Below are 70,523 nucleotides of genomic sequence, written 5' to 3'. Positions count from 1 at the left end.
AAACCACCTAAAATATGTCCGCAGTTTTCATCTTCACTATGACTCCAAATATGGACACTCAGTTTAGTGTCTGGACCCATCATAAATTAATTTTTTCATCACCCATGTGCTGCCCTTCTTACTTCCTTAGAACCCATCACCTTCTATTACACTATGCAACTTAATATCATAGATGAACTGTTTATTGTATATTTCTATCAAATACAGACTAAGTTCCAGTAGGGGAATATGTATTTACATGTTGTGCACTGATATATTCCATATTCCTAGAAACATGTCTGAAACACCTATGGTACATATTGATGTCTTGAAATACATAACAAAACGACAACGCTGATTTAACGTTCAATTGCACAACTGTGGGTATACTTTCTAACTCTCCTTACCCTGCCTTTCTCCTCACCCTGCCTTTTCATTCAGTTTCACTACCCTCAATGCTCTGAGTTATGGGACAAATCATATTTTGCAAAAAGCCTTTAAATCAACTAAAAAGTCCCAATAGTTATTTTATTGGCTTCCTTCTCTTATTAGATCTCAGAGGGTTTTTTTTTTTTCTCACATTCCATTGGGATTTTGATTGTTTATTTCAAAAACCGGTTTTCCGCCATCAATTTCTGCCACTCCTGATGCATATCTATCTTTTTTTTTTTTTTTTTGGCTATGCGACATGCGGGATATTAGTTCCCCGACCAGAGATCGAACCCGCTCTCCTTGCAGTGGAAGGATAACCTTCCTGGATCACCAGGGAAATCCTGATATCTATCTAATTAAGCACTTTTAATAGCTCTTGGTAGTTACACAGTCCCAAATGTTTTTCAGAGTTTGTCTCCTCTCTGTCTGCAGACACTGTCAGTGCACTTACAAGTGATGTGGTAATCACTTCCAAGAGCAGATGACATCATTGGGTTCTGAACATTTATCTCGGGCTTTCGTGTCCCCATTGCAGACTCTCAGTTTCTGCCACGGCCTTCCTTGTTATGGGAGCGAATACACATTTGGTAAGTATCTCTTCAGGTATCTGATTCTTAGAAAACATTTATGTCAGGAAACCCGAGAATATTCTTAAAATAAATTTCACTTCCTGATGTCAGGACAATAAAAAAAGGAACCGCCTTAGGTAGGTTATATATATAGATACATAGATATAGACAGACAGATAAGAACAAAGCCATAAAATCAGGAAAGGAATTTGCTGAGGAAACCAGAGACATGTTGCCCCTCATCAACGTACATCAGGAGAGCCTGACACTTCCCCTCTCTCCTCAGTTGCATTGTTTTGAAACTTGTCTCACTGGCTTCTCACTAAACACACTGACCATAAACAGGGTTCACTGTAGAGGCTTCAAGATAAGGTAGGTTGTGAGTAATAAGATGAAGAAGATGAGTTCCTACTCTGAGTAGACACCTAGTGTCTGTGTGGTATCTGCTGATGAGGGGCATGTTGTGTCATGGAGACTTTAATGATGTGTCTCTAAATTTTTATCCTTGGTGGAAGGCTGTTCATTGCATCTCAAGTACCTGGATGTTCTCTTTATCATAGTAATCAACACTCTACCCTCCTAGGGCCTTGGCTTCCATTCCTCACCTATAAAAATGGATCCATTCTTCTGTCATCTATCTGTCTATCGTCTACCTCTATATCGATCCTCTTTGCCTTATTGTGATTTCATCTCAATGACATAATTTTTTAAAAAGATTTTCTTGGTTTGATGTAGACCATTTTTAAATTCTTTATTGAATTTGTTACAATATTGCTTCTGTTTTTATGTTTTGGTTTTTTTGGCACAAGGCATGTGGATCTATGCTCCCTGACCAGGGATCGAACCTGCGCCCACTGCATTGGAAAGCGAAGTCTTAACCACTGGACCACCAGGGAAGTCCCCCATTTATAATTTTTTTAGAGAGAAAAAAAATTGGACCAGACACCCTCTTAGAAGAATTGAATCAACCTACACTCAGTGAGAACAGGGCATTTAAATTAGACCCTACCTGTGTCTCCACAGAACCTCTATGATAAGGGGAAGTTATCAATCATTACTACCTGTAACTCACTGGAGGTCATTATGAGTGGATTGACCCATGACCTCAACAATGTCATGGTTGTCAGACTCTCAGGTTTATGCAAACTTCCAAATTCCCATGCTGAACTCTGTTGACATATGTTTTTGTTATTTAACTTCACCTTGTGGTTCCTCTCAATATTCCTGGTTATTTCCCTTGTCCATTTTCTTATTCTGCTTCATTTTCTAATTCTGTAACCTATTTTCATTATACTTGTGGAATTTTTTTTTACTTTAAGAATTATGACTAATAGAACATAGTCAAATTTTAGAAATTTCATATAATATCTAGAATATTTATATCAAAGGCATTTACCCATACATTATAACCTGGGAGGGTTTATCACCACTCATTTGGCAATGCTTCCCATGTAACTTAACATAGCAAATAATCCTAATTAGCTTAATATCTCTGGTTCTGAGATTCTTCAGAGGCCCACTAGAGGTCAGAAGAAACTGAATTAGAATTTGACCCTTGGGAATTTTGTCAAAAATATCAAAAAGGTTTTAAAACACTTGACTAAGAAGTATCATAAGTCACTGTCAAACGTGTTTAATTATTCACTTTACCAAAGTGACAATAAATAAAAGATTTCAAAGGCAAATACAGGAAGTTATAATAGATTACTTAAAAGATAAAGAAGCTTTACAATCTGCTATCAATAGCTGATCAATATATGTATATATTTGTCTTTATTGAATTTGTTACTATATTGCTTCTTTTTTTTTATGTTTTGGTTTTTTGGCCATGAGGCATGTAGGATCTAAGCTCCCCAACCAGGGATTGAACCTGCACCCTCTACTTTGGAAGGCAGAGTCTTAACCACTGAACTGCGAGGGAAGTCCCAATAGCTGAACAGTATTCTAAGAAAACACTGTCCTCAACAGAGACGAAACCAAATTTAGGTTTTAGCACCATCTTACTCTTAAAATTCATTTACTCAATTAAATTTATTCTATTCTTACTCCTGACCACACACAAAGCCCTCCCCCCTTCCCCCAGGGTTTCTTTTCCACAGACCTTCTATAATTTCCTTTTTTACCTTCAGATTTTGTCCTATGCCTTCTCTTTATCTCTCTCTTTTTAACCTCTCTTTAGGTCAAAATTACTTTCTCTTAACTAAGTGTATGTATTTCCTTTCCTTGTACCTTCTTTTTTCTTGCATACAAAGATGTTTTCCTGACTAATTTTTAGTGTTTTTCATTACATATGTTAATTAGAATTATTCATCTTTAAAACCTTAATTTCTAGTGACAACTAAGAAGCAAGCAATTTTGAACTATCTTTTACATTAGCATTCTGTAAGTTGGCAAACTTATAAATACTATTTATAATTTCTTTTAAAAAGTGCTTTCTTATAGAAAATGTCTCCTGTGGCACCAAACATATATATTTTTTAAGTTTATTTTTGGCTGTGTTGGGTCTTCATTGCTGTGCGTGGGCTTTCTCTACTTGTGGCGAGTAGGGGCTACTTTTCGCTGGGGTATGCGGGCTTCTCATTGCGGTGGCTTCTCGTTGCGGAGCACAGGCTCTAGGCGTGTGAGCTTCAGTAGTTGAAGCACGCGGGCTCAGTAGTTGTGGCACGCGGGCTTAGTTGCTCCGCGGCATGTGGGATCTTCCCAGACCAGGGATCGAACCTGTGTCCCCTGCATTGGCAGGCGGATTGTTAACCATTGCGCCACCAGGAAAGTCCCTGGCCAAACATATTTATTAATAGTCCTAAATATCTTTAATTTCCCTGTAGAAGGAAGCCTATGTTCAGTAATTAATTTCCCAGTGTCTTATTTGGGAATGATCTAGATAGTCAATAAACTTCCATCATTTAACTTAACTTAGCAAAACTCGAAAGTTTCAAGTTACCAAAATCTGGAGAGACTTTTTTCTTTTTTAAAATTTATTTATTTATTTATTTATTTTTGGCTGCGTTGGGTCTTTGTTGCTGCGCGCAGACTTTCTCTAGTTGCGGCGAGTGGGGCTATTCTTCACTGCGGTGTGCAGGCTTCTCATTACAGTGGCTTCTCTTTTTGAGGAGCGTGGGCTCTAGGTGCGCGGGCTTCAGCAGTTGTGGCTCACGGGCTTAGTTGCTCTGCGGCATGTGGGATCTTCCCGGACTAGGGCTCGATCTTGTGTTCCCTGCATTGGCAGGCAGATTCTTAACCACTGCACCACCAGGGAAGCTCTTTTTTTTTTTTTAATTGAAATATAGTTGATTTACAATATTGTGTTAGTTTCAGGTATACAGCAAAGTGATTCAGTTACATATATATAATTTTTTCAGATTCTTTTCTATTATAGCTTATTACAAGATACTGAATATAGTTCCCTGTGCTATACAATAAATCTTTGTTGTTTATCTGTATTAGTGTGTATCTGTTAATCCCATACTCCTAATTTCCCCCTCTCCCTCCATCCCCTTTGGTAACCATAAGTTTGTTTTCTATGTCTGTGAGTCTGTTCCTGTTTTGTAAATAAATTCATTTATATTTTTCTTTAGATTCCACATATAAGTGATATCCTATAATATTTTTCTTTCTCTGTCTGACTTACTTCACTCAGTATGATAATCTCTAGGTCCATCCATGTTGCTGCAAATGGCAATATTTCATTCTTGTTTTATGGCTGAGTAATATTCCATTGTATATATATACCACAACTTGTTTATCCATTCATCTGTTGATGGACACTTGGGTTGCTTCCATGTCTTGGCTATTATGAATAGTGCTGCTATGAACATTCAGGTGCATGTATCCTTTTGAATTAGAGTTTTCATCTTTTCTTGATATATGCCCAGGAGTGGGATTGTTGGATCATATGGTAGCTTTGTTTTTAGTTTTTTTAAGGAACCTCCATACTGTTTTCCATAGTGGCTGCACCAGTTGACATTCCCACCAACAGTGAAGGAGGGTTCCCTTTTCTCTACACCCTCTCTAGCGTTTATTATTTGTAGACTTTTTAATGATAGCCATTTTGACTGGTGTGAGGTGATACCTTATTATAGTTTTGATTTGCATTTCTCTAATAATTAGCAGTGTTGAGCATCTTTTCATGTGCCTGTTTGCCATCTTTATGTCTTCTTGGAGAAATGTCTATTTTGGTCTTCTGCACATTTTTTATTGTGTTGTTTATTTGTTTGTTTTTTTATATTGAGTTTTTTGAGCTGTTTGTATATTTTGGAAATTAACCCCTTGTCAGTTGCATCATTTGCAAATATTTTCTCCCAGTTGTAGATTGTCTTTTCTTTTTGTTTATGGTTTCCTTTGCTGTGCAAATGCTTATAAGTTTGATTAGGTCCCATTTGTTTATTTTTGCTTTTATTTCTTTTGCCTTGGGAGAATGACCTAAGAAAACATTAATATGATTTATGTCAGAGAATGTTTTGCCTATGTTCTGTTATAGGAGTTTTATGGTATCGTATGCTTAAGCCTTTAAGCCTTTTTTTTTTTTTTTTTCTGCACCTCAAAGCATGCAGGATCTTAATTCCCCGACCAGGGATCAAACCCGTGCCTCCTGTAGTGGAGGCACAAAGTCTTAACCACTGGACCGCCAGGAAGTCCCAGCCTTTAAGCCATTTTGAGTTTATTTTTGTGTATGGTGTAAGGGTGTGTTCTAACTTCATTGATTTACATGCAGCTGTCCACCTTTCCCAACATCCTTTGCTGAAGAGCTTGTCTGCTTCCCATTATATATTCTTACCTCCTTTGTTGAAGATTAATTGACTGTGGGTGTGTGGGTTTATTTTGGGCTCTCTATTCTGTTGCATTGATCTATGTGTCTGTTTTTGTGTCAATACCACACTGTGTTGATTACTATAGCTTTATAGTATTGTCTGAAGTCCAGTGGGTTATGCCTCCAGCTTTGTTCTTTTTACTCAGGATTGCTTTTGCAATTCTGGGTCTTTTGTGGGTCCATATAAATTTTAGGATTATTTGTTCTAATTATGTGAAAAATGTCATGGGTAATTTGATAGGGATCACATTAAATCTGTAGACTGCTTTGGCTAGTATGGCAATTTTAACACTATTAATTCTTCCAATCCAAGAGCATGGGATATCTTTCCATTCCTTTGAATCATCTTCAGTTTCCTTTATTAATGTTTTATAGTATCAGTATCTTTCACTTCCTTGGTCAGGTTTATTCCTAAGTATTTTATTTTATTTTATTTTTGATGTGATTTTAAATAGGATTTTGGTTTTTTACTTTCTGATACTTCATTGTTATTGTAAAGAAATGCAACGGGTTTCTGTATATTACTCTTGTATCCTGCTACCTTGCTGAATTAATTAATTAGTCCTCATAGTTTTTGTGTGGAATCTTTAGGGTTTTCTATTTAGAGTATCATGTCATCTGCATATAATGACCATTTTACCTCTTTACCTTTTTCTTGTCTGATTGCTGTAGCTAGGACTTCCAATATTATGTTGAATAGAAGTGGTGAGTGTGGGCATCCTTGTCTTTTTCCAGAATTTAGTGGGAAGGCTTTCAGCTTTTCACCATTGAGTATTATACTGGCTGTGGGTTTGTCATAAGTGGTTTTTATTATGTTGAGATATGTTCCCTCTATACCCAGTTTGGTGAGAGTTTTTTTTATCATGAATGGACATTGAATTTTATCAAATGCTTTTTTTGTATCTATTGAGATGATCTGTGGTTTTTGTCTTTTCTTTTTTTGATGTGATGTATCACATTGGTTGATTTGTATATGTTGAACCATCCTTGTGACTCTGGGATGAATCCAACTAGATCATGGTGTATGATCTTTTTTATGTGTTGTTGGATTTGGTTGCTAACATTTTGTTGAGAATTTTTGTATCTATGTTCATCAAATATATTGGCCTGTGATTTTCTTTTCTTTCTTTTTTCTTCTTTTTCAAAGTCATTTAAATTGGTAGAATGCTTAGAAGTTTACAAAATGCTTTTACATCACCACACTTAAAAACCTTCCCAGGGGGTTTGATCCCTGGTCCGTGAAGATCCCACGTGCCGCGGAGCAACTAAGCCTGTGTGCCACAACTCCTGAGCCTGCGCTGTAGAGTCTGTGAGCCACAACTACTGAAGCCCACACACCACAACTACTGAAGTCCGTGTGCCTAGAGCCCGTGCTCTGCAATGAGAAGCCACTGCAATGAGAAGCCTGCGCACCGCAACAAAGAGTTGCTCCTGCTCACCACAACTAGAGAAAGCCCACGTGCAGCAACAAAGGCCAAACACATCCAAAATTAAATAAATAAATAAATAAATAATTTTTAAAAAAACCTTCCCAGGTAGGCAGGGCAAATGAATGAGCATTTTGTAGATGAGAACATGGGGCACAGGTAGATGGGGTGACACACAGCTCATATTGCTTGGAAGTGGTGGGACCATGGTAGAGCCATAGATTGCAAGTCTCTTTCGCTCCAGACTATTATGGGTTTTACCCTGGGGGATTTTCTTTTTTGGTATTGTCTGTCTGATTTTGGTATCAGGGTGTTGGTAACTTTGGGAGGGTTCCCTCTTCACTCTTTCAGAAGAGTTTGAGAACAATCAGTATAGGTTCTTCTGTGTATGTTTGGTAGAATTCCACAGTGAAGCCTTCTGGTCCTGTACTTCTGTTTGCAGGGAATTTTTTTTTTAAACTACAGACTGTATTTCACTTCTAGTGATTGGTCTGTTCAAATTATCTTTCTTCTTGTCAATTTTGGCAGGCTTTGTGTTTCTAGAAACTTGTCCATTTCTTCTAAGTTTTCCAATTTGTTGGCATATCATAGTATTTTCTTTTTTTTTTTTTTCCTGTGGTATCAGTGGTTATTTCTCCTCTTTGATTTCTTCTTTTGTTTATTTGGGTCGTTTCTCTTTTCTTCTTGGTGAGTCTGACTAGAGGTTTTCAATTTTGTTTATCCTTTCAAAAAACCATCTCATGGTCTTATGGATCTTTTCTCTTGTTTTTTGTTTGTTTAATCTCTATTTATTTCCTCTCTTACTTTTATAATTTTGTTCCTTCTGCTGACTTTGGGTTTTGCTTGTTCTACTTTTTCTAATTCTTTTAGGTGGTAGGTTAGGTTGGGTTTTTTTTTTTTGAGATTTTGTTTGTTTGCTTGTTGAGGAAAGCCTGTATCGCTATCAACTTCCCTCTTAGGATTGCTTTTGCTACATCTCAGATTTTGTAAGGCTGTGTTTTCATTGTCATTCGTCTCAAGGTATTTTCTGATTTCCTGTTTGATTTCATCGTTGACCCATTGCTTTTTTAGTAGCATTGTTGTTTAGTCTCTGTGTAATCATTTTTTTTCTCATTTTTCTTTCTGTGGTTGATTTCTAACTTTATACCATTGTGGTTAAAAAAAAAGACACTTTAAATAATTTCTATCTTCTTAAATTTGTTGAGGCTTGTTTTGTGTCCTAGTATGTGGTCTATCCTAGAGAATGATCCATGCGCACTTGAAAAGTATGTATATTCTGGTTTTTTGGAATTTAAAAAAATCCCAGGAAACAAAACTTCAGGACTGGACAGCTTCACAGGGAAATTCTACCAAACATATAAAGAAGAGCTAATACAAGTCCTTTTCAAACTATTCCAAAAAATTGAAGAGGATGGAACACTCCCAAATTTATTCTACAAGGCCACCATTGCCCTGATACCAAAACCAGACAAAGTCACTCTAAAAGAAGAGAATTACATGCAGGGACAGGGGGAGAAACTATGGTTCTGGGTGTTGTTTGTGGTTGAAATCTTAGTGCATGGTTTGGCCACGTAACTTGTGGTTTTATTCTGTTGTCTTTGCGAAACAACTGAGTATCTTGTTACAAACAGGATAGGGCCAGTTTTAGTCTGATTCTGCAGTTACACATTTAAGGCAGGTTACCTGGCCTTTGCTCATATTCTCATGGAAAAGAAACTTAATATCACTGACATACTTAACATGATGAATATGTTAGGTTTTGACCAAATGTGTTCTGCCTAAGGTTGGGTTTTGCAAAAGCATAACCTGACATAGGGTTCAACGACATATGATTTATTTAGGGGAAATTATCAGGAGAAGTTTAATGATAGAGTACAAGGCAAGGAAAAGAACTAAGTAAGGGTGTAGGCTCAACTGGAATCTCCCTCAGCCTGATCCCTTTTGGAGATCTGGAATGTAAATGGTACCACACATTTGTCCCACCTTGAGACAAGGGAGTGTCTTTTTGTAACTCCAGGTCAGACAGTCCTTAAATATTTCCCAGATAGACTGCTTTCTTTGTTTACTTTTTCTAAAACATTGGACTTACCTGTAACTGCAGGAATCCATATATGAGGCATTTTACTTGGTGTTATTTCTTTTATTTATTTACTTATTTATTTATTTTATTATTATTTTTTGGCTGTGTTGGGTCTTCATTGCTGCGCGCAGGCTTTCTCTAGTTGCGGCGAGCGGGGGCTACTCTTCATTGCGGTGCACAGGCTTCTCATTGTGGTGGCTTCTATTGTTGCGGAGCACGGGCTCTAGGCACGCGGGCTTCAGTAGTTGTGGCACGTGGGCTTCAGTAGTTGTGGCTTGCGGGCTCTAGAGCGCAGGCTCAGTAGTTGTGGTGCACGGGCTTAGTTGCTCCATGGCATGTGGGATCTTCCCAGACCAGGGCTCGAACCCATGTCCCCTGCATTGACAGGCAGATTCTTAACCACTATGCCACTAGGGAAGTCTCATTTGGTGTTATTTCTGAACATGAATTTCTTCTTCTGTTGCAGAGTCTAGATTGCATAGCTATGATCATTCTAAAAAAGTCCATCAAAGGGCTTCCCTGGTAGCGCAGTGGTTAAGAATCCACCTGCCAGTGCAGGGGACAAGGGTTTGATCCCTGGTCCGGGAAGATCCCACATGCCGTGGAGCAACTAAAGCCCATGCGCCACAACTACTGAGCCTGTGCTCTAGAGCCTGCAAGCCACAACTACTGAGCCCACGTGCCACAACTACTGAAGCCCGTGCACATAGAGCCTGTGCTCCACAACAAGAGAAGCCACTGCAGTGAGAAGCCCATGTACTGCAATGAAAAGTAGCCCCTGCTCGCCACAACCAGAGAAGGCCTATGCACAGCAGTAAAGACCCAATGCAGCCAAAAATAAATAAGTAAATTTATTTTTAAAATAAAAAATAAAAAAGTCCATCAAAGGGCTTCCCTAGTGGTGCAGTGGTTGAGAATCTGCCTGCCAATGCAGGGGACACGGGTTCAAGCCCTGGTCTGGGAAGATCCCACATGCCGCAGAGCAACTAGACCCGTGAGCCACAATTACTGAGCCTGCGTGTCTGGTGCTTGTGCTCCACAACAAGAGAGGCCGTGATAGTGAGAGGCCCATGCACCACGATGAAGAGTGGCCCCCACTTGCCACAACTAGAGAAAGCCCTCGCACAGAAACAAAGACCCAACATAGCCTTAAATAAATAAATAAATAAATAAAATTTTAAAATAGCAACACATTTTTTTAAAAAAGTCCATCAAAGAATAAAACTTCTCACTTGTTTTACAATAAATAAATAAATAAATAAATCAGAGTCCTACATTGAAATGCCTAACGTCTGTTTCACTTGGCTGTTTGATTGACTCTAAAACAAAATATGTTCAAAAGTGAGACTCTAATGTTTCCTCCTAACCTCCTCCATGTGCACCACCACTACCCTTTCCATCTCAGTTAATGACAAATCCATCCTTCCGGCTTGGACAAAAACCTTGAGTCATCTTGATTACTGTAGCGTGAGGCTGATTAGGAGGTGAGGCCATGTTCTGATCTGAGGACTTGGAGCTGTGTAACCACAATCATGTGCAGATCCTCAGTAATAAAGATACTATATAATGAAAACACATGGCATCTTCTTAGTGAATTTTTATTGGATAAAGGTTAATGTATAGAATGAAGTAATTGTGCATAATCTTGCTAGTAGACTGAAACTGGTGGGGAGTCACCTGCCTTTCACAAATGTTTTTCAGAGATACTTTCAAATCCTTTGGCAGATGTTATTGCCATTAGAGCAAACAGATCGAAATCAAGAAAACCAGAATGTTTATCTCAGAGTTTAGGTGGCCATTTTCTACACAATTCCACCACTGCAGGAAATGTCGTAGCAGGAAATGAAATTTGGTGATATCTCTCCTTTTCAAATAGGTCTCAGGTGTCACACTACTAAAAGAAATGAACATGCCTTGGAAAATGGTGTAAGAAATACTATCTTGATATAACAGCTGGGTTGGATACAAATACAATCAGTGAGTATAGAGGCAGAGGTGTTTTCTGACGGAAAAGCAGACAGCACCTTGCCCACGTGATTCAAAGCTGCCTAATATCTCTGCCTTTTTCTCCTCTATGGAGTCTTTTCCCTCTCGTCCCTCACCAGTATTGGAGCTCACAGAATGACTCTCAAGCTTCAGTCTCCCTGAAATTGAAGAGCAGCAAGATAATATTAGGTCGAATCTTTGAATGGACTCACTTTCTATCTGCATGATATCATGGTCTGGTGTGTCCCTTGGGGATTTTAGCCTTTGGGCACGTATGAAATAACACGTCTAAGCATTTTCCTTAGCTGCATAAGACACGACCCGTAAATGGGGTGGTGGCCGTTTAAGAAGCGAAGAAGCCTCGCTCCGCCTCTAGAGCCCGATGACATCGTTTCCCAGAGGCTCTCACGCGGACACCTCTGACCCTTCGCAGGGATTCCTGGAAGGGCGCCTTTCGAGGTGCCAGGCGGTGCTGCGGAAGCAATATTACCCAGGAGGCTCTGCGGCAAGAGGCGGTAGCTCCGGGCCAATGACTGTGCAGGACTGGGATCCCGCGTCGGGCGAGACTTACGGCGGCATTCTCGTGGCGGTTGTATTGGCTGCGCCTGCGTCTGTCCTCGGGATCGCACGCAGCTCCCGAGCCATAAGCGGGCTCGAGGGCCGGGACCAGTAAGTCTCAGGAAGAGGCTTCCTCCCTTCCCTTCACGGAGGCAGGGCTGAGGGTGGGCGAGGCAGCGGAGGGGCGTCAGCTGAACCGTTGGGACCCTCCCTGGTCTCCTGCGTTGCAAGGCCCAGGTCCCTGGAAAGGGTCTCATGGCCGCGGCAGAGGCACAGACAGACCCGGCACTGGTGAGTGGATGGCCCCTCAGGCCCTTTGCACCTCCAGCCACATTATCCCGGCGCCCCCATATAGAGCGAAGTTGTCCTGGGTCTCTTCACTTCCCCTTAGTCTGCCTTTGAGTCTGGGGGCCGTGGAGGCCGGTCAGTCAGTCCCAGCCTAGTGCCCTGAATCCAGGCCAGGGTTGATATGGAAGAGTTCCCAACTCAGTTAATCGATGATCTGTGCAGGGCTGTCCCAGGCACTTGAACCACTAGGTGAAAATGCTGGGAGGTGAGGCTGAGCTGGGTGGAATTGCGAATCTCCATTTTGCCTGTTGGGGACAGAGTGGCGAGACAGAAGTCAGGTCTGGAATGGCAGGGTGAGGAACGGGGTCTCTTTTTGGGGTTTTTTGGGGTTGTTATTTATTTATTTAGCTATTTATTATTTATTTTTGTATGTGCTGGGTATTTGTTGCTGCGCGCGGGCTTTCTCTAGTGGCGGCGAGCGGGGGCTACTTTTCGTTGCGGTGCGTGGACTTCTCATTGCGGTGGCTTCTCTTGTTGTGGAGCACGGGCTCTAGGTGTGCGGGCTTCAGTAGTTTTGGCACGTGGGCTCAGTAGTTGTGGCGCTCAGGCTCTAGAGCGCAGGTTCTGTAGTCGTGGCGCACGGGCTTAGTTGCTCCGCGGCATGTGGGATCTTCCCGGATCAGGGCTCAAACCCGTGTCCCCTGCATTAGCAGGCGGATTCTTAACCACTGCGCCACCAGGGAAGTCCCGGGGTCTCTTTTTGGGTTGATGGAAACGATAGAGGTTTTGGAGGCAAAGAGGGAAGGGATCTGATCCAGGTTTTAATAGGTTTCCTCTAGCTGTCAAGTGGAGAGCAGGCTTAAGAATGAGTGGAGTCAGCAGCAGCGAGGGAACTCCCTGCAACCCCCACACATACATGGAGCTCCCCGTTACACATAGTGTCTTCAGCCATCCTCCCAGCCCAAGTGTGTGTTGCAGATGTGCAAAGCAGGTTTTGGAGCCCACAGCCTGGGTGCAGCTCCAGGCTCTGCCACTGCCCAGTAGCAGGAAAGTCTGCTACGTCCTGACCGCTCAGTTTCCTCTGCTGTGAAATGGGGCTAATCCCAGCGTCTTCTCTTTGGGGTCCTTGTGAGAGATGAGTGGGGCAGGGAGTGAAAACCACTGAATGCAGCACAGTGTACCCAGGAATGCTCAGGAAATGCTAGTTGGGCTATTCGTTACTCTGATTTCTAGGGTCCAAGGAGGCCATTTCCCTGGTTTTGTCCTGAAGGCAGTACAAGCGAGAGAGAAATGGGACGTCTCAGAATCCCCTCTGTACCTGCACCATCTGAATGGACTGAGCCTTAGGAAAGAGCTCAAGCAACAGTGTGGAGACTTCAGTGTACATTCTGTCCATGCCCTTCCCAGGGCTGTGACCTTGAGCAAGTGTCATCGCTGCCCTTGTCTCCCATCTCTTGGGGTTAATGAGAATGTTAACATTTCCTCCCCCGGCTTGAGGTGATCAGAGAGGGCATATGTGTGATATGTGTTCCCCAGTATCCAACCAGGTAGCATAACTCCAGACACTTTTCAGGGAGCAGAGCCCCTTGTCCTATGATGATCTTAGGGACTCACCCAGGGGAATCTGGTCCTGTATTCAGTTGAGGCCTGGAGGGAGAGGGAGAGCCTGTGGACCAAGGCACAGTGGGTGCAATATTTTTGGAATCACTGCTCCTCTGCTAGGAGTACCCTTGGGCAGGCTAGGAGCCAGGGAAGTCACTGGATTCATCTTGGCAGTTGCCATCTGTTTACAGTATGCAAAGCTGGCTTGCCATTTACAGCAGTAAATTCAGTTTCCTGTTTAAGACATTTCCTTTTATGTGAAAAGTGAGTCCATTAAAGATTGGGTGATGGTGCTCTGTGGGAATGTGGTGTGCGTTTGAATGTCAACACACAGCAGGCCCCAGGCTTCTCTCCAGCATGTGACCCTGTTTACTCTTGTCATACCCCAGTCACCATCAGGAGTTGTCTTGTGTATTTGCTTTTTGTTCCTTCATTCCAGTCGTGTGGCCCCTCCTCAGGCCTTTCCGGATTTGCCCCCAGGCTCTCTAATCTCCCCACTCTTGTTTTCTTGTCACCAGAACCCTTAGGGCCATCTGACATTGTCTTGCTCAGTTACTTGTTGAGGATCTGTGCATCGCTGTTTGCTGCTCTATATCTAGACCTAGAACAGGGCCAGCCCTGTATGGAACAGGGGCTCAGTAGCTGGTTGGAGAGCTGGTGGGCGCTCATTACACTTAGAATCAGTTCAAACCCCCACCATGGCCCACTGCAGCTGTCCCTCTGACTACCTCTGTGCTGTCTGTGTGTCCTTCTCCCCTCCCATCCTTCCCTGGCTCACTGCCCTCCCAGCTACACCATCCTCCACTTGCCAAGCTCTTACCCACTTCCCAGCCTTTGCCCTTGTAGTCCCCTCCGCCTGGAACACTGTCTCCCTGTGCATTGTTCAGGCCTCTGCTCAAATGCCACCTCTTCACTGAGGTAGGTCCTGGTCTTTTTTTTTTTTAATTAATTTATTTAGTTTTTATTTATTTATTTTTGTCTGTGTTGGGTCTTCATTGCTGCGCACGGGCTTTCTCTAGTTGCGACAAGTGGGGGCTACTCTTCATTGCTGTGAGTGTGCTTCTCATTGATGTGGCTTCTCTTTGTTGAGGAGTACAGGCTCTAGGTGCGTGGGCTTCAGTAGTTGTGGCACATGGGCTCAGTAGTTGTGGCTTGTGGGCTCTAGAGCGCAGGCTCAGTAGTCGTGGTGCATGGGCTTAGTTGCTCCGCAGCATGTGGGATCTTCCCAGAGCAGGGCTCGAACCCATGTCCCCTGCATTGGCAGGCGGATTCTTAACCACTGCACCACTATGGAAGTCCCTCCTGGTCTTTTTAGTCCTAGCTAAAGTACCCGCTGCACCCACATGCTTGGGATCTGGCTTGGGATCATGCTTGGGATTTTCCAGGGTGTTTGAGGAGCAAAGAGGAAAAATAATCATAACAAAACAATGGTTGGGGGTGGGATGAATTGGGAGATTGGGACTGACATATACACACTAATATGTATAAAATAGATAACTAATAAGAACCTGCTATATAGCAAAAAATAAGAAAAAAACAACAATGGTAACAGTGGGCTTCCATTGGGCCCTTGATTTGCTCTGAGGGACTGTGGTTATGTTTCATTTCATTCAATCCCCCCACCTCCTCAGAGTTAGTTTCTGTTATTATACAGAATGCTTTACAGAAGAGGAACTTGAGGCTCAGAGACGTTGTTACCTGCCCAAGGTCACACAGCTCTCAAGTAGTTGAAACTCACACCTTGTCCATTGGCCACCAGAGCCTGTGTTCCCAACTATAGTAGGCTGGGAAGGACAACACCTAAATTAAACAGGTTCTGATCCCATCCAACAGCCCCAAAGCGCATGATGCTACTCTATTTGACTTTTGAGGCACCAGTGACCTTCAAGGATGTGGTTGTGACCTTCACCCCGGAGGAGTGGGAATTACTGGATCCGGCTCAGAGGACCCTGTACCGGAAGGTGATGCCGGTGATCTACAGGCTCCTGGTCTCACTGGGTAAGGCTTCTCCTCACCTCCATGGGGGGTCGGGGGGGAGACCTGCAGCCTCCTTCTCTGTTCCATCCTCTCTCTCAAGGCCCGGATGGTGGAGAAGGTCTCTGGAGCTGCCCACCCTCCTCCCCATTGTCCCTGCCATGTTCTGGGCTCGCCTTCTCCTGCCTGCTCTCCCTTTGTCTCCACCAGGGATCATCGGGCAAGAAGCATGGTCCCCCTCATGGAAGGAAGCGGGGATCCCAGGAACAGGATGTCCTGAGGAGCTGTCCTCAGGAACGTGTGCCTGTGCCCTGGCTCTGGGTTTCCTCCTGGCTTCTCTCTGTGGCTCTGCTCGTGCCACTCTCTTTTCACAACAGCTTTGGGTAGAAGTGGGCATCTCAGTCCTTGCTCTCTGAGACCCTCAAATTTCTTATCTCTACTTTTCTCTGCGTGTTTCTGTCATGCATTTTCTGTGTAGGTGTTTTGTTTGTTTGTTTGTGTTTGTGCTGTGTGGCTTGTGGGATCTTAGTTCCCCGACCAGGGATTGAACCTGGGCCCTTGGCATTGAAAGTGCAGCATCCTAACCACTGGACCACCAGGGAATTCCCCTGTGTAGGTGTTTTTGTGACAGGAAGTGACCACTTGAGCCCACACTTACCACAACCTCTCGCTCCAGCACTCAGCCCAGGCTCAGCCTGGGACCCTTATGAAAGATTCCCATGAGGGGAATCTGACTGGCCCAACCTGGTTGGGTCAGGTGACCCCACTGCCCAGTTAGCAGGGTCGTGGATGATAGGCTGATTCTCCAAGAAGGGGGAGAGTCAGGCAGGTCCCTAGGAGGCGTCTGCCATCCATGCCGCCCATCATCTTTGTAAACAACACAATATCATTTGAAAGTCTTCTTTGGCCCTCAGTGTCTGTATGACCATCCCCTTCCTCCGGCCTCCCCACACTCTCTGCTGGGACCACAGATGATTTTAGAGGACACACAGATGTATCACCAGATGGCTTTGATGGACACCCTGAGAAAGCTGTTTCCCTCCTGACTCATGGCAGGAAAATGTCTCAGCTCATGCTTCGTTCATGCCTTCCACCCATGACCGTTGCTGATTTCCCTTTTCAGCAGAGGGAGCGGCCTGCAACTTTCACACCCCTGAGCAGGCTGATGAACTCTCTGGGACTTAATCACCTTATTTTGATTTCATTGTTGTGTTTTCATGGTAACCTTTTATTTGTAGCAAGGGAAATGTTTTCCCATTTTTCTAGAGTGATTAGAGATTCCCTTTTTGAAGAAATTGATTTAAGAGGTTTGGTTGGAAGAAAAGCCTTTAGTAACAATTAGTCACAGCTAATGTCCCCCAAGCACTGATGCTGTGTCAGGCCTGTTCCAGGCACCTGCCCTGCTCTGCTCACTGAATCCTGTGAGGTGCTGGGTTTTCCTGAAGCTGCCTGACTCTGAATCCAGTTCTCTCCCCTCTGGGGACCTCCTGCCCAAAGGAATCAATCAGATTTTGGAGCAAAATATTTTATTGTGATAATTTAAACTCTCTTATATATTATTCAGTGATATTATTACATTCTTAATGTTATTACTTTAGTAAAATGCACATTCTTATGTGTCCAGCCCAGTGCATGTTTTACTCATGTACCTACTGTTGTGGCTTCCACCAGATCCATCTTTGGAGCATCTCCAGCCCCCAGCAGGCTCCCCTGCCCCATGGTATAAGGAAAACACAGCCGTGGCAGTGTTTAGTTTCTCGGGAAGATAAAATGCTAACATTTGAGCTCAACCTTAGAAGATGCCCCTTCGTGATGAGATGCAATCCTCTGCCTTTCTTGGTGGTCAAAGCCCTTTCCTTTGTGAAATGACGCTGAAAGGAGATGAAAGGTGATGTCTGTGGGAATGTCCACAGTTACCCAAATCACCACGTGGGTTTCCCCGTGTCTGCCTCTTTTGTGGTTCCTACAATGCACAAGTTGGGGAATCACCAAGAAGGCCCCTCGCACCATCCCCTGGTCCCCGACAGTTAAATCCTCACACTCACATTCCCCCCAAATCAGCAGCCCACTTTTTCCCAGCTGCTGACCCCACACAGGGCTTCTGAGCCGTTTTCTCCCCAGTGCGATGCTCAGCAGGCCGGGCTTCGGAACCGGGCTGCCTGGTGTTGAATCCCAGCTCAGTTGCCTTTGGACTGTGGCAGGTACTGAGGCCAACCTTATTATCTGTTTTCCTGCTCCTTCTCCCAGTGCACGGGTCTGCTTGGGCCTCATCCGGGTCCCTCACCAGCCACAAGATGCTGCAGCAGTAACTGGAGCAGTCGAACACCCAGTTCACCCCTTCCTTCTCCCACAGTCAAGGCTCTCCCTTCTGACTGAGCCACAGACTTAAGTCACTGGTCTGCTTGAGACTGCTGATGGTTGGGGGTACCATTTGCAAGTTGATGGAGACAAGGGCTTTCATTACTCCCAGGTGCCAGAATTACCCAGGGAGCCTTGGAAACTACTAATGCCCAGGCCTTACCCCAGAGATCTAGTTTGAACTGGTCTGTGGTGAGAATCAGGCGTCACTTGGTGAGACACACTGACTTAGATTAATTAGAAAACAGCTGCAGAAGGAGTGGGTGACTTTTCCAGTGTCCCATGGTTGCATGTGAGTGGGGTGTACACCTGCCCAGTGTTGGGTTCTATAGGATGGAGACTATTGGGTAGACATTGTCGTAGGCTGGTGTTTGCGCCTTGGTTTCAGGATCCAGGTCAGCATTTTTTTTCTTTTTTTTTGCTTGCATGGGAGCACCGTTATTCTGAAATCTTCCCTGTCCTGAATACCACACTCTATAGAGAGGGTCCTCGTGGTCTTTACAAAACACCTTTGTATTCTTCTTTGTCCTTTATCTCCATAAACAGGGCATCCTGTTCCCAAACCAGAACTGACCTACCTGTTGAATCCTGGGCAAAAGCTATGGATGGTGAAGAGAGGCTTTTCCCAAAGCTCTTCCTCAGGTGGGTTGCCAAGAGCCAGGCAGTGGGGGTCACTACAGCATGCAGACCGGGAGGGACTGCTGCCTCTGAAATTCCGTGGAAGCTTCTTGTTGGGACCTCCCTGGGGACACCAGTCACATCCAAGATGTTGAGAAGGCCAGAACCAACCTTGAACAATTATTAGATCCCTCATCCAGCCATCTCCAAGTCCTGTCCATTTTATACCCCGCATCCATTTCCTGAGTCCATCCCCTTCCTGAGCGTCACCATTACCACCATTATCAACTCTCTCGTCATCTCTTGTCTGCGTAATGCTGCACACCCTGTTGTCTCTGTTCATCTGCTCTGTGCATCCGCCCAGCTCTGTCTCCTGCAGCAGCTCTCCCAGCCATTCACCTTATTCCAAACCTTCACCACTCCCCAGCTGCTGGGCCTCATCCTATGAGAAAATTCATGTTGGAAATAAAGATTGCTTACTTCTCTTTCTCTTTCCTCAGTCCTTTCAGACTCATCTGTATCTGATTGCTGCCTACAGCTTCTGTTCTCACCTCCCTCTGAAGCTGTGACCAGTTCCTGCACCAGGAACATCTCCCGCCTTCTTGGGAATTCTTTTCATCTCCTAGTTCCTTCCTGAGCTCTAGAATGGCCTCTAATTGGTGTGACTATCTGTACAACCAGCTTCTTAGAGGAGGTGTTTCATTCTTAGAAGAAAGGTCTACAGTAGACTTCCATGCATCCCCTTCACTCTTTATTTTTTTCTGCTTTTTCAAAACTGAAGTGCAACTGACACATATCAGTATTCATGAATCTTAAAGGACTTAACCTGATGATTTTTAAAAATTTTTTTAAGATTAATTAATTAATTTTATTTTTGGCTGCGTTGGGTCTTTGTTGCTGTGCATGGGGTTTCTTTAGTTGCGGCAAGCAGGGGCTACTCTTCATTGAGGTGTGCAGGCTTCTCATTGCAGTGGCTTCTCTTGTTGTGGAATACAGGCTCTAGGTGCAGGCTCTAGGCTTCAGTTGTTGTGGCATGCAGGCTCAGTAGTTGTGGCACACGGGCTTAGTTGCTCCATGGCATGTGGGATCTTCCTGGACCAGGGCTCAAACCTATGTCCCCTGCATTGGCAGGTGGGTTCTTAACCACTGCGCCACCAGGGAAGTCCCAACCTGATGAATTTTTACACATGAATAAATCCAAGTAACCACCATTCAGGTCAAGATACAGACCTTAGGAGGCTCCTTGTGAGCCCTCCTAGTCCATACTACCACCTACGAAGGTAACCTCCAATACTCAGACACCGTCAGTGAGTTTTCACTGTCCTCGAGTCGATAAAACAGAACTTCATAGTATGTTTTCTGCCCATCTTCTATTGATCATCAGGATGTCTATGAGATTCATTAATGTGGTTGCAAATAGTTGGAGTGTGATATTTTCATACTGTGTAGTATCTCATTACAGTAATATATTGCAGTTTATCCATTCTCCTGTTGATGTACATCAGAGTTGTTACCCTTTTTTTGGATGTCATGAACAAAACTGCTATGAGCTGGTCTGTTGGGCATATACCCAGGATTGGACTGGCTCAGACATGGGATAGGTGTATATTCAACTTTAAGAGAAACCGCCAGACAATTTCCAGTGTGGTTGACCATCCCGCACTCCCACCAGCCATGTATGAGAGTTCCCATTGCTCCACATTCTCATCAGTGCTTGGTGTCATCTCCTTACTCTTTGTGGCACTCTAGAGGAGAGTCTCAGGACCACAACACTGAAGCTGAAGTCTCTCTTTCTTATCCCCATACCTCCAGCACAGAGATAACCATTTTGCATAATTTGGATTTATTATTCATTCCTTGTTTTGTGGTAACTTATGTTATTACAAAATCTATTTCCTTGTAGATGTAGAGCTATTCAGATACTGTTTCTTCTTATGTTAGTTTTGGTATGTTGTGTCTTTCAATCGGTCCACTTCATCTAAATGTTCAATCCATTACTTTTTTTAAAAAATAAATTTATTTATTTATTTATTTATTTATTTTTGGCTGCATTGGGTCTTTGTTGCTACGCGCGGGCTTTTCTCTAGTTGCGGTGAGCAGGGGCTACTCTGTTTCCGTGCGTGGGCTTCTCATTGTGGTGGCTTCTTTTGTTGCAGAGCATGGGCTCTAGGTGTGTGGGCTTCAGTAGTTGTGGTACGTAGGCTCAGTAGTTGTGGCTCATGGGCTCTAGAGCACAGGCTCAGTAGTTGTGGTGCACAGGCTTAGTTGCTCCGTGGCATGTGGGATCTTCCCAGACCAGGACTCGAACCCATGTACCCTGAATTGGCAGGTGGATTCTTAATCACTGCACTACCAGGGAAGTCCCAATCCATTAGTTTTTTGGTTTTTTTTTTCAACATCTTTATTGAATTATAATTGCTTTACAGTGGTGTATTAGTTTCTGCTTTATAACAAAGTGAATCAGTTATACATATACATATGTTCCCATATCACTTCCCTCTTGCATCTCCCTCACTCCCACCCTCCCTATCCCACCCCTCTAGGTGGTCACAAAGCACCGAGCTGATCTCCCTGTGCTATGCAGCTGCTTCCCTCTAGCTATCTATTTTATATTTGGTAGTGTATAGATGTCCATGACACTCTCTCACCCTGTCACATCTCACCCCTCCCCCTCCCCATATCCTCAAGTCCATTCTCTAGTAGGTCTGTGTCTTCATTCCCGTCTTGCCACTAGGTTCTTCATGGCCTTTTTTTTTTTTCCCTTAGATTCCATATATATGTGTTAGCGTACTGTATTTGTTTTTCTCTTTCTGACTTACTTCACTCTGTATGACAGACTCTAACTCCATCCACCTCATTACAAATACCTCCATTTCATTTCTTTTTATGGCTGAGTAATATTCCGTTGTATATATGTGCCACATCTTCTTTATCCATTCATCCGATGATGGACACTTAGGTTGCTTCCATGTCCTGGCTATTGTAAATAGAGCTGCAATGAACATTTTGGTACATGACTCTTTTTGAACTACGGTTTTCTCAGGGTATATGCCCAGTAGTGGGATTGCTGGGTCGTATGGTAGTTCTATTTGTAGTTTTTTAAGGAACCTCCATACTGTTCTTCATAGTGGCTGTATCAATTTACATTCCCACCAACAGTGCAAGAGTCTTCCCTTTTCTCCACACCCTCTCCAGCATTTATTGTTTCTAGATTTTTTGATGATGGCCATTCTGACCGGTGTGAGATGATACCTCATTGTAGTTTTGATTTGCATTTCTCTAATGATTAATGATGTTGAGCATTCTTTCGTGTGTCTCTTGGCAATCTGTATATCTGCTTTGGAGAAATGTCTATTTAGGTCTTCTGCCCATTTTTGGGTTGGGTTGTTCATTTTTTTGTTATTGAGCTGCATGAGCTGCTTGTAAATCTTGGAGATTAATCCTTTGTCAGTTGCTTCATTTGCAAATATTTTCTCCCATTCTGAGGGTTGTCTTTTGGTCTTGTTTATGGTTTCCTTTGCTGTGCAAAAGCTTTTAAGTTTCATTAGGTCCCATTTGTTTATTTGTGTTTTTATTTCCATTTCTCTAGGAGCTGGGTCAAAAAGAATCTTGCTGTGATTTATGTCATAGAGTGTTCTGCCTATGTTTTCCTCTAAGAGTTTGATAGTGTCTGGCCTTACACTTAGGTCTTTAATCCATTTTGAGTTTATTTTTGTGTATGGTGTCAGGGAGTGTTCTAATTTCATACTTTAACATGTATCTGTCCAATTTTCCCAGCACCACTTATTGAAGAGGCTGTCTTTTCTCCACTGTATATGCTTGCCTCCTTTATCAAAGATAAGGTGACCCATATGTGCGTGGGTTTATCTCTGGGCTTTCTATCCTGTTCCATTGATCTATATTTCTGTTTTTGTGCCAGTACCAAACTGTCTTGATTACTGTAGCTTTGTAATATAGTCTGAAGTCAGGGAGCCTGATTCCTCCAGCTCCATTTTTCGTTCTCAAGATTGCTTTGGCTATTCGGGGTCTTTTGTGTCTCCATACAAATTGTGAAATTTTTTGTTCTAGTTCTGTGAAAAATGCCAGTGGTAGTTTGATAGAGATTGCATTGAATCTGTAGATTGCTTTGGGTAGTAGAGTCATTTTCACAATGTTGATTCTTCCAATCCAAGAACATGGTATATCTCTCCATCTATTTGTATCATCTTTAATTTCTTTCATCAGTGTCCTATACTTTTCTGCATACAGGTCTTTTGTCTCCTTAGGTAGGTTTATTCCTAGATATTTTATTCTTTTTGTTGCAATGGTAAACGGGAGTGTTTTCTTAATTTCACTTCCAGATTTTTCATCATTAGTGTATAGGAATGCAAGAGCTTTCTGTGCATTAATTTTGTATCCTGCTACTTTACCAAATTCATTGATTAGCTCTAGTAGCTTTCTGGTAACATCTTTAGGATTCTCTGTGTATAGTATCATGTCATCTGCAAACAGTGACAGATTTACTGATTCTTTTCCACTTTGGATTCCTTTTATTTCTTTTTCTTCTCTGATTGCTGTGGCTAACACTTCCAAAACTATGTTGAATAATAGTGGTGAGAGTGGGCAACCTTGTTTGTTCCTGATCTTAGTGGAAATGGTTTCAGTTTTTCACCATTGAGGACAATGTTGGCTGTGGGTTTGTCATATATGGCCTTTATTATGTTGAGGAAAGTTCCCTCTATGCCTACTTTCTGCAGGGCTTTTATCATAAATGGGTGTTGAATTTTGTCGAAAGCTTTCTCTGCATCTATTGAGATGATCATATGGTTTTTCTCCTTCAATTTGTTAATGTGATGTATCACATTGATTGATTTGCGTATATTGAAGAATCCTTGCATTCCTGGGATAAACCCCACTTGATCATGGTGTATGATCCTTTTAATGTGCTGTTGGATTCTGTTTGCTGGTATTTTGTTGAGGATTTTTGCATCTATGTTCATCAGTGATATTGGCCTGTAGTTTTCTTTCTTTGTGACATCTTTGCCTGGTTTTGGTATCAGGGTGATGCTGGCCTCGTAGAATGAGTTTGGGAGTGTTCCTCCCTCTGCAATATTTTGGAAGAGTTTGAGAAGGATAGGTGTTAGCTCCTCTCTAAATGTTTGATAGAATTCGCCTGTGAAGCCATCTGGTCCTGGGCTTTTGTTTGTTGGAAGATTTTTAATCACAGTTTCAATTTCAGTGCTTGTGATTGGTCTGTTCATATTTCCTATTTCTTCCTGGTTCAGTCTCGGCAGGTTGTGCATTTCTAAGAATCTGTCCATTTCTTCCAGGTTGTCCATTTTATTGGCATAGAGTTGCTTGTAGTACTCTCTCATGATCGTTTGTATTTCTGCAGTGTCAGTGGTTACTGCTCCTTTTTCATTTCTAATTCTATTGATTTGAGTCTTCTCCCTTTTTCTCTTGATGAGTCTGGCTAATGGTTTATCAATTTTGTTTATCTTCTCGAGGAACCAGCTTTTAGTTTCATTGATTTTTGCTATTGTTTCCTTCATTTCTTTTTCATTTATTTCTGATCTGATCTTTATGATTTCTTTCCTTCTGCTAGCTTTGGGGTTTTTTTTTTGCTCTTCTTTCTCTAATTGCTTTAGGTGCAAGGTTAGGTTGTTTATTCGAGATGTTTCCTGTTTCTTGATGTAGGCTTGTATTGCTATAAACTTCCCTCTTAGAACTGCTTTTGCTGCATCCCATAGGTTTTGGGTCGTCGTGTCTCCATTGTCATTTGTTTCTAGGTATTTTTTGATTTCCCCTTTGATTTCTTCAGTGATCACTTCGTTATTAAGTAGTGTATTGTGTAGCCTCCATGTGTTTGTATTTTTTACAGATCTTTTCCTGTAATTGATATCTAGCCTCATAGCGTTGTGGTCGGAAAAGATACTTGATACGATATCAGTTTTCTTAAATTTACCAAGGCTTGATTTGTGACCCAAGGTATGATCTATCCTGGAGAATGTTCCATGAGCAGTTGAGAAAAATGTGTATTCTGTTGTTTTTGGGTGTAATGTCCTATAAATATCAATTAAGTCCATCTTGTTTAATATATCATTTAAAGCTTGTGTTTCCTTGTTTATTTTCATTTTGGATGATCTGTCCATTGGTGAAAGTGGGGTGTTAAAGTCCCCTACTATGATTGTGTTACTGTTGATTTACCCTTTTATGGCTGTTAGTATTTGCCTTATGTATCGAGGTGCTCCTATGTTGGGTGCATAAATATTTACAATTGTTATACCTTCCTCTTGGATCGATCCCTTGATCGTTATATAGTGTCCTTCTTTGTCTCTTGTAATAGTCTTTATGTTAAAGTCTGTTTTTTCTGATATGAGAATTGCTACTCCAGCTTTCTTTTGATTTCCATTTGCATGGAATATCTTTTTCCATCCCCTCACTTTCAGTCTGTATGTGTCTCTAGGTCTGAAGTGGGTCTCTTGTAGACAGCATATATATGGGTCTTGTTTTTGTATCCATTCAGCCAGTCTGTGTCTTTTGGTGGGAGCATTTAATCCATTTACATTTAAGGTAATTATCAATATGTATGTTCCTATTCCCATTTTCTTAAATATTTTGGGTTTGTTATTGTAGGTGTTTTCCTTCTCTTGTGTTTCTTGCCTAGAGAAGTTCCTTTAGCATTTGTTGTAGAGCTGGTTTAGTGGTGCTGAACTCTCTCAGCTTTTGCTTGTCTGTAAAGGTTTTAATTTCTCCATCAAATCTGAATGAGATCCTTGCTGGGTAGAGTAACCTTGGCTGTAGGTTTTTCTCCTTCATCACTTTAAGTATATCCTGCCACTCCCTTCTGGCTTGCAGATTTTCTGCTGAAAGATCAGCTGTTAACCTTATGGGGATTCCCTTGTGTGTTATTTATTGTTTTTCCCTTGCTGCTTTTAATATGTTTTCTTTATATTTAATTTTTGGCAGTTTGATTAATATGTGTCTTGGCGTGTTTCTCCTTGGATTTATACTGTATGGGACTCTCTGTGCTTCCGGGACTTGATTAACCATTTCCTTTCCCATATTAGGGAAGTTTTCAATATAATCTCTTCAAATATTTTCTCAGTCCCTTTCTTTTTCTCTTCTTCTTCTGGGACCCCTATAATTCGAATGTTGGTGCGTTTACTGTTGTCCCAGAGGTCTCTTAGACTGTCCTCAGTTCTTTTCATTCTTTTTTCTTTATTCTGCTCTGCAGTATTTATTTCCACTCTTTTATCTTCCAGGTCACTTATCCGTTCTTCTGCCTCAGTTATTCTGCTATTGATCCCGTCTAGAGTATTTTTAATTTCATTTATTGTGTTTTTCATTGTTGCTTGGTTCCTCTTTAGTTCTTCTACGTCCTTGTTAAATGTTTCTTGCATTTTGTCTATTCTATTTCCAAGATTTTGGATCATCTTTACTGTCATTATTCTGAATTCTTTTTCAGGTAGACTGCCTATTTCCTCTTCATTTGTTAGGTCTGGTGTGTTTTGACCCTGCTCCTTCACCTGCTGTGTGTTTTTTTGTCTTCTCATTTTGCTTATCTTACTGTGTTTGGGGTCTCCTTTTCACAGGCTGCAGGTTCCTAGTTCCCGTTGTTTTTGGTATCTGTCCCCAGTGGCTAAGGTTGGTTCAGTGGGTTGTGTAGGCTTCCTGATGGAGGGGCCTAGTGCCTGTGTTCTGGTGAATGAGGTTGGATCTTGTCTTTCTGGTGGGCATGTCCACGTCTGGTGGTGTGTTTTGGGGTGTCTGTGGCCTTATTATGATTTTAGGCAGCCTCTCTGCTAATGGAAGGGGCTGTGTTCCTGTCTTGCTAGTTGTTTGGCATAGGGTGTCCAGCACTGTAGCTTGCTGGTCGTTGAGTGAAGCTGGGTCTTGATGTTGAGATGGAGATCTCTGAGAGATTTTCGCCATTTGGCATTACGTGGAGCTGGGAGGTCTCTTGTGGACCAGTGTCCTGAAGTTGGCTCTCCCACCTCAGAGGCACAGCCCTGATGCCTGGCTGGAGCACCAAGAGCCTTTCATCCACACGGCTCAGAATAAAAGGGAGAAAAAATAGAAAGAAAGAGGATCAAATAAAATAAAATAAAGCTATTATAGTAAAAAATAAGAAAAAAAATTATTAAGAATAAATTTATTAAGAAAAAAATTTTTTAATTTTTAAAAATAGATTTATAAATTTTTTATAATAAAAATAAGAAAAAAATTAAGAAAATTTATTAAGAAAAAAATTTTTTAATTTTTTAAAATAAAAAATATGAAAAAACTCATTAAAAATTTTTTTTACATTTTTTAAAAAATAGAATCGGCTCGGTGCTTTGTGACCACCTAGAGGGGTGGGATGGGGAGGGTGGGAGGGAGGGAGATGCAGGAGGGAAGAGAGATGGGAACATGTTGTATATGTATAACTGATTCACTTTGTTGTAAGGCAGAAGCTGACACACCATTGTAAGGCAATTATACTTCAATAAAGATGTTTAAAAAAAATAGAAAATAAGGAAAAAATTATTAAGAAAACATTTATTAGGAAAAAAAATTTTTTTAAGTAAACAAACAAAAAAAAAACGGACGGACCTAACCCTAGGACTAATGGTGAAAGCAAAGCTATACAGACAAAATCTCACCCAGAAGCATACACGTATACACTCACTAAAAAAGGAAAAGGGGAAAAATTAATATATCCTGCTCCCAAAGTCCACCTCCTGAATTTGCCAATCCATTAGTTTTTAAAATTGTTTTATCATACCTGTGTGTATATATGTGCGTATACCTAGGCAATATATTGTGTAGTTTTTTTTTTTCCTCAAACTTTATAAAAGCAGTATTCTCTAGCCATCTGAGCTGGCTTTTTTATTCAGTGTTATGTTACTAATATTTATCATACATGTAGTTGTAGTTCACTCATGTTCTTCAGCTGTAAAATATGCTGTTGCATGAATATACCACAGAATATTCATTCTCTTGGACATTTACTTTTTCCCAGTTTTTCACTCTTACAAACAATGCTGCTGTGAAAATTCTTCCACATGTGTCCTTGTGCACATGTGCAGGAGTTTCTCTCTTTTTTTAAAATAAATTTATTTTATTTTTGACTGCATTGGGTCTTCGTTGCTGCATGCGGGCTTTCTCTAGTTGCGGTGAGTGGAGGCTTTTCTTTGTTGTGGTGCACAGGCTTCTCATTGCGGTGGCTTCTCGTTGCGGAGCACAGGCTCTAGGCGCGCGGGCTTCAGTAGTTGTGGCACGCGGGCTCAGTAGTTGTGGCACGCGGGCTCAGTAGTTGTGGCACACGGGCTTAGTTGCTCCGCAGCATGTGGGATCTTCCCGGACCAGGGCTCGAACCCGTGTCCCCTGCATTGGCAGGTGGATTCTTAACTGCTGCGCCACCAGGTACACCCAGGAGTTTCTCCTGATATTGTCCCTAGGAGTGGAATTTTGGATAACTAGGTGCCTGGAACATTAAGATGATACCCAGTTGTTTTCTTTTTCTTTTTTTGTTTTTTGGTCGCACTGCACAGCATGTGGGATCTTAGTTCCCAGACCAGGGATTGAACCCATGCCCCTTGCATTGGAAGCGTGGAGTCTTAACCACTGGGCCACCAGGGAAGTCCTATCCAGTTGTTTTCTGAAAGTGGATATAATAATTTTCACTTCCAATGTCTGAGCGATTTCATTGGCCCATATCCTCTCCAATATCTGATATTGCCAGGCTCCTTAATTGTTGCCAGTCAAGTGGATGTAAGAGTATCTCAGCGTAGTTTGTTTTGCAGCCCTTCATTACTAAGAAAGTTGAGCAACTCTTTATTTGTTTAGTGGCCACATGTGTGTTGTCTTTTACTAATGTCAGTTTATGAATTTTTTTGCCACAACTTTCTATTAAGATGGTTGCTCTCCTCTTTTAGATTTATCAGATTTTTTACATATTCCTGACACTAAACTTTTACCCATCATATGTGCTGCAGTTGTTTTCTACTAGCATTAAGCTTGCATTTTTATTGTCTTTAAAGTATCTTTTGGTGAAAAGAAATTCATATTTTGTTTAGTCATGTCAATTTATCTTTTGTTTTATGATTTCTGCTTTTCATGTCTTGCTAGGAAATCTTTTCCTACACCAAAGTAAAAAAGATATTCTATTTTTATATTGCTTACGAAAATATTTTGAAATTTGGCTTCTGCCATTTAAGTTGTAACGAATCTGGAATTAACTTTCTGTGTGGTGTGAAGTGGAAATGCAAGAACTTTTTTCCTCATCTGGGAAATCAGTTTTTTAGCTGCATATTTTGTATAGTCCCTTCTTTTCCCACTAATCTGCTATGCCACCTCTGCTGTATCTCTGTCTATACCTCCACCATCCTCACATGCCCTGCAGTTTCCTGGACATCCAGTATTCTCTCTAGACTCTGCACCTTTGTACACTCTGTCTCCTTTGGCTGTGATGCCTTCTTACTTTCTGTGTCTGTATCTGGTAACTACTCCTAGTTATTTAGGACTCAGACCTCAAGACACCTCTTCTGGGAATCCTCCCCTGATATCTTTTTCTCATCTGGGCTGGGTTAGATGCCCCCTTTTCAGTGTTCTTGTAGCACCACGTGACGTCCTTTCTCAGAACAAATACAGCACACACAGTATCATCATTACCCTCTCCTTGGACAGTGAGGAGGGGACTCCACTCTACCTTCTCTGGCCCCTGCCCCAAATTCTCCTTGAGGCTGTCCCTTTAAAGGTGTCACGAATCCAAGGACTAGCAAAAAACAAAACAAAACAAAACAAAACCCTGAGTTTCAGAAATGTGAAAACCCAGCTGGTGTCAGGTATCAGGGGCACATCTCCATCTTCCTTTTCCTGCTGGCTTGGTGATTTTTATTTCTTCTGTGTTGGTATTGCTAATATGTGTCTTTTGTGTATTGGATTCCCTTCAGGTGACAAAGCAAAAACCAAGACCACAGAGACTACTGCTTCTCAGCCAGCCTTGTTTGATGGATGCTTAGTCCAAACGTCACTGACTCAGGAAGGCTTCAGTGTTTCTACTTTGGGGCAAGCCAGGAAACCAGAAGAAGTATCAGAAAAGCAGGGAGGGCACGTGAGGACAGGAACAGTCCTTCACAAGAAAACCCTCCCTGGAAAGGTGAACCCTGACTGTGGTGATTTGGAAATACGTGACAGTCTGTGTTCAAAAGATTTACAGGATAGAGTGTCTACAGCAAATGCTTCTCATGAGTGTGAGTCACGTGGATCAAGGGAAGACCCGTTGTTTCATGGAGGGAAGAATGCCTACAGATGCAAAGCATGTGGGAAAGGGTTTGTCAAGAATCACTTCCTTGTTCGACATCAGTGAATTCACACTAGAGTACAACCCTATAAATGCAAAAAATGTGGGAAGCCCACATTTTTAGCTCACTGGACACTACAGCATTCACATTGGGGAGAAACGCTGTGGGTGCGTCGAGTGTGGGAAAGCCTTCAGCCGCAGGTCACACCTCACGGAGCACCAGCGGATTCACAGTGGAGAGAAGCCCTATGTGTGCAGTGAATGCGGAAGGGCCTTCGCCCACCAGTCTGATTTCATTTGGCATAAGAGAACCCACGCTGGAGAGAAACCCTTTGAGTGCAAAGAATGTGGGAAAGCGTTTAGTGACAGCTCTTCTGTAACTCGACACATGAGGTGTCACTCTAGGGAGAAGCCTTATGAGTGCAGTGAGTGTGGAAAGAGCTACAGCTACAGCTCAACCCTCACCACCCATCAAAAGATTCATAGTGGGGTGAAATCCTACGAGTGTAATAGATGTGGAAAGGCCTTTTACCAGAAGGCAGAGCTCAGACAACATCAGAGATCTCATACTGGGGACAGATTTTTCTAAAGTACCTATTGTGGCAAATAGTTTGGCCAGAGGAAAAATGTTCCTTGGCATATGAGAGTTCATACCCAAGAGAAGCCCTGGTCTCCCTCACATGCTCAGTTCTTGCTTGACTGTGGTGTTACCTTTAGCTAGAGCTGAGCCCTTGCACTGCAGAAATGGAGGCCAGTCTCTCCCAAAACATGACTTGGTTCTCAGCAGAGGGACCTTCTTTCCACACCTGAAAGCTCTTTGCTATGACGTGGCCTATACAGAGACCTGCGACTATTTGTCCCAGAGCAGGAGTGGTATGCATTCCAGTGGATGAAGGACCCCCTTCCCTAATGGCCTGTGTCTCCCCATCTAATTTTCTGTGTACAGAGGGGCCTGCTGTGTTCCTGCTAGTATGATGGGCAGGAGTCATGAGAACCCCATCCTTTCTCCCCATTACCTCACACAGTGTCCTGGGTCCTGGGTCATGGAGACACATCGGTGATTGAGACATGGGTCTTGCTGTTTAGAATGGGAAATACACATGATAACACACAGGTGAGGTATATCAACTCTGTTGCCGTGACAGTAACATGCTTATGATCCCCATCCAGCATAATGAAGAACAAGGTCAAAACTTAGGTATGGAGGGGCTCCCCTGGTGGCTCAGTGGTTAAGAATCCACCTGCCAATGCAGGGGACATGGGTTTGAGCCCTGGTCCAGGAAGATCCCACATGCCGTGGAGCAACTAAGCCCATGTGCCACAGCTACTGAGCCTGCACTCTAGAGCCCATGAGCCACAATTACTGAGCCTGCATGCCACAACTACTGAAGCCCGCACCTACAGCCTGTGCTCTGCAACAAGAGAAGCCACCACAATGAGAAGCCAGCGTACCGCAATGAAGAGTAGCCCCTGCTTGCCACAACTAGGGAAAGCCTACGTGCAGCAACGAAGACTCAACACAGCCAAAAATAAATAAATTTAAGACTTAGGCATGGAGGACAGATGTGATCAGGAAGAGTGGTCTAGTGGCTGGCTACAAGCTTGGACTCTGGGGACAATTGGGATTCCAATGCTCCTGATCTGTGCCCATCACCAGCTGGATGACCTTGGTCATGTTGCTTCCTCACAAGCCTCTCTTCGTGTCTGTAAAAGTGGAAAGATGTATGTTAAATTGTAAAGCATGGGAAGAGGAACAGATGGTATACAAGGATGATATCGTGCAGACCCATGAGGGATGGAAGAGCCCCAGCCATGTTTGAAGATGGAGAAGAGCACTCCTTGCAAAGGGAACAACATGTACCAAGATCCTGAGGCAGGCAAGAGCCGGAATTGTTGGGGGAAATAGCTGAAGACCAGTGTGTCCAAGGGAGACAAGTGGGCAGTGAGATGGAGGGTGCAGGGCCCAACACACATCATGAGAAATGTGGATTTTATTGCAACTGCTCTGGGAGGCTCAGGAAGGGATTCAGCAGGACAGTGGAATGATGTTATTTGTCTCTAAATCTCCCTTTGGCTGCTCTGTGGGGAATGAGGAGAATCAAAAACTGATGTGGGAGAGAGGAAAGAGGCCACTTTAGTCCAGGAGTATGTTGACAGTGGACTGGCCCAGGATGGTGGTATTGGAGATGATGGGATGAGGATGACCTGGGACACGTTAAGAGGCAGAGCTGACATTACATGTGCATCATTTGGATGCTGGGGTGGGCCCCAGGGAATGACTTTTCCCCCTCAGTCCTCAAGAGAGAGCCCTCTGCATTCATGGGAAACGTGAGTCATGGCTTGGCCTTGTGTTCCATTTTCTTGAGCAGCACCTAGCAAGTGTGTTGAGTGAGCAAGTGAAGCTGAAGGTCCCTTTCTGGGACACAGAAAAGGCAGGATGATTCCTTGTCCCCATGATGGTAGTATGGGCAGTTGAATTTTCCGTGACCTTATTTCTCTGACCAAGGAGGGGCCCTGGCCCTGCCCAGATTAGATGACTTTAGGCAGGAGGGTGCGTAGAGCAGTGATGAGACTTGAATCACTTCAGGCACTATTCTCAACTGTGCTACTTACTGGTGGCCATTACTCAGGGCAACTCAGGGACCTTTTGGGTTCTTGGTTTCCTCCCCTGTATACTGGGAGATCGAATAACCATTTGAACCCTCATTTTCATTATTTACGAAACAAGTGTGTTGGCCATCCCACTTTACCAGGTTGTGCAGGTTAAAGGATAGTGTTGTAAAGTGCCTGTCACAGTGTTGGGTATGTGTATATGCTTAAAAGTCAGCTATTGTAACTCATATGTTACTCCTTTGGCTTATCCTATTCCTTCCTCACCAGAAGATGTGCTGATGGGATTTCTAGTACAAATATACTGCAGTTCCTGATGGCATCTCAGCAGATTTTAGTTCTTAAGAAGCTTGATAATGGGCTCTAGTGACATTCTGCATAAGGTCTTGGTTCCCCGTCAGGCAAAGCCAAGAGTTTTCCCTGCCCCTTGTTTTTTTTTCACTGGTGGAGATGGTGTGGCTTAGGATGCCATGGAATATTAGTTGTGCTTTGAATGGACATTTAAACCTCCCCTTGAAAATCCCTTGTGAAGGGAATTTTGAGCCATCAAAAAGTACTTACTGCTAATTTAATTTATTCCATGTTTATTTAATGTAATAGTTGATATACGTAATTTGGGTTTAAATATGTCCTCTTATTTTTCGGATTTCTTTGTGTCACTTGTTCTTTCTATGCCTGCCCCCCTCCACACCAAAAAAAACTTTCTATTACTTACAGATTTTCTTTATTCTAGTTTGGAAAGCATGTACTCTAATTCTGTTTGTTATTGTCTAAGCTGAGATTTACAAGCACTTATTTAAAGAGTACAGAGTTATACATACTTTTTCCTCTTCCCAGGCTATATAAGGGACTTGGAACATTAACCAATACGTCCTATCTCAGTATATGTGTTGAGACTTTGTGTTAATTCCATTATTGTAACTCCAAAAGGAAGTGTTATTACTGTTTAATACAAATCCTGAGCAGTTGTATCCATCCACATATGCATTCCCCTCTTGGATCCTCTATTGCAGATCTTTCATCTGGGATCAGTTTCCAAATTCTTAAATATAAACTTTAGGATTTCATTTTATGATTGCTAATCTTCCATTAAATTTCCCATTTGGGGCTCAAAATAGTCATACTCTTTCTTGAAAGACAGCTTTGCTGTGTATGGAAATCTAGATTGGCAGGTTTTTTTCTTCATCAGGTCCTCGAATAGTTCCTTCCACTGTATTCCAGAACCATAATTATATTGGGAGTGAGTGGCAACTTACTTTGTTTATAGCCTTCTGGTCTTAGTTTAGATTATTAACAGAAATACTAACATTAACATGGAGGAATGGGGTTTGGGGTTATCACCCCCAAAGTAATAAATAGTGCTGAATGTGTAAGAATAATAATAAAATGGATTATCTGGTGACTAAACTGATGGATTGTGTTAGAAACTGGGTAGATGCTCTCCTATCGAATTTTCTCTTTATGGACGCCCTGCTTCCCTTGTATGGGCCATGTAAATGAGCTTGGGGCAATGGAATATGGGCAGAAGTGATCCTGAAATTATGTCTTCTAATTTTTGCTCCTCCAGTGGGATATCCCCTTGGGTATTAGTGGTTCAGTTCTCACACTTGCTCAGGATTTAGTGCCCTCTTGGGAACTGCAGTTTCAGGCTACCTATGGACTGATGGTGGGGTGGGACCCTTGTACTGGCAATATTAGCAAATTCCCTGATGATACTGATGCTACTGCTGGTTTGGGAACAACTGAATTAGAGCGGGCTCTAGAGCGCAGGCTCAGTAGTTGTGGCGCACCTGGTTAGTTGCTCCGAGGCATGTGGGATCTTCCCAGACCAGGGATTGAATCCCTGTCCCCTGCAGGTGGATTCTTAGCCACTGTGCCACCAGGGAAGTCCCTCGTTTTGTTTTTTAATTATATATTTTTCCTGAGGTTCTGACAGGTTGAGGTTTGCCTAAGGCTGCACAGGCAGAGGTCTCCAGTTAGATACCTTTCAGGATGGGGCTTCGCCCAAGGTGGCCACAAAACCCTGGCGTGGTCCCTGTCTTTGGAACCGCAGAGCATTATTTCTCAGGGTCCCTCGCAGGGCTGTTTGGCCTTTGCCATGGAGAATGGGAAGGGCCTATCCTTACCTGGCGGGAGGTAGGACAGAAACTACATTACCCGGAAGGCTGTGCTTGTGCGTGCACGAAGGGCGCTTATCCAATGACTACCCAGGAAAGAAGCGTTGCCTCCTGGGGAGGTGGAGGCGGGACTTCCGATGATGTCACAGAGGCTCTTGTGGGGTCAGCGTGCCTCGTCGGTGGAGACCCGATCCTGCTTCCCAGGCGGCTCTTAGGGATCAAGTAAGGAAGGAGGGGAGAAGAGACTAGGACCTACCTCTGCGCCTTTGTACGAGCCGTGACCCCCGCCTGGCGGCGTGCTTTTCCGGCTCCGCACCAATCCTCTTTCCTCCAGGTCCCTGGAGTCGGCGTCCTTGGCCTTGTGTGCCTTTTACACGTGGGAAACTGAGGATTGGAGTGCGGGGTCAGCCAAGGTCACTCCCCGACCAGGGCCGGACGACTGGGGAGTCCACTAAGCTTGAAGGACCCGCCTGGGTCCCTGCCCAGTTCACAGGGTGGACTGGCGACAGGTAGCCGGGTCGGACACGGGTGAGTAGGTGGGCTTCGGGCCGCCAGCCACTGGGACCCTCGTCCTATTAGCCCCAGAGCCCCCATATAGAGGATGCTGTTGTCCTAGGACTTTTTCGCCCTCCGCTCTCTCTGCCCTGGAGTTTGGGGTACTCAGAGGTGAGTTATTCTTGGCCTATGATCCTTAATCGAAACGGGGATTGTGTGGCGCACTTCCAATTTCTGGAACCCAGTAGGATGAGGTAAGCGTTGCCAGGCACAAGAACTAGCATGTGCATATGCTTCGTTGTGGCACTGACCTGAGAATGTTCTAGAAACCACAAGTCTACTCTATGTCTTTTGGGACCAGAGAGCAGGTGGGCCGGAATCAGCCGTGAAATGGCAAATGAGGAGCTGGGCCTTCTGAGGGTGGTGGGAGCCATAGACGGTTTAGAGCTGATGGAGGTGCCCTGATTCAGGTCGTAACAAGCTCTCTCTGGCTACAGAACACACTGTGGGGGTGATTGTTTTCCTAGTATTCGGTCAGTTGTATTTTCCTCTGACAAGATCTAATGATACATATTTTATTATTTTTACTTTTTTCTAGATTTAATTTGCTCTATATTTTGTTAAGGATTTTTTTCACCTGTATTAATTAGGACTATAGTTCTGTAATTACTATTTTTTTGTACTCATTATGTTTTTATATCAGTTAGGTTGGTCTCTTAAAATAAGTTGGAAAGCATTTGATCCTTCTCTTATTTTCTGAAAGGACATGTTATTTTAGTATTATTTACCCTTTAAATGTTTTATAGAATTTGCCAGCAGTGTTTGATAATTTCTTATTGTTTTTGAACATATTTTATTCAATTTATTTCTAAATACTTCATATTTTGATGGTATTGTAACGGATTTCTTCTTTTCAATTTCCAAACATTCATTGCTAGTATATGGAAACACAAGTAATTTTTGTATATTGGCCTTTTTATCCTGGGACCTTGCTAAACTCAATCATTCTCAATCATTAGACCTAGTAGCTTTTTGGTGAATGAGTTGTAATTTTCAACATAATCATCTCTTACATGAATAGACAGTTTTGGTTCTACCTTTACAATCTTCAGAAGTTTTTTTTTTTTTTAATGTTACTAACACAGACCACTAGTACAATGTTAAGTGATGAGCATAGACATACTTGCATTATTCCCAATATCAGGGCAAAAGCATTAGGCTTTCACCATCAAATATATTAGCTGTTATTTTTTTCATAGATACCCTACATCACGTTGAGGAAGTTCCCATCTAATCCTAATTTGCTGAGAATTTGTATCATTCACTGGTTTTGAATTCTGTGAAATTCTTCCACTACATCTTTGAGATGATTGTTTTTATTTTAGTCTATTAATATAGATTACATTATAGATTCAGTTGTTAAATCATCTTTGCATTCCTGATAAACAGCACTAGGTTATGATTTATGTGTTTTCATATGTATATGGCTGGATTCAGTGCTAAAATTTTGTTAAGGTTTCTGTTGTATCTATGATCATATGGGTGTTGGTCCATAGTGTTTTGTTTTGTTTTTTATTTATTTTATTTATGGCTGTGTTAGGTCTTCGTTTCTGTGCGAGGGCTTTCTCTAGTTGCGGCAAGTGGGGACCACTCTTCATCGTGGTGCGCGGGCCTTTCACTGTCGCGGCCTCTCTTGTTGGGGAGCACAGGCTCCAGACGCACAGGCTCAGTAATTGTGGCTCACGGGCCTAGTTGCTCTGTGGCATGTGGGATCTTCCCAGACCAAGGCTCGAACCCGTGTCCCCTGCATTGGCAGGCAGATTCTCAACCACTGCGCCACCAGGGAAGCCCGGTCCATAGTGTTTTAATAGCATCATTCACTTAACTAGTTGGGAAATGTTTGAATCTTGTTTTAGAAGAATTTCTGTGTAATTGGTACTGTTTCATCTTTAAATATTCTTTAAGAGTTTTTACATGTTCCAGGGATGACCTGGTAGCTGACAGCCACCAAGAAAACAGGAATATCAGCCCTACAACCACAAGGAACTGAAATTGCCCAACGACTCAAATGAGCAGGAAACAGAATTTCCTCCACTCCATGAAAAAAACCACAACCCTGCCAACAACTTGAGTTTAGCACAGTGAGCCCATCCCAGGTCTGAGTGGGCATATGACATATAGAACTATAATATAAATTTGTGTTGTTTAAGCCATAAGTTTGTGGTAATTTGTTAGGACAGCAATAGAAAGCTAATACATCAACATTATGCTTCAAGTACTTTTTTTTTTTTTTTTTTTGGCCATGCTACGCAGCTTGTGGGATCTTAGTTCCCTGACCAGAGACTGAACCTGGGCCACAGCAGTGAGAGCACTGAGTCCTCACCATTGGATCACCAGGAAATTCCCTTCAAGTACTTTACTTTCTAATGCAAGAATATTTCCTATGCTCGTGTTATACTTTTCCAGCTCCAACCTGGAAATAGCCTCTTATCTAAGGAGTTCTGATTCTTTTTATTGAAATATCGTATTCATAAGCCAATAACTGGACAATAAATATGCTCACAGCTGCTGGAATGCCACTTCTTTCTAGGCTGTCTCAGAAGAGATAGGGAATGTGTTCATATGTAAACATTTCTACATACATTGAGTTTTTTATGTGTATTTAATTTTACAGAGATTTCACAAGATTGGATATTTATTTATTTTTAAAATTTATTTATTTTTGGCTGCGTTGGGTCTTTGTTGCTGTGCATGGGCTTTCTCTAGTTGTGGCGAGCAGGGGCTACTCTTCATTGTGTATTGCGGTGGCTTCTCTTGTTGTGGAGCACGGGCTCTAGGCATGCAGGCTTCAGTAATTGTGGCTTGCGGGCTCTAGAGCATGGGCTCTAGATCGCAGGCTCAACAGTTGTGGCGCACGGGCTTAGTTGCTCCGCGGCATGTGGGATCTACCCGGACCAGGGCTCAAATCTGTGTCCCCTGCATCGGCGGGTGGATTCTTAACCACTGTGCTGCCAGGAAAGTCCCAAGACTGGATATTTAAAAGGGTCTTAAGACTCCAATAGTATACTCAGATAAGGCTCTTTTTACAGGCAAAGATAAGAGAAAGAGTACAATACCAAAAGTACAATCAATAAAAAACAAATGGGTAAATTGGATTTCATGAAAATTAAGAAATTCTACTCTAGGAAAGATAACGTTAAGAAATGAAAACCAAAGCCACAGACTGTGAGGAAATATTGGTAAAGCATATATCAAATGAGTAACTTGCACCCAGAATATATTAAGAAATTGCAAGACAATTCCTTAATAGCAGGCAAAAAACTTTGAACAGATAATTCACTAAAGATATATGGATGGCAAATACACAGGGAGTCATTAGGGAAATGCAAATTAAAACCACAGTGAAATACTACTACATACCTACTAGAATGGCTAAAATGAATGGCCAGTGTCTTACATACAAAGGTCAGGAAGGATGTGAAGAAATGAGATGGCATTACCATTCAGAACACAAGGTGGCAAGTTCTTAAAAAGTTAAATATTTGGATCAACTTCCAGCATGACAGTGTGAGGAGCTCTGCAAGCCCTGCTTCCCAATGAAACTGGTGAAAAATTATAAAAACACCATCTAAAGCCTCTAGAAATGATCCTAAGGCTACACAGCAAATGAAGAAACATTTAAGGAAATCTAATACTCAGGATGAACAGCAAGAGCCAGTCACATCTGAACCAAGGCCACACCCTCTCTCCCTGCTTCGAACTGATGAAAACTCCAGACTGAGGCAGCCAAGAACACAGGGCTCCCTCTCACTAGAGCTGCCAGGCAGAGGACTAGCCTCTCAAGAGGGGCAGGATGTCAGCAATTCTCATCCTGCTTCAGTGTGCATGTTTGGATGAATGATATTCAATTGTTGGCTCACTCATAAAGGCTGCTCTCAGAGCTTCTATGTTTAAGTTAGGTTGACCAGGAGACAGCACATGCCCTGCACTCTTAAGGCCTTTCTCCGATCTGAACTTTCTGGTGCCAAACAGGGTTAAGACTTTGGCTGCAACCTTTCTTCATGTCCCCATATTCATAAGGCCTGTTTGAGCTGTGAAGTTTCTGTTGCTGAATCAGAGTAGACCTTTGGTTAAAGACTTTTCCACATTAGCTGCATTCAAGACTTTTCTCCACTGTGAACTTTATGGTGTTGAATGAGGTTGAAACGCTGGCTAAACGATTTCCCACAACTGCTGCACTCATAGGGCATTTCTCCAGTGTGAATCCTCCGATGCTTAACAAGGCTGGAGCTGTGGCGGAACAATTTCCCACATTCCCTGCACTCATAAGGCCTTGCTCCAGTGTGAACCCTCTGGTGTTTAACGAGGCTAGAACTCTCACTAAAGAATCTTCCACATTCATTGCACTTAAAAGGCTTTTCTCCAGTGTGAACTTTTCGGTGTTGCATGAGGCTAGAGCTTTGGCTAAAGAATTTCCCACATTCACTGCACTCGTAAGGCCTTTCTCCAGTGTGAACTCGCCAGTGATTAATAAGGCTTGACTTGTGGCTATAGAATTTCCCACACTCACTGCACTTATAAGGCCTTTCTCCAGTGTGAACTCTCTGATGTTTCATGAGGCTTGAGTTAAAGCTAAAGAATTTCCCACATTCACTGCACTCATAAGGCCTCACTCCAGTGTGGATCCTGTGATGCTGAACAAGTGTAGAATTATGCCTGAAGGCTTTTCCACATTCACTGCATTTAAAAGGCTTTTCTCCAGTGTGAACTCTCCGGTGTTGAATGAGGTCAGCATTGCGACTAAAAGATTTTCCACATTCACTACACCCGTAAGGCCTTTCACCAGTATGAACTATTTGGTGTATAAAAAGGTTGGATTTATGGCTAAATAATTTGCCACATTCGCTGCATTCATAAGGCTTTTCTCCAGTGTGTAGTCTCTGGTGCTGAACAAGTAAGTATTTCTGACCAAAGGCTTTCCCACACTCGCTGCATCTGTAATGCCTTTTTCCAGGGTGAAAGCCCTCCCCACTTTTGGTGCTCCTATGTGGCTCCCCTCTGCTGTGAGCCACCTGATGCTTGGGAAGACCAGAGCTAGATGGGGAGACCTTCCCACCCTCCTCACCCTCTTCTCTTCTTGAGGGTTTCTCTCCGGAGCTCAGCTTCTGGTGTTGGTGAAGGTTTGCTCTGAGCACCCCCTCTACATAAACACCCGGCTCAGGTGCCACGTCCTCAGCCTCCGCTCCACACCAACAACCTGAAAGCAGAGAAATGCTGATGAAGAGTATGTAGACTTTGGCGGGACGGGGCAGCACCCTCACAAACGTGTCTGACAGCCAGTATGGAGTCCCTGGGATTACTGGCGGGGTGAGGGAGAGCTCGCTGTGCAGTGCAGGACCTGACAACCTCACAGATCAGGGGGACTCATGAGTAGCAAGGATACAGGATGGGGTGCAGCCCAGGGAGGAAAGGCAGGGTCTCCAACACACTCCTCTACAAATGGCTTTCAGCAGGGCTTCAGCTGCTGGTGACACAAGAACACAGTGCAGAAGGGTGTGTCCAGGCCCAGAAAAGTTGAAGGCAACTGAGTAGCTGGTGTTCAAGGACTATTAAGGATATGTGTACACCTCATGACACATGGAGTGAGAGCTTGTATTGTGACCTGGAAAACTTCCCATTCTGTTGCCTCAACAGCCCCACAAACAAGCTGTAAACTATGCCACCATGTGCACCAGTGCGAGAAGGTGGGCCCCTGCCACAAGTTCTCTTACCTACCCTCCTGACTGAGACCCAGGGCCATTTAAACTCACCAGTGAAATCCCCTCGCACCTCCCTCATGTTCCTCTCCTCAGTCCTAACCAGTGATGCTGCATCCCCTTCAGAGAAGTCCACCATGGCACTCTGTGAAGGTCGATGGTGCTGGCAACCGCTTCTTCACTGCTGTCACTCTTTGTCTCCTGATCCCATGGGTATTGGGGGCCCCATTCCTGGAGATCAATGGCTCAAGATCTTACAGGCCAGGATCTTAGCAGGAACATTTAATTCCAGCAACTCCCAATAACCAGAGGAGGTGAGCCAATTATTCAAGAAAAGTAAAACATCTTTGCAACATTGCTGGGCTCTACTTAGTGCCACTGCCTATCAACATGCCAACTACTGCTCAGCTCCCAAGGTCTAGGAACGATCGGAAAAGGAGATCTGGCCACCAGAGCTGTCCTGAATGGATCCCGACCCAGCTGAAGTCACCTTAGAAAGGGAAGCTGCTGCCTATGAGAGGGGCCACAGAAAGGAAGCATCCAAGGTCTTCTCAGACCCAGCGGCTCAAGAACACAGGAGATCACAAGGAATTATAAGGTGAAACTTGCAATTTCACAAGACTAGAAATACCAATGATTCTTAAAGATTTCATTCAAAGAGGTGGGGAAAGGGAGCTGATTGGTTACTGAGAGCATTTAACATGGGTGCACATTCAGCCCCAGAAATGAGGCAGCTGCCAGCATTTGGAAAGAGGCTAAGATGCATAATTAAAGATACTTTGGCCCTCCAAGTTCAATTCTCACCTGATATTTTGGGGCTGAAGGACCTCAGGAAGGACAGAGGGTATCCCAAACGTCAGGGTAGGTGTGACAGAGACCAAAACTTTTGATGGGATTATAAAGGCTTCAGATGAGGAATCTGAAGCCTCTACCACCACTTGGGACTCAGAAACCCTGCCGTTAACTGAATTGGATTTTCATGGCCTGGAGATGCCCAATGGGAAACGGTCAAGGAAGCCCATGTGCTCCTCTGCAAAAACTGGAATGGTTCAATGGATCTATCATTTTGGGCATTCAGACAAGGAGAACCCTGAGCACGTTTCTAAATCAGGAGGCCCTCTTTGTCACAGAGTCCAGGAGTTGTTCTTGCAGGCTCGCATCCCGATACAGAGCTTTGTTGCTTAACCTTATTGGTATATCTCACACCAAATGGGAGGCCACGGATGGAACTATCTCCAGATGTGCCATGAGAGCTCCGCGCACCCTGACTCACAAATTCTGACGTATCACATCTGCCGCCTGGTGTGCGGTAGGTGTGTGGGTAACCACCCCCACACCTAGCATTCTTTCCCGACTTGCTGACGCCCCCTACTGCCTCCAGGGTGATACTGGTAGAACTAGTCATGGCAAACAAACTGCACCAGGTGTCAACAATCTTTATCAAACAGCTGCCCATGATGGTGACCCCTGATGCTTTTGAGTTTTCCTATGAGAGACAGATGTGTATCACATCTGAACAAGCTCAAGTCCCTCTCACAAAGTGAGAACCTGTGGAGTTGCCCCTGCTGGTGAAGGTAGTAAACATGCCATAGTATCACCTGAAACAAGGTACTGGCCTTTGGCTGGTTGTTCAAGATCTACTAAAAGAAGGGGAGATTATTCCTGCTATTTCTCCTTAACAGGAGCGGCACTTAACTGTTGATTATCAAAACCTTAAAGCTCAAGTTCCCCCCATCAGGGGTCCAACACCTAACAATCCAGTTAACTGAAGACATCAAGAGGGCACCAGTGACTACTTGGCCATGATGGATCTGGCCCAGTACATTTTATTCTGGGCCTATGACCCCTTAGTCACAGCCCCAGTTCACCTTTACCTTTGAAGGAACCCAACATACATTTACCAAGTTGTCCGTGAGTTATTTAAACAGCCCAGCCCACAATTACTGCCAGGACCCGGACCGGGTCCCCTCCCCACTCCAGTTCTTTATCCACCAGGTACCTCCCTTTTTCCATCAACCCAAGGACGCTGGGCAGAACAGGCAATTATGTATTCCCATCTTATTTTTTTATTTTTATTTTTTTGGCTATGTCGTGTGGCATGCGGGATCTTAATTCCCCACCCAGGGATCGGGCCTGTGCCCCCAGCAGCAGAAGCGTGGAGTCTTAACCACTGGACCACCAGGGAAGTCCCTATTTATTCCCATCTTAATCAGACTTGTGATAGCCGCAGGAGACACCAGCTTTGGCACCAGTACAGCAGCCTTTGTCAAACAAGATCAGATCACGTCTGCCAACCAGCGCCTTTCAGTGGCCCTTTCAGATCACGTACAAAGGCTGCAGGAAACCTTGGCCCTTATTCAACAAACCTACAAGTCTCTGAGCCCAAATGGTCATGGATAACAGACTGGCTTGTGATTGTTTACTAGCCAGGAAAGGTGGCTCAGGACAGCTACAGGCCAAGCTACGAGGATTAGGACAAGTGGTAAAAATCTTTCGTAACATAACCAAAAGCTTCCAAAAGACTCCCTTAAACCCGGAGGTGCCTGATCTGTTCTCTTGCCTTTCCCCTACTACCTGCCGTGCTAGCTGCGGCCTGGGTTTCAAACCCTCATTATATACCTGGTAGGACCCTTCTTAGTTGTCACCTTTGTCAAAGATTGCCTTTGGTGGCAAGAACAAACTATTCCTGTCACCTCTAACATCGCCACAACCCAGGTGGCAAGCGTCACCCATCCCAATGAGAGTTGATAATGATGATGAGACACCACAGGGTCAACTGTATTGCAACCTTTGAAGCTCCCTGTTTTCCTGCTCCCTCGGCATCCCCACAAAGAGGTTGTGAGCACCCCGCCAGTGGCACCAGTGTGAGGAGGCTGGTCCCTGCCACAAGTTGCCCTTCTGGTCCTCCCCTGAGTGTGACCTAGTACGTTTAAATGCACCAATAAAATCCCCTTGTGTTGGGACTTCCCTGGTGGTGTAGTGGTTAAGAATCCCCCTGCCAATGCAGGGGACACAGGTTCGAGCCCTGGTCTGGGAAGATCCCACATGCCACGGAGCAGCTAAGCCCGTGCGCCACAGCTACTGGGCCTGCGCTCTAGAGCCTGCGAGCCACAACTACCGAGCCCATGTGCCACAACTACTGAAGCCCGTGTGCCTAGAGCCCGCGCTCTGCAACAAGAGAAGTCACTGCAATGAGAAACCCACGCACCGCAACAAAGAGCAGCCCTCGCTCGCCGCAACTAGAGAAAGCCCACGCGCAGCAATGAAGACCCAACGCAGCCCTAAATAAATAAATAAATAAATAAATAAAATAAATAAATCCCCTCGTGCCTTTTCTTGCATTCTCCCCCCAACCACCAACAGAGACACTTGCCAACAGGTCCTCACCCTCTGCTTCCCCCCTGCTCCATTGAGCCTGCTCCCTTGCGCTCCTCCCATGTGACCCCCCTCTCGGCGTGCAGTGACTGTCTCTCTGGACCTGTGAGCATAATAAACTTTGGTTTTTTCCTTAGGCTGTCCTGTGTTTCCACTTGTGGCTGCACCTGCCTGGCCATGTCATAAAAGAGCACAAAACGGGTCTACTGTTGGTGAGCACTGCAGAGGGAGCAGTGGAGGACGGGTGGGGGACAGCCCTGGGTCAGAAACCAGAGCAGCCCTGAGAAGCGGGCAGAGCTGAGGAAGAAAAGAAGAAAATCAGCCTTGGCCCCTTGTTTGACACCAAAACATCAGGGCACCATGGAGAGACTCCTGGTATGATTTGAACCCATCCCTGAGTTCCCTCTTCCCCACTTCCTCCCTCCAAGCACCTCTTGGTGTGGCTGTGATCACGACTCCACAGGCAGGCACAAAGGGCTCTCCCCACTGCTCCAACTGAGTAACTTCATGGGTCCTGGAACATGTAAGTCCTCAGGGAGGGACAAGGCAGGCAGGTCAAAGCAACACGCTCCACGGCAGCCCACAGGGACGAAGACTGTATATTACAAACAGGAAGCTTGGAGAAGGATCTTGCAGGAACAACCCAGTCAAGCAGTGGCCGTGTTGGTACCTCAATTCCTGGCACAGGCAGATCCCATGTCAGCCAAAGGAAGAGGGTAGAACTGGGGGCACAGGACTGCCATGGATCTCCACAGCATCACCAGGCCAGGGAGAGGCCAGTAGCGTGTGATCCATCAGTCGGACTACAACACTCCTGATCCCCAAACCCTTTCCTGCACAACTTTGGGGCAGCAGCAGCTTGGGGACAGAAGGGGTAGTGTACCCAGCCCAGGCTTTCACTCACAACACCTACTACAGGACACAGGGAAGGACGCAGTACCCATGGACCAGCTTTGGGAAGGACAGACCTGCCCTTGGAGAAGGGGAAGAGCAGAGCTCCGCCTAAGCTGTGGGGTGCAAGGAACTTACCCAGAGAGGCCATCAGTGAGAAGTTCTCCAGCATCACACTGCGGTACAGGAGTCTCTGGGCTTCATCAAGGAGCCCCCACTCCTCCTGTGAGAAGTAGACAGCCACATCCTCAAATGTCACTTGGCCCTGCCAAGATGGGGATGGTTCAGTTTATGTGCAGCCTCCTTTCCCAGGACTCTAAGCATCTCCCCAAATATCCACCCTCCTCACAAGCTCCCCACCTCAGAGGAGATCCCAGGCCCTGGTGCCATTGATGCCCACCCTCTGCTGGCCGTCCCATCGATCACTGTGTTCAGCCCTCATCAACAACAGGCAGGGGGGCACGTGTCATCTGAGCCCTGGTGCTGGCCTGCAGAGCCTCACCCTTCTGCCAGACAGCTTACCTGGGATCCTCTAGATTGTGCTTCCCAAACACAACCAAAACTGAGTCACCGTTCTCCCCTCAGGCCCCAGTCCAAGGGCCTGGGGCCATCAGTTGACACTCCCTCCCAACATGTACATCGTTCTTTTTTTAAAATATAAGTTTATTTATTTTATTTTTGGCTGCGTTGGGTCTTTGTTGCTGCACGCGGGCTTTCTCTAGTTGCGGCGAGCGGGGGCTACTCTTCATTGCGGTGCACGGGCTTCTTATTGCACTGGCTTCTCCTGTTGTGGAGCACAGGCTCTAGGCAAGAGGGCTTCAGTAGTTGTGGAACACAGGCTCAGTATTTGTGGCTTGCGGGCTCTAGAGTGCAGGCTCAGTAGTTGTGGCTCAGTAGTTGCTCCACGGCATGTGGGATCTTCCCGGACCAGGGCTCAAACCCATGTCCCCTGCATTGGCAGGCGGATTCTTAACCACTGCGCCACCAGGGAAGCCCTGTACATTGTTCTTTACACCACACCTCCCTTCACAGCCTCAACCCCTCACTGCCACCACCACCCCCTACACCACATCTTGCATCTCCCTGGCCTCACCACGTGCCAGTGTGCACATGGCATCCTGAGGGTGCTTGGCAAGTGCAATCAGAATCCTACCCTGTCCCAGTGTTCCAAAGGCACTAACTGCCAGGGGCAACCCCCAGGCCTGCTTTGAAGGCCTCCTTACTTGGCCCTTATCCTTGCTTCATCGTCAGCCACCCGAAACGACGCGCAGATCTCAGGTACACTCAGCCCTCTTCCACTTCTGTGTTGCAAAGCTGTCCCCTCACCAGTCTCAGCTTCCTCTGACACTTATTCAAAGCCCAGGTCCAGGGACTTCCCTGGTGGTCCAGTGGTTAAGACTCTGTGCTTCCAATGCAGGGGGCTCGGGTTCCATCCCTGGTCGGGGAACTAAGATCCCACATGCGCGCAGCGTGGCCAAAAAATTTAAAAAAAAAAAAAAAAAAAAAAAGCCTAGGTCCACCTGTCTCTCACATCAGGCCTAACAGCTGTCCCAGAGGACCCTGTGTGATCTTGTGCTAACCTCCAGGTCACAGTGGGGATAAGAACAAGAGCCTGGGGAGCCCATATCTGGGTGAATAAGCAATAGCACCAGGTTTGCTGTCATCTCACTGCCTTGTCTCATGTCCACTTCCCAAGGACACCCCGGCCACCAGCCAGATCCTCCTCACTCCTACAACGCCTCCCCATGGCCACTACATTCCCTCATGTGTTTCTGTGAAGCCCACCACCCCATCTAGCAAGAGACCCAGTCCTCGGCCCCATACTCTCCTCCCTTGTCACCTAACACACTGCCACAGGACCTGAAGGTGCCCCCTGCCAAATCTGATCGCAGTTCCATCCTGGTCCACGTACCATCCATATTGGGGGTGAATCCAATCTGAACGCTTCACCTGAACTCAAAATGTGTGTGTCCAGGTATCCACTGGATGAATCCACTCAAGGGTTTCTGGAGCATCTCAGTTCAACAGCCAGAACCTAGCTCCTAATATTCCCACTGAAAATTACTCTTGCCGCCGACTTCGACATGGTAGTACTAACCCTGCTTCTAGTTACTAAGGCCAAACATCTCAGAGTCACCCGACTCTTCCTCTTCTCTCTCCCACCCTCCACATCAGAAAGTCTGCTCAGACCTACTTAAAAAAACAGACACGGGCTCCAACATGTCTCCCACCTCCACTGCCACTACTCTGGTCCAGCTACCAACACTCACCTGGACTATTGCAGTAGCCTCCTCCCTGGTCTCCCTGTAACCCAACAGTCTGCTTTCTACTCTGCAGCAGAAAATGCTTGTTAAGCCTGGGTCAGATCAGTTCCCTCCTCTGCTCCAAACCTTCTATGGCTCCCACCACCCTCCGAATAGAGGCCCACCTCTTCAGCCCACCATTCCAGGTCTAATGCCTGCTTCCTGCTGTTTCCACCAGACATAATGGAGACCTAAGGTTGCCTGAGCATTCCCAGCTCAACCTCACCTCTAGCATCTTCTAATGTTGACCACTGTGAATGGAATTTCTTCTAAGCATCATGCCACTGGTTGCCAGAAATGGAAACCAAGCCATATAATTCCTGGTCTGGACTCAGGGACCTGACCTTGGATGACCACCTTCCAGGGATCTCAGATGGCAGGGTAGGGAGAGTAGCAGGTAGAGTCCCAAGACACTACAATCCTGGAGCCCATGCAGGTGGGAGGTGAAAAGGGTGAAGACCGAGGACACCTTTCACTTACCTCTTCATGGTCTGCAAGTGATTCTGCAGCCACAGCAACCTATGGAAAAGCAAGGCTGTGAGAAGCAGGCAATAATGTTGGGCCCCAAAGGCTCAATCAAGGTGCCTTACACCATCTGGGCCTCAGTCCTCAGTGATGCCTCTTACCAGCTGTGTGACCTTGGACAAATACTCGACCTCCCTGTGCCTCAGTGTTGTGATCTGTCAAATGGGGATAACAATGATGTCCACTCAGTGGGGCTATTGTCTGCATCAAACTCATTCCTATGCAACAAGTTCTAAATATCAATTCTTACTGTCCTCATAAGTGATGCTTCTGTCAAGATTTCCTGGTAGGTATTTAAAATGCAGTTTTTTAACATGCCTTTTAACTAAGAAAATACAATATTGAAGATGTTTGATTTAATTGAATGCTTAGCAGTATATTGAAATTTCAACCAATTATTAAGTGTTTATATCCGTTAACTTGTTAAAGCCATGTTATTTTAATTGCCTATGTAAGTGTGTATGTATATACATACATATTTATGTACACACGTATATATGTATCTTTACCAGTTAGTGTTAAATGAGTATTTATTTCATAAACTCACGATTTAATAAACTGGGGGCTTGGGCCTGAGAAAATTGAGTAGATACTAGTCCTACTGGCAACCTAACTGCCTGCTATACACTCTCCTGAAGGGAATCCTGCTAGGGGCCTTTGCACTGGAGCAGCTACTCATCCTTCCTGCCCTAAAAGCTGGGGGAACTTAGGCACCAAAGGAGATGCTCTACTAGCCTCGCTGAGTATTCTTTTTCTCCACAAGGAGTGGAAATGAGGGCCTGCTGAGCCTGGAGTGGCAAATCTACACCACTGAACATCTCAGTCTCCACCCCAGACCTGGGTCTTTATACCCTATAACCCTCCATTCCTGCACACACCAGCCAGAACCACTTTGGAGCACAGGACTCCACCCCTCTGGAGGCAGCCCCACCTTCCAGGCTCATCTGAAGTAAAAACTTTGATTCTCCCTCCTAAATAGGACCCACAGTCCTTGCGCTGGTCCAGGCCACCACCCATCACCCCTTGGATATCTCCAGCGCAGATCCCTCCGCAGAACCCCATGAGTGAGTGAGCAAGCTACCCACACGACACCTCCACTCTGGCACATCTCAGGGTTACCATGTCCAAAATCCAACTCCCAATCTTATCCCTGAAGCCTGCTCCCTGCAAACCAAAAAACAGGATCGTCCTTCCTTCCCTACTTTTTCACAGCCACATCTGGTGCAGCAGGAAATCCTGTCTGTTCAATGTTTAAAGCCCATAAGAAATCTGATCAATCCTCCCCCCTCTTGCCACCAGCAATGGTCCAGTCCGCACCAGAACTCTCTATTAGTCTATTGTACTTACTTACTCACAGGTCTCCTAGTCTCCACTCGTATCACCCCAACCCCCGTCTGTTTTTCCCTGAGAAGCCTTTGGAAAACTTTGACACATAGACTGAGTCTCTCCACTTCACAACCCTCCGTGGCCACCAGCGGCCGCAGAATGAAGGCCCAGCTGCTCCGGCTGCCTTTTCACGTGGGACTCATCCCCTTAAGCTGCTCCGTGCAGACTCGAGAGAAACCTCAAGTTTAAGACTCTCAGTTCGGTTACTGTTCGAAGTCTTTGATTGTGCCGGTCCCTCTGCCTGTAACCCTCTCCCACACCCCATCATACTGGCTGGCAGAAATGGGGACCCCCCCCCACCCACGAGCTCCCTACAGACCTGGACCCAGGGGCTCGAGCAGGGGACGATCAGTGGGGCCTTTGGTGTCCGGTGGGGTGAGGGCGGTGAGAGATCGGAGGACGAGTGTTTACCTGAGCCGGGACTCTAGCCGCTGCCGCAGCCATCGGAGTCTGTGGGCGGAGCCGGGCCGGGAGCGGCGGACCAGGTCGGGCCCCAGGCATCCCTGTCCCCGACCCAGAATGGGGTCACCCCCGGGCGCTGCTGCCCGAACGTGAGACCCGCCTCACTGCAGTGCAGCGCCTGCCTCCTCTCGCGCCTTCCCGCTCTCGTCACCCCAGTTCAAACTAGCTTTCCGGAGCCTCAGATCAGGCGGAGAGACCCAACAGACCCCAAAAAGGACCGCCCCTAAGCGGACGCCTAAAGTCCCGCTCAGCGGGTTCCGCACGCGCGCGGAAATGTCTGTTTTCTTGGCCGAGCACAGCCACCGGGGAGAGCAGCGCCTGCTGGGTAATGTAGTTCACACACCTCCAAACCTTGAGGAAGTGGACACGTAATAGGGGAGGGGCGGGCACGCCGCTGTTTGCACGCGCCGTTACCGCGCGACCGTTACCGGGCAACCGTTACCGCCTGAACGCTAGGGGTGACTGTTAGCGCCAGACCTGAACGGGGCGGTTAGAGGTCCCGCTGGACTAACGGTATGACTGGTGGTGGTCCTCCAGCGGAGACTGTGGTAAGAGGCGGATCCCGGACTCCCCCGCCCCCAGGCCCTCTGGCCTTAGGCGGGCGGGTGAGCTGGGGGACCCTGGCGGGGAAGGCTGGGGGCTGTGTCCTGCAGAGCTCCAGAGCCCTTGCCACCGCCGCCCACTGGCGGGGCCCAGGCCTTGACGCAACGGCAAACGTCTCCCCTCATCCCCACCTCCGTGACCTAGTGGTGGCGGCAGTCTGCATGGATCGCGGTTTGCAGAACCCTGCAGACATGCACACACACGTCCCACCACCCCGTTTGGGCAGCCTGAGGAGCCCGAGGGCCAGTTGGGTCCTTGGTGCTTTGCTCCCCCAGTGATGACGACAGGGCAGGGTCTGTGGACCTGGCCCTGAGGGCACCGCCAGCTAAGATCTGCCTCTTCCCCAGACAGGGTAACTGGCCGGAGCAGGGACCCCCTTCTCTTAGCCAGGACCTGGACCTCAGAGGGTCAAAGTTGTGCCTTGGGACCTTGCCCTTTCTTGTCAGAACAGAGGATAAGAAATACAGGCCAATCTTGTTTGGTGGAGCTTTACAGGAACACCGTTACCTGACCTCAAGAACAAAGGATCTGATACCAAGAAGTTTGTAACAACTAACCACGCCCCTCCCTCACCTTTCCTATAAAAGGTCTTTGCTGACAGCTTTCAGAGAGTTCGGGGTTTTTGTTTTTGTTTTTGTTTTTTAATCTCTCTTTTTTAAAAAAAATTATTTATTTATTTATTTATTTTTGGCTGTGTTGGGTCTTCGTTCGGGGTTTTTAAGGCATGAGCCACCCGTCTCCTTGCATCGCCCTGCAATAAGCCTTTTTCTGCTCCAAACTCCGATGTTTTGGTATTGTTTGGCCTCACTCAGTGTCAGGCACAAGGACTTGAGTTCAATAACAGACAGAGCTGCAGAGATGGAGGTGGAGAGAAATCAGGGTCAAGAACTCTGCCAGACTCTCATCTAGAGACGATCCTTATTGTAGATTGGCCTGTATTTTAATGTTCCTGCACAGCTGGTGCTCCAGTCTTTCCTTCCCTTAAGGATTTAAAGGGGATCTTGAGGGCCACAATAAAGCAGTTTCCTTGGAATGAACCAGTTATACATCACCAATTTCCTTTGACAATGGGACGCCCAATGTAAAAAACAATGGTGGTGAAGCGAAGACTCTGAGTTCTGGATGTAGGTGATGAGATAGTCGAGGATCCCAAGTGTTCACCTTCCTTCTTCACCCCAAACTCATCTGTGCTCTTTGCCTTCTTAAGGGCTCAGCATTGTTGTCCAAGCAGGACAATAAGCCTCAAACCCATAAGCCAACACTCCTCTCCCACCAGAGTTCTCCCCTTCATCCCTTATTACTCTTTTTGTTCCACTACCCTACCATTTCGAGATACAAAGCTAACTCCCTGCAGGTGGGAAGGATGCTGGACCATTGTTGACACCAGGCAGCTGTTGATAAAAGAGATGCCAACACTTTATTATGTGTTCTCCTACCACCTACTTTACCACTGACTCCTTCTTTCGTGTCAATCTTCATTTCCCTCATTTTTCTCCTGTAAGTTTCATCTGTGGACTGAGCAGTGACCAACTTCATCACAGCTTTGAAATGACTCATGAGGACAAAAGATGATGAAGACTTCACTCCTTCCTGCAACTTTCTGGAAGGGGGTATTCAGTACTAGCTGATTCCATTGTATATATTCTTGCCTCCTTTGTCATAGATTAATTGACCATAAGTGCATGGGCCACCATCTTTTTCTTAATCACCGGTAAGCAGGGACTCAGGGGTTCGGTCACTGGGAAGGGCTCTATATAGGTCTGTTCAGTTTCAAGACCAGTTTCCTCAAGGAGGCATTCAGATTACCCCTGGGTCGCCAATGATGAGGTGAAAATTGTCCACTCAGGCAAAGCCTCCTGTGGCCAATACCTTGGTGAGTGGATCCTCACAAAGAGATGGTGTGTCAAACTGACAGTCCCAGCTCACCCATATTGATAGCACATTATCTCCAAGACCAGATATTCATTTTGGGAGGGGGAGAGTTTCTAATGCCAGCTGTGTCACCTCAGGTCAGCTTGGCAGGAGATCCCCAAAATATCTGCCTCTTCTTATCATCATGCATGGATCAATCGTGGCTCAGTTACAGCAATGACTGAAAGTGAAGCCTCAAAAAAAAAAAAAAAAAGTGAAGGCTCCTAAGACATGGAGTCAGCCTCCAGACAAGGCTTTATTTCATGCTTGATGGAACTGACACCCATACCTCAAAAGGCTCCTTCCAATTGTAAACTTTATACACACATCACATCAGAAATCACACACATCACAAAAGGAGTCAATATTGGAGTTAAGAACATAGGATGATAGAAACCCAAGTTACATTAGTTATTTAGATCAGGCCACAATGTGGCATGTAAATGGGAGGGAGGAGAATCAGGAGAGATAGTCCCACCGACAAGTGTGAGATGAGGTGCAGAGAAACTCCCCTATTAAGCCAAGCACAGAAGATATGTATCATTTTCTTGAAATCACATCTTGGAAGAGTAGATTCTGGATTATTCACCCTATCAATTACTGATGAGCTGTGGAAATGAGCTGACCACCATACCATGAACCTCTGTGGATAAATCTAACAAACATGTTACAGAATCTAGTCAGAAAAATGCATACACTATGATACAATCTATGGAAAATTCAGAATTTGGCAATAAAAGACAGTCTATCATTTAGGGAAATATAGATAAGCAGTAAAACTATAAAGACATCAAAAGAATGATTATCAAAATGTCAGGTGTGGGGACTTCCTTTGCGGTCCAGTGGTGAAGACTCCATGCTTCCACTGCAGGGGTCGCAGGTTAGATCCTGGTTGGGGAACTAAGATCCCACATGCCATGCGGTGTGGCCAAAAAATTAAAAAAAAGAAAATGTCAGGTGAGCTCTAGGGTCCCAGAGGAACATGTAAAGGTAACAAGGGACAGGGGATGCCTAAAAAAAATTATATACACGAGGTGAGTTTTATAGGTGTGGTCTTTGTAAAAGAAAAAAACAATTTGTACATCTCATATGAACATCCCACTGAATGTATGACAGTTTTTAAAATAAAAAAGCTAGGTAGACAGTTTGTTTATTTTTATTTTTTTGCATTTAAAAAAAATTATTTTTTTAAATTTATTTTTGGCTGCGTTTGGGTCTTCGTTGCTGTGCGCGGGCTTTCTCTAGTTGCGGCGAGTGAGGGTTACTCTTCTTTGCGGTGCGCGGGCTTCTCATTGCGGTGGCTTCTCTTGTTGTGGAGCACGGGTTCTAGGCACGAGGGCTTCAGTAGTTGTGGCACGCGGGCTCAGTAGTTGTGGTTTGCAGGCTCCAGAACGCAGGCTCAGTAGTTGTGGCACACGGGCTTAGTTGCTCCGCAGCATGTGGGATCTTCCTGGACCAGGGCTCGAACTGTGTCCCCTGCATTGGCAGGCGTATTCTTAACAACTGCACCACCAGGGAAGTCCCTATTTTTTGCATTTTTAAAGTTTACTTTATCTGTTTATACACAACCTTGTTCCAGGAATTGTTTAAGGTGGCTTAAAAGAATCCACAAAATACACCAAGGAATTAGTAACAGAAGAACCAGTAATAAAACATGTACAAAATGTTTATACGATTCTACTCGTTTACTCTGGGTGGACCACAAATTTGGCTCTAAGCTTTTTAGCAGGCAGTCAGGAGAGGAAACTTAATTAGTTACATCATTTACAGTGTCCATAAAACAAAAACACCCAATTTCCCAAGCGAAGCACTGTTATTCCTAATATTAGGACCAGAAAGAAATTTCTCAAGAGGCTTCATAAAGAGGTCAGTGTATGATGTAATAATCAGTGTTCTCAGTAGCAACCTAATGGGAGACTCAGAGATGAACTTCTCAGGGCTTTCTTCAATATATGCAGATGGCATCACACCAACTTGAAAATCAGGAAAAGCAATTTTATCATGAGTTTGGGGGTTGAGGGACGAACACAATATGATCCGGTCAAGGTACTCAGCTCTCTGCTCAGCAAAACCACAGTTACATTTTAGAAAACCAGAGTTGCATCCAGTACCCAGAATGACTCCAGAGAAGTCATGAAAACCCTAAAATTCTGTGCAACATTTTTTTTTCTTTTTGGCTGCACCGCTGCTTGTGGGATCTTAGCTCTCGAACCAGGGATTGAACCTGGGCCCAGGGCAGTGAAAGCGCAGACTCCTAACCACTGGACCACCAGGTAATCCCCTATACAACATCTTCAGAATAGGTGTATTTATTCTTCTTGACAGAAAACATAGTTTATCAGATACTCAATGTACCCAGTTGGTACCCAAAAGTTAGGACCCATTTCTTTAGACAATCTTGAGAATTAAACAGACTACAAATCATTCATACTATTCAGATACTTTTCTGTTTTTTTAATCACAGCCTAGCTTTTTTCCCCTCTGCAAAAGAACATTCTTTGTTTCTATTTGGCACCACGGCTCAGGTGAAGGTTTCAGGGTGGTTAAAAAGTTGCCTCCTGGCTGAAGGAAGAGGCTCGGGCAGAGATCTTGAGGAGGATGGAGACAGAGGGGTCCCGCAGAGGCCGCTGGGCTCCGGAGGCTCCTAGTCGCGCTCGCAGGAGAGCCTTTGGAAGAGACACTCACCCAGCCTGGCCTGGGGGCCAGCCAGCCTGCGCAGGTTGGTCAGACGGTCGCCCATCTTCTTGAGGAGCTTCGTCTCCTCCTCCAGGAAGCGGCTCTCCAGGAACTCACAGAGCTGGGCGTCTGCGGCTCACAGAACCCAAGGCATGCAGATCCAAGAGGGCCTGGTTCAGGCTCGTCTCCAGGGCTATGGTGGCCTCCATGGGTCCACGCTGGTGCTCCGCTCGTTCGGGGACAGCTTCTGCCCATCCTGGACCAGGGTGCAGCTGCCCCACTGCTTCCACATCTTCAAGAGAAGCTGGGCGCCTTCACGCTTCTACTCAGCCAACTCCCAGAAGAAGCAGCCCACACCCTCCAGAGCCACCTCGTCAGCTTCAGAGTAGAAGCTCAGGGAGAGGTAAGTGGACGAGGCCTGCAGGTGCGGGTTGATCAGGCGGCTGACAGCGGCCTCCATCTCGGCAGAAGAATTCTTCTAGATCTGGGTGCTCATGGTTAGCGGTGAGGAGGACTCTTTCCACAAAGTGTGGTGTGAGGCTGAAACAGTTTAATTTTGTCACAGGAATTGATAAATGGATGATCTCAACAGACTAAAACAGCTTCAAATGGGTGTGGAATTTGAAATAACTTGATTAATGAGGAAAGAACAGACTATTTAATCATTTAGTTTAGGTAAAATGATTATCTACTGTCTGAAAATGTACCTCGGATTTGTTTTAATCAGGTATGGTAACACAGACAGACACAAATAATTTTCATGAAGGAAGATTACACACAGATCCCTAGAAACAGGAGGCAGGGCATGCCATGCAGGGCCACATGGGGAAGCACCAAAGTGGATCATGAGGCAGAAAGGGGAGGGGGAAAGCATGTCCCAGAGCCTTTATTGGAGTTGTCATGGAAAGGGCTGGGTGAGGCTGAGTAGGTACACCGAGTAAGGCTAGGATTGGATACTTTGAATACTTTCGCCAGACTCTGGGCTATAAGAGTAATCAGTAGGACTCCACAGCTGTTACTCCTTCTGGATGAAATCCACAACTCCATTCCTGAAAGCTGTCAATATTTTGTTTACTCCATAAAGAAGAAAGAGGCCTCCACTCACCTGCAGGAGACGACTAGAGCAGAGAGCATGGGCTATGTGTCTGAGTCTACCTCAGGTTTGCTGTGTGGGACTTCAGGAAGCTGCTATGCCTCTCCTGGATTTTGTCACCACATATATTTACAATGAGGCTGACCACAGACAGGGCAAGGTTGTGCATGATCAATGCTAACTGATAATGGGAAGTGTGTTACTAACCCCAAAGCTAAATTTTGGAGGCTAGGTAACAGGGAAGACTGAGACCTTTGCCCCTTTGGCCACCGATGTGCTTTTTTTTTTTTTTTTTTGCTTTTTAAAAAAAATTTTTTGGACGCACCACGCAGCATGTGGGATCTTAGGTCCCCAACCTGGGGTGGAACCCACGCCCCCTGCACTGGAAGTGCAGAGTCTTAACAACTAGACTACCAGGGAAGTCCCACACCAGTGTACTTTTGGTCCACTCAAATTTGCCAAATATAACCTGATTTGTTTTGAAATCACCGTCTGTCTGATGTGTGGAGCATGAGCTGAGGTAGAGCAAGAACTAATGCTGATACGGGGTGGAGGCTGTTTTGTAGTCCAGAAATGTACTGTTGGTAGACCGGCCCACGGGGGTGGAGTTGGAGGTGTTGGGAAGCAGATGTGACAGGACATGTGGATGGTTGTGATGACAGAGCAAGGCTCAGGCAATGAGAGCTACCCCCCTCAAACACTCTGTATCTGTGGGCTGGCAGGGCTTTTCCTGTTCTGGTTTCTTGGTCAGTGCCCAGGAAAAACATGTTTAGGGAATAAATAAAGCTGAAGGCTAATATTTCTGGGACAAAGAAAAGGCAAGACTTATCCCTGTCATGTCAGTTACCTGGGCAGTTGAATTTTCCATGACCTCATTTCTCCAGCATAGAAGGGGCCAGATAGATGACATTGGATTGGAGGCTGTGTTGGGCAGTGGTTAAAGCTGTGGCTCTGTGGACTCCATTCCCAGATGTGCTACTTAACAGCCATAGCTGAGAGTAAGTCATTGACCCTTTGCTGCCTCAGTTTCCTCATATTAACCTAGGTGACAAATCCACCTCATAGGACTAGTTCCATTTCTTTTACTATTGTTTTTACCATTCTATTGATCATTTATATTCCAAATTTTTCCTCTTCTTGTTTGAAAAGTATATTCTCGTTGTATTTATTATATTTAAGCTAAAAATTGCAAAAGCTTATTTAATACATTAGAGTATAGGGTTAGAAATACATTTATTCCTGCTTGGAAATATAAGGGATTTAGAACATTAAGCAACTAGCCTCCTCTCAATGTATATGTTCTGAGGTTATGCATGGAATTCCATCACTTTAACTCTATAAGGAGACATATTCATGTTTTACACAGATAACGAGCAGTTATTTTAATCAAAAGATGCACACTTCTCTCAATCCTCATTCCAACTCTCATTGCAGACTTTTCGTCTGGATCAGCCTTCTTTGTACTTGAATATTATTTTCAGTTTAGAAAATTCTGTTTAGAATTTTATTTTCTGTAGGTTTGTTTTCCATTACAGTCGTCATTTTTATCCTCAAATAGTCTTACATCACACTTTCTTAAAAGGCATTTTTCCTGTGTATAGAAATTTAGTATGGTAGTTATTTCTTCTGCACAGAAACAATTCTTATTGTCCTTCTAATTGACAAATGACATTTCGTAAATTACCTTTGTCGATGGGAAATAATCAATAAACAATCTACAATGGGAATAGAAAAGAGGTTTTTTTGATCCAAATTGAGGACTATAGCCCAGGAGACAGCTTCTCAGATTACTCTGAGGAACTGCTCTAGAGAAGCATGGTTTTGAGCACAGTTTTATATCTTGTTATAACAAGGAACATCAAACAAGTCAGGGATACACTCCTTCAACGTTTCAAAAAAACAAAAACAGATCAGCACATACACAACTCTGTATGGCTTTGCCACCTGGGAAGAAAGTCTTATGATCAAAGGAGTACTAGCATTGGCATCCCTGGAAGGGAGGCCTTTAATCTTTATCTTTAAAATGGATATTCCTTACTTCTGGTCAATGTGCCTTTTTCTTTAATAATTAAAGCAGATGTACAGTGCATATTTGGCCACAAACAGGCTGTTTTGGTTAGCCTGAAGTTGAAGTTAAATTATATATAAGCCAGAATGACTTCCCCATACCTTAAGAAGTGAACATTTCTTCCGTCACTTTTCTTTTCAGATCTTTGTAAGATACCTAAAAGGAATTGAATACGTCTGTGTATACAGAGTGAGAAATATTTCTGTAATAGGGGCGGGGCAGGCGCTAGCTATAGCAGACCCCCTCAGCCATTGGTCAGCACCGCAGTGGGCCCCTCCCCCTCTTTTATAAAAGGAGCCGGAATCCGGACTGAGGGAAGATGGATTTTTTGAGACACCAGTCTGCCTTATTCTGGGTCTGCTCGGTTTCCGATTAAAGTTATTCCTTGCTCCAACAGCTCGTCTCCCAATTTATTGGCCTGTCGTGAGGCGAGCAGAACGAGCGTGGGCTCGGTGGCATTTCTTGTAAAAAGTATTACTCACTGGGTTAGACACAATCTCTGATTATAAAGGCAGGAGAAATATTTTCTGAGGTAACCAGAGACACCAGCATTGTCCACCTGTTCATCAGTGTCCCACATCCCTATTGCACTTACACAACGTGGTGCCCGTGTCCGGAGTCTCTGCTCTTGTTCCTGATTCTAAATGCTGAGGCCCACACAACTAACCCAAGCGCTTCGCACTACGTTGTGTATATTTGATAACAAATACTATTTATTAGCTTCCAGCTATGGAGGTCTGAGCGACATTAGTATATGGTGTGTGCATTTGATTTTTCTGGTGAGCATTCTCTATGTAAAGAAGCCCCAAATAATATGTTTCTGAACATTTTTGTGATGTGTTACAGACTACACTCGCCGGAAATATGGGTGCGTCTCCTTTAAGAGGAAGCAACGCTCCGCCTAATCCTCAAACTAAAAGATGCAATTTCTAGGCGCCGCTAGCTAGATGGCTCCGCCTTTGACCTGGAGGTGGCGCGAGGGTCCCACTCCATCGTTGGTGCTGTGGGAACTACATTACCTAGGAGCCTTGGCGGCTCTGGGCCAATGAAGGCCCAGTAAAGGGCGTTTCCGTTCGCACGGAGGACGCCGGGGCGGGACTTCCTTTTCCCGTCTTGGGTGGACATTTTGTTTGCTTTCGGATTAGTCCACGGAGTGCGTCTCCGGAACGCGGCGTCACACCTGAGGTGACAGGACAGGCAAAACGCGAGAGGCGTTGTCTGCCCTAAACAGAGACGGACCTGAGGATCGGCAGTGGCACCGCTCAGGTGACCCGGCCGCCGGAGCCCGGGACCTCGCACCTGTCTCTCTCCAGCTACTCCCCTCCCCCTCCCCAGTCTGCAGGTGCCGATGGCAGCCGCCGTGCTGACGGACCCGGCGCAGGTGGGTGCTGCACCCCTCGGTCCTTCCCCCGACCTCCATCTCTGAATCCTGAAGCCTCGAATGAGGGACGCCTCAGGGCCCTGCAACTCAGGACCATGTGTCCAGACAGTGGGGGCTCTCTTGGTCGGGTACCATTTCTGACAGCCAGCATGATGGGATGTGGAAAGATGTTACAGGCGAGGGGCCCGCATGTGCAGAGGCTTGGAGGTGCGACACAGCCGCAGCATTTGGGAAACCTGGGGCCTTTGGTGTCTGAAAAGATCAAGAGTCCGAGCAGCTGTGCCTCAATTCTCAGGGTGATGGGAGCTACGGAAGGTTCTGAACAGAGAGACAATATCTGATGGTTTAAAAAGTATTTCGGGGCTTCCCTGGTGGCGCAGTGGTTGAGAATCTGCCTGCCAATGCAGGGGACATGGGTTCGAGCCCTGGTCTGGGAAGATCCCACGTGCCGCGGAGCAATTAGGCCCGTGAGCCACAACTGCTGAGCCTGCGCGTCTGGAGCCTGTGCTCTGCAACAAGACAGGCCGCGATAGTGCGAGGCCCGCGCACTGCGATGAAGAGTGGCCCCCGCTTGCCGCCGCTAGAGAAAGCCCTTGCACAGAAACGAAGAGTCAACACAGCCAAAACTAAATAAATAAATAAATTAAAAAAAAAAAAAAAAAGTATTTCGTAGACTGCCCAGGTGTGTACAGACTTGAGGTGAGTGTGCGGACTGTGGGCCCCAGAAAGGTTGAGACATAGTCCAAGGCAATACAGCTGGTATGTGGCCCTGAGGACTGAGGCTCAGAGGATAGACAGCCCCAGGTCTGTGGCAGGGCAGGAGTAGAAGATAGGCCTGAGCCCTTGGGCCTCTTTCGTGGTTGCTTGTCTCTCATAGTCTCCCTCTTCCCACAGGTTCCCCTGATCTCAGTAGTAATTATGGGCTTTATACAGGTGAGGGGAGGATGTCCAGGCTCTCATCGATTCCACCTCCACCCATGAGGGCTTCAGGATTGTGGTGTCACAGAAAACTTTACATTGTTTTTTTTTTTTTTTACTATTTTTATTTTTGGCTGTGTTAGGTCTTCGTTTCTGTGTGAGGGCTTTCTTCAGTTGCGGCGAGTGGGGGCCACTCTTCATCGCGGTGCGCGGGCCTCTCACTATCGCGGCCTCTCTTGTTGCGGAGCAGAGGCTCCAGACGCGCAGGCTCAGTAGTTGTGGCTCACGGGCCCAGTTGCTCCGCGGCATGTGGGATCTTCCCAGACCAGGGCTCGAACCCGTGTCCCTTGCATTGGCAGGCAGATTCTCAACCACTGCGCCACCAGGGAAGCCCCTACATTTTTAAAATAAATTTATTTATTTATTTATTTTTGGCTGCGTTGGGTCTTCGTTACTGTGCGCGAGCTTTTTCTAGTTGCTGCGAGCGGGGGCTACTCTTGGTTGCGGCGCGCAGGCTTCTCACTGCAGTGGCTTCTCGTTGCAGAGCACAGGCTCTAGGCATGCGGGCTTAGGTAGTTGTGGTGCGCGGGCTCAGTAGTTGTGGCTCGCGGGCTCTAGAGCGCAGCCTCAATAGTTGTGGCGCGTGGGCTTAGTTGCTCTATGGCATGTGGGATCTTCCCGGACCAGGGCTCAGACCCATGTCCCCTGCATTGGCAGGCGGATTCTTAACCACTGCGCCACCAGGGAAGTCCCGAACACTTTACTTGTACTCTCCCAGCTCTTGAGTCTGAGAAGCCCAGGGTTCTGAGTCTAGACCAGGGGTTACATGCAAGGGTTCCCGTTTTCTGGTGACCACTGGAATAAGGTGTGGAAGTTTGTTTCAGGAACAGGAACCAGCATGTGCAAATAATTGAAGGAGAGATTGAGATGGGAGTTTTCAAGAAACTACAGGTCTCCACCACATCTGGTAGCGATCAAGAGCAGATGGGCAGGAGTCAGGCCTGAAATGGCCAGCTGACAAGCGAGGCCTCTGTTCTGAGGGTGATGTAGCCATGGCGGGTGTGGAGCAGAGGAGGGAGGTAATCTGATCAAGGTTTTAACAGCCTCCCTCTGGATGCCAAGTGGAGAACAGACTGTGTGTGGTGATGGAAGAGGGAATTAGGATAGTGACAAGGAGACCGGGGAGGAGGCTGCTTCAGTATTCCAGGTGAGTGGTAATGGATGGCCCAGAGGGCTGGCTGTGTAGATGGGAAAAGTGACTGGGTCATATTTTCTGATGTGTGAAAGAGACAGCCCCAAGGTGTTAGGCCTTATCAGTCACAAGGGTAGAAGCTCCCTCGGTTGAGATGGGCAAGTTAGTGGTTGAAGGAACTCCGCATGGGTATCAGGAGTTTATTTGTGGCCATGTGAAGAGTCTGAGATGTTCCAGAGAACACTGAGTGGGGGTGTCAAGTGAGCTGCTGGACACAGGGCTGAAGTCCTGTGGAGGGGCTCAGGATGGAGACATCCAAAAAGCAGAAGATGGTGTGTACATAGGTGTACAAGGGAAAATCTACAATCACAACAGCATTGCAGTTAATGAGCCAGGAAGGTGATGGTGACCAACAACTGGGTGGGGGGCCAGAGTTGTGAGATTGAGAGTGATCCAAAAGACTGGTGTGCATGTGGAAAAAGAGTATGAACTGATGGCCCTTGGTCCCTGGTGTTGGGGACTTATGGGAGAAAGATGAGCTCAACTTTGGTTGTCTGGTAAGCATGGTCTTAGCAACTCCAGGAGAACTGGCTGGAAGGATATGGGTGGGGATGCGGTGCGGCCCCACATGCCAGCCCCAGAGCTTAGATGGTGCCTTTCTGCCCACCTGCCTGTTGGTGGTGTGGGTGGAAACCATGATCAAAGGGACCTTAAGGAGAGAGCAGACATATGTGGCACCTGGCCCTGGTATTTCCAATGAGTTGAGGACGTAGGTCGGAAGGAATGCTGAAGGGAGCTCTGTGGGGGCAAGATGGGGGTCCTTAGGAGAGAGACTACTCACAGACTCGGCTCTCCCCATTGTGGCAGGGGAAAGTGAACTTTGAGGACGTGTTCGTGTACTTCTCCCAGGAGGAGTGGGGGCTCCTTGATGAGGCTCAGAGGCTCCTGTACCGCGAAGTGATGCTGGAGAACTTTGCCCTTATGGCCTCACTGGGTAAGGCCCTCACATCCCCTGCAGTGCCCTGGACTGGGCTCTCCCCCTTCCCTGTTTCTTCTGTCAGAGCCATAGGCATTACCTCCCTCCCCCGTTCCCTAGGGTAGGTGCTGTGGATGCCAGGTGTGAGCTTTGTGCACTAGCACCTCTGACTTCTGAACAGTCCCAGTACCTGCTGTGCTGAAGGCTTACATGGATGGATGCAGGCATGAAGCGTCCTGTTGTCACCCAGTGGATCATCTCCAGTTTGTTCTCTCCCTGACTGGGTGCCTCTGTCCAGATCCATGCCATCCCTGTGCCCCAGGTTCTACCCCCTTCCTCTGGCTGACATTTCTAATAGCCTGCCTATGTCAGGAATTGCAAGGACCAATATGGTCACTACTTGTTGGGACCACTAGGCTATTCCTGCAAGACACTACTTCAGAGTTATTTTTATAGTATTTAGTTGTCTTCTCTGAGGGGTGGGTCACCCAGACCAGTGCTGGCCATTTACCTGTCTTTTCCTTAGGATATGCATCTTCCATGTTCCATGGGGTTGCCCCACTGGAGCTGGACAGTGAGCCCTGGCTATCTGACTGGGCCGACATGACTCCAGCCATGACCAGAGAGGCTCAGAGTGGGGGTGGCCCTGGTGAGTGGGAGCTGGGGAAAAGTGTGATGTCGGGCTGGGTTCTAATCATTCCCCAACCTCTCTGTGCCCACAGTTGTTTGAGTGCCAAGGCCAATGGCCACACTTCATTCCTATCTTTACTTTCCCATTTACACACTTATCTTTTATGCTCTGACTTTTAGCCTTTGACTGTTCCCCACCTCTGCCCCCATCTCAGCTGTTCCTCTCCACTGCTTTCCAAAACTGGCTTATATGCTTAATGTGTCATGAAATGTGCACACACCTCAAATAATTCTTAAATACCACCTAGTCTATTTGATTGTAGCTATTCAGGGAACACACCCTTCTGCACATCTCCCTAGCAGCCAAGGCCTTGCTAAAATCCATTTGTGGATGACTTCATTAGACACCCTGTTCTTCCTAGGTTGTTCCCCACATTTGTGTCCTCTCCCCATCAAGGCCACTTCCATCCTGTGACCTTTAGATGCCAACTACTGCATAGCAGCCCTTTACTCAACTTGAGCTCTGGCCTCTTGTCTGATAGCAGACCTTCATCTTAGTTCTGATAGACACACATTTGTAATGAGACTGCCTCTTCCCACCAGTGTCAATGTGTCCTTCACCAGCATTTGTCTGCTTTCAGGTTGTTCGCATGGAATGGAGGAGGAGGAGATACATTTTGAGCAGAGCGTTTCTGTAAAAGGAGTGTCACAGGTCACGATTCCTAAGACGATTCTGTCTTCCCAGAAGGCCCACCCCTGTGAGACATGTGGCCCGATCTTGAAAGATATTTTGTACTTGGCTGAGCACCAGGAAACACACCCTGGGCAAAAACCACACATGTGTGTGGCATGTGGGAAACAACTCTGGTTCAGTGCAAACCTTCACCACCAGAAGCAGCACAGTGGAGAGAAACCATGCAGAGGGGATGAGGGTAGGGCCTTTCTTGTGAACGGCTGCTCTGTCCAATCACTGGGCATGCCCTTTACCACAGGGGAGGGTTGTAAGGACTTCCCCACTAGCTCAAGCATGTGCCAGCACCATGCCCCTCTTAGTAAGTGGAAGCCACAAAGTAACACCAAGTGTGCAGAGGCCTTTCACAGTGGACAAAGGCATTACAAGTGCAATGAATGTGGGAAAGCCTTCAGCCGCAAAGACTCACTTGTTCAGCACCAGAGAGTCCACACTGGAGAAAGGCCTTATGAGTGCAGTGAATGTGGGAAAACCTTCAGCCGCAAACCCATACTTGCGCAGCACCAGAGAATCCACACTGGAGAAATGCCTTACGAGTGTGGCATATGTGGGAAAGTTTTTAATCATAGCTCTAACCTTATTGTACACCAGAGAGTCCATACTGGAGCAAGGCCTTACAAATGCAGTGAATGTGGGAAAGCCTACAGTCACAAATCCACACTTGTTCAGCATGAGAGTATCCATACTGGAGAAAGGCCTTATGAGTGCAGCGAATGTGGGAAATACTTTGGTCACAAATACAGACTCATTAAGCACTGGAGTGTTCATACTGGGGCAAGGCCTTATGAGTGCATTGCATGTGGGAAGTTCTTCAGCCAAAGTTCTGACCTTATTGCACACCAGAGAGTTCACAATGGCGAAAAGCCGTATGTATGCAGTGAGTGTGGAAAAGCCTTTAGCCACAAACATGTGCTTGTTCAGCACCATAGAATCCACACTGGAGAAAGACCGTATAAGTGCAGTGAGTGTGGGAAGGCCTTCAGGCAAAGGGCTTCCCTCATCAGACATTGGAAAGTTCATGCTGGAGAAACACCTTAGGATAGCAGGGAATATGCCATAGTGGGTGACACCAGAGAGAAGCTCTGAGAGTAGCCTGTGTGAGTAGCCATCAGCTGGAAGATGAGTCTCATACATTTGAACTCCCACCCTGAGGAGATTCTTCTGTGTGCCAGCTATATGGGAAGGTTTCTGGAGCAATATTGCACTTCGTAACATGCCTTTGTTCACTGTGAGAGGCCTCTGCACACTTGCCAGAAGCATATCACTGCGAGTGTCTCTGAAAGAATCCATGTGTCTATGCAACAGCAGGGTGCCACATTGTGCGTAAGTCACCCCAGCGTGCTTTGATGGGCAAGATCTCTGCTCTTCCTCCCTTCCCTGGAGGGAATCATTGGTAGCCTGAGCCCATTGAAGATCCTCACTCCTTCCTGCCCCCCTACTGGTTAAGCATGGATGTGACCCAATTTTGGCCAGAAGAACGTAAGCTTTGTTCTGCTGGCTGCTTGCAGAAATTTCCATTTTTCAGACTTTATTGGTCTCATGTGGCACTCGTGATGGATTTGTCCAGCCCCCAAGTCACCTAACTTGGGAATTGTCTGCCTCATATTCTTCTGGTTTTGCAACAAATGCCTTAGTTTTTAACTACCTTTAATCCTGGGGATTCTGTTCACTTTGTGGGTTGAGTTGAGAACAGAATTGGGCTCTGCCAGCCTGAAAGAATGAACAGCTTGTGTGAGAGGTTCAACTGTTGTGTCTCAGTGGTATTTGCAGAATGGTGAAGAAAGAACAGCTCTTATTCTAGTTTCAGCCTAATTTGCATTGCTACTCAAGGCCTCCTAGGAAAGAATACCAATCTTTGCAGGCCTAATCATGTGTCCTGTATGCCAAGATGATTTGTGTGACCAAGGTCTTCTTGAGCAATGGGCATTTGTCATGACAACTTCTGATGTGCCTGGGAGCAGCATGAATTGGGTCCCTTGTTCCCAGGGAATGCTTCATATTCCCCAGCGCTCTTCAGGAGAGTTTGATTCCCTGGGACCTACCAGCATCCCTGAAATCTATTATTTGGTAGGCACATGTCACTTTCCCCTAAAAGGACATCTGATAAATAGGAAGTTGGGAGACTATAGCCAACTATAGGGAATATAACTCTTCTAAAGGCGTATCCACAAATGTTGCCATCACTGTGACTTTGGTATGAGGGTTTATGGAAATTCTCAGGACTCATATTTGTGTCTCATAATCTTACAGCTACAGTTACAGTCTGAGCAATCTAAACATTTTCTGCAATTAATTGCACATATTTATAGTGTATAATTTGATAAGTTTCAATACATGTTTGCACCTTTGAAACCAAGTTTCCTGATTCCTTTTATAATATCTCTCGCCCTCACCCATTCCCAGGCAACCACTTCATCTTGCTTTCTGTCATTCTAGATCTGTTTGGATTTCTTAGAATTTTAAATGTGTGTGTATGTGTATAGAATAATTTAAAAGGTACTAGTATATATATGGCTTTTCAAACTCTGCATAATTATATTGTGATTTATCAGTGTTCTGTGTATCAATAATTCATTCTTTTTCATCCATACTTTTGCTTAAAGTATTCCACTTTAGAGAAATAGTTCCAAAGCAAGTGACCCAGGAGAGAACTCACGGGAACGAAGCCACGGTATCTGTGGCTCATAACCTTCACCTGGAAGTGATGTGCCATCGTTTCTGACTTACTCTGTGGGTAACACAGACTAATCCTGGTTCAGGGTGCAAGGGGACTCACTTCACAACAGTGAGAATACAAAGAGGTAGGGATTTGTGGGAGCGTTTCTTGAATACTGGTGATCACAATCATAGTTGTTTTTCTTTTTTTACCTTTTTTGTCTTTTAATGAGGAATCGTATTGACTGATTTCAAAAGTTAAACCAACCTTGCGTTTCTCAGGTAAACCCCATTTGGTCATGATGTACTACTCTTTTATGCATTGTTGAATTTTATATGCTGGTTTTCTTTTCTTTTTTTTTTTTTTTTAAAGATTTTTGCATCTATGCTCATGAGGGATGTTAGTCTCTAATTTTTTTAATGCATGGGTTTGGTTGCTATCAGTGTAATGCTGGCTTTACAGAATAAGTTGGTTAAGTATCCCCTGCTCTTCAATTTTCTGGAAGAGTTTGTGAAGAATTGACATTATTTCTTTATTAATTGTTTGGTGGAATTCACCAGTGAAGTATTTGGGCCTGGAGTCTATTTTGTGAGAAGGTTTCTAACTATAATTTTAATTTCCATAGTGAACATAGGTTTATAGAATTTATCTTTTTCCCCCCCCCCCCACCCCCTACAGTGAGCTTTGGTGGTTTGTATCTTTCTCAGAGTTTGTTTATTTAAGTAGTCAAATTTTTCAAGCTATCCTTTTATTATTTTAGTACCTGTAGAATCTGTAGTGATGCCACCTCTCTTATTCCCGACACTGGTAATGTCTATATTTCTCTTTTTTTCTTCATCAGTAGTTTATCAGCTTTATTGATCTTCTGAAAGCACTTGATTTCACTGATTTTTCTGTTTTTTCCTGTTCCTTTTTTTTTTTTCCCCGCATTTTGACTTTTACCATTGCCTTTTGCTTTTATTGTATTTCATTTCTGTTCTTCTGCTACTTTTTAACATAGAACCTGAGATCCTTCATTTGAAACTTTTGGGTTTTTTCCTAACATAGGTGCTAAATTCTAAAAGTCACTCTGTAACAACTGCTTTAGTTGCCTCCCACAAAATTTGATATGTTGTATTTTCATTTTAACTACATTTAAAATCTTTTCTGGTTTCCTGTTAAATTTCTTCTTTGACACATGGTTCTTTTTAGAAGTGTGTTATTTGGGATTTTCCTTATCTTTTTGGTAATTGATTTCTAATTTAATTCATTGCAGTCAGAGTGTATACTTTATGACTTGAATTATTTACATTTATTGATATTTTCTTTATGGCCCAGAATATGGGTTATCTTGTATTTCATGTTAGCTTAAAATGAAGGTATATTGTGTTCTTGTTTGATGGAGAGTTCTACAAATGTCAACTCAGTTAAGACGGTTGATAATGTCTAAGTTTTCTGTATCCTTACTGGTGGTGGAGGGGGGGGGAGTAGTGTCTGTCAATTATTTGAATAAGGTTGTTGACATCTCTGAATATAAAAATGGATTTGCCTATTTCTCTATCAGGTTTAGTTCTATCAGGTTTTGCTTTGTGTATTTTGAAGTCTTTTTATTAGGTGAATAAACATTTCCTACTGTTATGTCCACTTAATGAGTAGATCTCTTTTATCATTAAGAAAGGGTCCTCTTTATCTACAGTAATATTCTTTGCCCTAAAGTCTGTCTTGTCAGGTACTGTTAACATTGTGTAGTTTTGATTGAACACTCAATTTTGCCTTTTTGGGTACTGAAAATACTTCCATTTCAGTAGATATTCTTGGTATTGTTTAAGTTCCGTGGAAGCAATATGATCTTTTGGGATCTTGATTCCAAACATTTTTAGGTTGAATTACTGCAGCATTCATTTTAAGGCTAATTTCTCTCCCCCTACTGAGACACAATCATTCTGTATTCTCTACCTCATGCTTCATAAGGATTCCCATTTAAGCTGTTTAGAACAGGTGCTATTCCATTCTCTACATTAGCCTTGGAAATTGTTTCATTGAATCCTTTTGGGTGTTTCTTTACCCAGCCTCTGGTTATTTCCTGCCTGCATGTACAGATTAGTACATGAGGATGTACTAATGTACATGAGGTCATACTTGAGGATGACCCTCTGTATGTTTCTGAAGTTTTCTCTCTCCTGTACTGTGTTCTGTTGGACTCCAGACACCTTAGCAGGCCCAGATTCTAAGTTTTGTCTCAACTCAGGGTGACTTTTGGGGTCTGACTGGACTCAGCATTTTTGTATTAGGGCCTGGGAATTTCTTTTCATAGTAAGCTGGGACGGCCACGTGGCTCACATCGTTTGCCCTATTTCATAGGTCATTGTTATTTGCTTGATGTCCAGTGTATTAAGAATCAGTTTCATATATGTTGTTTTTTTTTTTAAATTTATTTATTATTTATTTTTGGCTGTGTTGGGTCTTCGTTTCTGTGCGAGGGCTTTCTCTAGTTGTGGCAAGCGGGGGCCACTCTTCATCGCGATGCGCGGGCCTCTTACTATCGGGGCCTCTCGTTGCGGAGCACAGGCTCCAGACGGACGCGCAGGCTCAGTAGTTGTGGCTCACAGGCGTAGTTGCTCCATGGCATGTGGGATCTTCCCAGACCAGGGCTCAAACCCGTATCGCCTGCATTGGCAGGCAGACTCCCAACCACTGTGCCACCAGGGAAGCCCTATGTTGTTAATTTTTTTCAAGAAAATCCATGAATTCCCCCTAAAGCAGACACTTTGAATAAATTAGTAGAATTGATAACATCTCCAAACCACATCAGAAAAAAAAAGAGAAATCACACATTTACAAATATGAGCAAGGAAAGAAGGTATAGCACTAGATATCTTTGAAACATAATGGGTAATGTGTGATTCTTTTATTTTATTTATTTTTTTGGCTGCGCCGCGTAGCATACAGAATCTTAGTTCCCTGACCGGGGATCGAACCCGTGCCCCCTGCATTGCAAGTGTGGAGTCTTAACCCCTGGACCACCAGGAAAGTCCCTGTGTGATTATTTTAAATGACTCTTTCCCAGTAAATGGAAATGTGGAGGACAAAAATTCATTGAAAGATAACAACTGACCAGGTTCCCTGGTCAGGTTCCCAAGAAGAAATAGATAATCTTAAAAATCCTTTGTTCATTAAAGACTTTCAATTAGTATTTCCAAATTACTAGTAATGGTAATCTACGTTTAAATGTAAGAAGCCCTCTCACTTAAAATTTAAGACCAAGATGGTTTCACTAACAAATCCTACCAAATATTTAATGAGTATTTAAGATTCCGTCAGACTCTTCCAAAAAATAAGTAATAACATATGGGACACCTCCCAACTAATTTTTAGAAGCCAATATTAACCCTAAGAGCAAAACTAGGTAATGAAATTAAAATTATAGACCAATGTATGAGCATAGATGCAAAAAAATCCTTCACAAAATTTTAGGGAATTAATGTGTGTGTGTGTGTGTGTGTGTAGTATATTTTCAATTGTTAAAGCCAACTTTACATTCCTGATAATAATTATAATCTAGTGAGATTTATCATCTATATAAGGTTGGTTTAACAATTGAAAATATATTAATTTAATCTATATTAACTAGAAGGTGTCCCAGGTTCCTGGCACAGAGCTTGAAATATCTTGAAATTCCTGGAGTGATAGGAGTCTTTCTTGTGCTAATGAAGTGACTCTTGGTAAGCCCCTAGAAAGTTTCTGGATGGGGACTGGTTACCAGAAAAACTAATCATATGATTAGACGTTTGAAACTGAGCCAGACAGACCTGTGGGGAGAGCAGA

The 70,523-nt window shown here is 44.8% G+C and overlaps 3 protein-coding genes, 1 non-coding gene and 1 pseudogene across 6 annotated transcripts in view; 3 read left to right on the top strand and 2 right to left on the bottom strand.

The window, feature by feature from the left end:
- The window catches only part of LOC137753904 (zinc finger protein 154-like), a 9,242-nt gene extending 8,255 nt beyond the window's left edge, over window positions 1-987 (top strand). The window contains 1 exon segment of the mRNA XM_068529350.1: window positions 844-987. Within this exon segment, the coding sequence (XP_068385451.1) occupies window positions 844-868 (25 nt within the window). The 3' untranslated portion in view covers window positions 869-987.
- A 14,588-nt stretch (window positions 988-15,575) lies between these two features.
- Window positions 15,576-33,947, top strand: LOC137752524 (zinc finger protein 599-like; annotated as a pseudogene).
- Window positions 16,232-16,304, bottom strand: TRNAE-UUC (transfer RNA glutamic acid (anticodon UUC)). The gene has a single exon. It is a non-coding gene; the product is annotated as a tRNA-Glu (tRNA).
- A 3,948-nt stretch (window positions 33,948-37,895) lies between the features above and the next one.
- LOC137753894 (zinc finger protein 773-like) lies at window positions 37,896-50,116 on the bottom strand. Of its 2 annotated transcripts, XM_068529334.1 has the most exons (5): window positions 49,814-50,116; window positions 47,972-48,010; window positions 45,327-45,453; window positions 44,729-44,827; window positions 37,896-40,423 (listed from the first exon to the last, which is right to left on the bottom strand). In XM_068529334.1, exons 1-5 carry the CDS (start codon window positions 49,901-49,903, stop codon window positions 39,324-39,326), a joined length of 1,455 nt encoding a protein of 484 aa, XP_068385435.1. In that variant the 5' UTR covers window positions 49,904-50,116; the 3' UTR covers window positions 37,896-39,323. The 2 variants fall into 2 exon arrangements, with proteins under 2 accessions (XP_068385435.1, XP_068385434.1); XM_068529333.1 differs by lacking the exon at window positions 44,729-44,827.
- Window positions 50,117-59,344: 9,228 nt separating this feature from the next.
- On the top strand, window positions 59,345-67,042 carry LOC137753892 (zinc finger protein 772-like). 2 transcript variants are annotated; one of them, XM_068529330.1, is made up of 4 exons: window positions 59,345-59,596; window positions 62,574-62,700; window positions 63,209-63,331; window positions 63,954-67,042. In XM_068529330.1, the coding sequence occupies exons 1-4, from the start codon at window positions 59,564-59,566 to the stop codon at window positions 65,099-65,101; spliced, it is 1,431 nt and encodes a 476-aa protein (XP_068385431.1). In that variant the 5' UTR covers window positions 59,345-59,563; the 3' UTR covers window positions 65,102-67,042. The 2 variants fall into 2 exon arrangements, with proteins under 2 accessions (XP_068385431.1, XP_068385432.1); XM_068529331.1 differs by lacking the exon at window positions 63,209-63,331.
- Window positions 67,043-70,523: the final 3,481 nt, after the last annotated feature.

The sequence above is a fragment of the Eschrichtius robustus genome, chromosome 19, assembly GCF_028021215.1.
Source record: "Eschrichtius robustus isolate mEscRob2 chromosome 19, mEscRob2.pri, whole genome shotgun sequence".
NCBI lineage: Eukaryota > Metazoa > Chordata > Mammalia > Artiodactyla > Eschrichtiidae > Eschrichtius > Eschrichtius robustus.
The sequence above is the reverse complement of the archived record's forward strand: the minus strand, read 5'-3'. Positions and strand labels throughout refer to the sequence as shown.

What these genes read in the sequence shown, in the direction of transcription:
- LOC137753892 (XM_068529330.1), top strand. Translation starts at nt 59,564, where the DNA reads ATGGCAGCCGCCGTGCTGACGGACCCGGCGCAG. An exon ending in TGCTGACGGACCCGGCGCAG is followed by an intron (nt 59,597 to 62,573) that starts GTGGGTGCTGCA and finishes CCATTGTGGCAG; the next exon opens with GGGAAAGTGAACTTTGAGGA. An exon ending in TCAGAGTGGGGGTGGCCCTG is followed by an intron (nt 63,332 to 63,953) that starts GTGAGTGGGAGC and finishes GTCTGCTTTCAG; the next exon opens with GTTGTTCGCATGGAATGGAG.
- LOC137753894 (XM_068529334.1), bottom strand. Translation starts at nt 49,903, where the DNA reads ATGCCTGGGGCCCGACCTGGTCCGCCGCTCCCGGCCCGGCTCCGCCCA. An exon ending in CGGCTAGAGTCCCGGCTCAG is followed by an intron (nt 48,011 to 49,813) that starts GTAAACACTCGT and finishes GCTTTTCCATAG; the next exon opens with GTTGCTGTGGCTGCAGAATC. An exon ending in GATCACAGCCACACCAAGAG is followed by an intron (nt 40,424 to 44,728) that starts GTGCTTGGAGGG and finishes CTCTGCTTTCAG; the next exon opens with GTTGTTGGTGTGGAGCGGAG.